The sequence below is a fragment of the Teleopsis dalmanni genome, chromosome 2 (genome assembly GCF_002237135.1).
Source record: "Teleopsis dalmanni isolate 2A chromosome 2, ASM223713v2, whole genome shotgun sequence".
NCBI classification, from domain to species: domain Eukaryota; kingdom Metazoa; phylum Arthropoda; class Insecta; order Diptera; family Diopsidae; genus Teleopsis; species Teleopsis dalmanni.
The window spans coordinates 177,529,834-177,601,922 of NC_051847.1; the positions used below are offsets into that span (position 1 = coordinate 177,529,834).

General features: G+C 26.9%; 6 protein-coding genes across 8 annotated transcripts; 3 read left to right on the plus strand and 3 right to left on the minus strand.

Annotated features, from left to right (window-relative positions):
• The first annotated feature begins 1,688 nt into the window (after positions 1-1,688).
• On the plus strand, positions 1,689-10,194 carry LOC119680212 (Fanconi anemia group D2 protein). Its single transcript, XM_038092910.1, has 25 exons — positions 1,689-1,874; positions 1,947-2,217; positions 2,280-2,565; positions 2,627-2,836; positions 2,891-3,032; positions 3,141-3,209; positions 3,268-3,431; positions 4,214-4,286; positions 4,393-4,562; positions 4,633-4,801; positions 5,429-5,592; positions 5,651-5,805; positions 5,927-6,131; positions 6,192-6,308; positions 6,369-6,648; positions 6,705-6,846; positions 7,146-7,359; positions 7,429-7,687; positions 7,936-8,113; positions 8,184-8,387; positions 8,973-9,192; positions 9,258-9,450; positions 9,520-9,669; positions 9,742-9,909; positions 9,974-10,194. Exons 1-25 carry the CDS (start codon positions 1,761-1,763, stop codon positions 10,148-10,150), a joined length of 4,494 nt encoding a protein of 1,497 aa, XP_037948838.1. The 5' UTR covers positions 1,689-1,760; the 3' UTR covers positions 10,151-10,194.
• Positions 10,195-11,260: 1,066 nt separating this feature from the next.
• LOC119683253 lies at positions 11,261-13,008 on the minus strand. The gene is made up of 2 exons (XM_038096892.1): positions 12,778-13,008; positions 11,261-11,900 (listed from the first exon to the last, which is right to left on the minus strand). Exons 1-2 carry the CDS (start codon positions 12,907-12,909, stop codon positions 11,355-11,357), a joined length of 678 nt encoding a protein of 225 aa, XP_037952820.1. The 5' UTR covers positions 12,910-13,008; the 3' UTR covers positions 11,261-11,354.
• A 303-nt stretch (positions 13,009-13,311) lies between these two features.
• On the minus strand, positions 13,312-15,745 carry LOC119685655. Its single transcript, XM_038100004.1, has 4 exons — positions 15,528-15,745; positions 14,686-15,321; positions 14,148-14,299; positions 13,312-13,933 (listed from the first exon to the last, which is right to left on the minus strand). The coding sequence occupies exons 2-4, from the start codon at positions 14,708-14,710 to the stop codon at positions 13,463-13,465; spliced, it is 648 nt and encodes a 215-aa protein (XP_037955932.1). The 5' UTR covers positions 14,711-15,321; positions 15,528-15,745; the 3' UTR covers positions 13,312-13,462.
• A 344-nt stretch (positions 15,746-16,089) lies between these two features.
• On the minus strand, positions 16,090-58,401 carry LOC119685656 (probable serine/threonine-protein kinase DDB_G0282963). 2 transcript variants are annotated; one of them, XM_038100007.1, is made up of 5 exons: positions 57,860-58,401; positions 36,645-36,735; positions 30,759-31,542; positions 17,203-18,176; positions 16,090-16,991 (listed from the first exon to the last, which is right to left on the minus strand). In XM_038100007.1, the coding sequence occupies exons 3-5, from the start codon at positions 31,411-31,413 to the stop codon at positions 16,428-16,430; spliced, it is 2,193 nt and encodes a 730-aa protein (XP_037955935.1). In that variant the 5' UTR covers positions 31,414-31,542; positions 36,645-36,735; positions 57,860-58,401; the 3' UTR covers positions 16,090-16,427. The 2 variants fall into 2 exon arrangements, with proteins under 2 accessions (XP_037955935.1, XP_037955934.1); XM_038100006.1 differs by lacking the exon at positions 57,860-58,401 and adding an exon at positions 40,714-41,095.
• Positions 58,402-66,377: 7,976 nt separating this feature from the next.
• LOC119681883 (N-sulphoglucosamine sulphohydrolase) lies at positions 66,378-68,024 on the plus strand. The gene has a single exon (XM_038095185.1). The coding sequence runs from the start codon at positions 66,411-66,413 to the stop codon at positions 67,989-67,991; it is 1,581 nt and encodes a 526-aa protein (XP_037951113.1). The 5' UTR covers positions 66,378-66,410; the 3' UTR covers positions 67,992-68,024.
• Positions 68,025-68,572: 548 nt separating this feature from the next.
• LOC119681065 lies at positions 68,573-69,464 on the plus strand. 2 transcript variants are annotated; one of them, XR_005252503.1, is made up of 3 exons: positions 68,573-69,028; positions 69,090-69,250; positions 69,334-69,464. XR_005252503.1 is itself a non-coding variant. In XM_038094135.1 (2 exons), the coding sequence occupies exon 1, from the start codon at positions 68,649-68,651 to the stop codon at positions 68,988-68,990; it is 342 nt and encodes a 113-aa protein (XP_037950063.1). In that variant the 5' UTR covers positions 68,573-68,648; the 3' UTR covers positions 68,991-69,028; positions 69,090-69,317. The 2 variants fall into 2 exon arrangements, 1 of the variants encoding a protein (XP_037950063.1); XM_038094135.1 differs by lacking the exon at positions 69,334-69,464 and having other exon boundaries at positions 69,090-69,317.
• Positions 69,465-72,089: the final 2,625 nt, after the last annotated feature.

The following is a 72,089-nucleotide window of genomic DNA, read 5'->3' on the forward strand; positions in this document are numbered from 1 at the left end:
CATAATAGGATATGAAATAAATTATTTCATTATTACATATGTTAATGAAATAAAGATTTGGTCGTTTCCATTGACATAAGCTGATTTATGCATATGAAATAGCTTGTTTGCTTATATTTTACGTATAAAACATATAAAAAATATTTTAAATTTTGGTAATTTTCTTTATGGGGAAATTTATTTTTGAAGTCGACATTTTTCACCTCATATCAGTTGATTTATTTACAATAAGCTCATTTAAGTGAAAGGAATTTGTATTGTAAATTATTCTCATTGGCGGCCTTAATGAGAAAAACTGCCTAAATGAGACAAGTGGAAACATGGTTTTACGTCTTAATAACATTACAATATTTACATTTCATTATCATTACACGTGGGTTAACGAGTTTTGCGATATTAGATTAAAATATTTACAATTCGGCAATAAAATTAAAATAGAACAAAAAAAAAAATCTGAAATGAAATGAATATAGTGTGATATTTGATTACATACTAAATGTAATTTAAAAAAACAAGAAATTCAAATACTTGTTTTTATATTTGAATATATTATTAGCACATGTAAATATGTACTAAATATTATACAGATCTCATAAATATTTTTATAGAAAAACCCAGATAGACGCGATGTGATACGTTCTCATATGTCCTACGATTACGATATAATTAACATAAGGTAACACAAACAGACCCACAAAAATCGAAAAAATTCAGAGAGTATGAAATAAAATTATCTGACAAGCTATATGCGCTCCGTGGTTTGTCAAAAATAAAAATCTACTCAAAGATCTAAATCTACCAACTGTTAAAGAAGTTATTCCCCAATATACACCTAAATTCAAGACGCATCCAAATCCTTATGTTTGACATTTATTTTTTGCAACGGCACTAAACCACCTTAAATAAAATCATTGATAAAAATTCCCAGTACTTCATGTTGTTGTTGTTGTTGTGACTCGCGGAGATCTGCTGACGTACTTTTTTTCAGGAATGTAGAATCATTTAAATTCTACTCGTCAAACTCGCACCGGGACATAGACTCTACAGTTTTTTAAAATATTTAAAGTCGCACATCACTTCAGTGCTATAACACATCTGTTTATAATAGGGGTATTCAGGCAACTGATTAGTTGCTTAGTTGATTCAAAAACTTAATATAAAAATAATTTAGCATTTTGATGTTAATTAGTTGCTTGAACGACCCAAAATGCGTAATCTGATTAGTTTGTTGTGTGTAAATGCCTTGGCAGCACTCGCATCAACAGCAAAAGCGGAACATACGTTAACAGTGAAAATTGTTTACACACAATTCAAACAGCTGAGAGAGATAGCTAACAAATTTCTATACAAAAGTTCATTTTAAGTTATTATTACGACACTTGGGACTGGCAGCACTATTAATCAAATTTGTACTAATCTGAGAATCACCGAAATAGTTGATTCCCTGCTTAGTTTCATTTTTGTGTGCAAATTTTTGTTGTAATCAACTACTAAGCAACTAATCAGTTGCCTGAATACCCCTAATATTCCATATACGCCAATGATTATATAAACCACATATCGTACGGTACCGTATCATATCATAAGGCCATACCTTATTTTCTACCTTATGTTATCATTTTATTGCAGTAGTTTGAAATTTCCAACAGGGCGTGTTTCTGATCATCTTTAACTGAACGTACACAAGAGTAAAAGTATGTACAAAAAAAGAAGTTGGCGCAAAACAAAGTGTTTGAACATTAATCATTTTTAGCATAAAAATGTATAAAAATCGCAAATTTAATAAAAATTTGAAACAAACGACAAACAATCAGACTGTTTCAAAAAGGAATTTAAATGTAATTGATGAAAATACAACAATAAAGATTGCAAAGGTAAAAATGAACTGCGGTTTATTTACACACAAATGATTTTATATTTCACAACAATATCCTGTGATTGCTTAGACAACAGATGCCTCTGGGACTTCTCACTCAAGGCGAACTAGTTTTGGTAGTAATAACGAAAATGAATTTAATGTGGATGCGTTTAATAGCGAAGAAAACATACCGGCGTCGCAGGAACCCACTCAACGTTACCTGTCCCAACGCAGTATTGCGGCGTCCTTAACGCGTACGCAATCACGCGGCAACACCACACGTCCACCAAACACTTACTTTGAAATGGTTTTAATGAAATCTGGTGCACTATTGGATGAGGGTGATAATTTTGTATTGTGTAAGTTTTGTTAAAAAAATAATGTTTATATGTGATCGCTTATTGTTTTTAATTTCTTACAGCTTGCGATCATGTTGCTTTTGTTAGTAAATTTAGAGAGATTTTAATGAAATCTCAAAACTACCCGGACAATATTGAAATGTTTAAAACTGGCTTAAGCGACGCTTTAGCCACAAAACCTAAATTAACGCAAAAGTTATTAAGTGGTTGCACAATTAATATGCCCGGTGAGGAAAGTGTCTATCAATCCCAAAATAGTATGATGGTTAATTTTTTAATGATTGGCTTTCTTTGCGATCACGTTTTGGATATACTGCTTGATAAAGCTGAAAAAATTGCTTGTGGATCGTAAGTATGATGTTATATTTAGTTAAAATGATTATTAATTAAATATTTTTTATATTTCTAGCAATAAAAATCTAACTGATAATAATGTACCACTGTTGACTTTGTTGTTGGCACAAATGAGAAACATTACACTATCCCATGGCACTGTTATCAATGAACGTATACATTCCATTTTTGAAAAAGCTAATCCCAGTGCTAGGATGGAAATAATTGCTAGTGCGGAATTTATAATCGAACCAAGCAAACATGATGAATTTGTGCAGCTGTTATTGTAAGCTTTTATTTTTCAATTTATATTAAAATTGTTAATTGTTTTTTATTTTAGAGACAATATTGCTGAAAGCAAAGATTTTTTCAATCCCGTCATTATGCAGTGTTTAATCCATTTGAACTTGACCCCTCATATGCAAGGAAAAATACGTAATAAAATTTTATCTTATATTAAAGAAAGCCAAAATCAGCATACCGTAAGTATTAAATACAATAAGAACATCAAAAACAAAATAATTTAATTATATGTCACTTAAATAGTTACATAAGTTTTAAGTCTTAAAAATAATTGGTTATATTTTTAGCTGTTACCAGTTGTTATTCAATTCTTACTAAAAATATTAAATGAAGACAATGATGAAAGTGTACGAGAAGTAAGATTTATAAATTATTTTAATTAATATATTTAAATAATGTGCGCTTAATTTTTAGCTTGTGAATACATTGAGAGAAATTTTAATATATCTTAATGATATATCTGTGATAGAAAAACATTCAGAAGTTTTTAATCATATAGAACAAGGTCTTATACGTTCCAAGAAATTTTACACACTTTGGCAGAAGAAGATTAGCGGTTTGCCTCCTGTGGAATTTAAGTTAGTTGTTATTATATTTAATTTTAATTAATATTTATTTCTTTATTTTAATTTATTCTTTATTTTATTTTATTTTATTTTAATATATTTTTTATTTTAATTATTGTTATTTTTTATTTTAATTTATTTTTTATTTTATTGTAACCGTAATTATATGAATACCAATAATTAGTTTTCAATTAAACTAAAAACTAAAAAAAACTATCACAAGTCTTATTTCTCTATGAACTTTCTACTTTATATAATTTGATTAGAAATAATAATTTTATTACATTTTTTATTTTGTCGCATTTTTATTGTTTTACAACAGTAATTATATGAATACCAGTAAATGTATGAATACCAGTGATTACTTATCAATTAAAAAAATAATATTTTTATTTTATTTAAATAATTTGATCAGAATTAATATATTCATGCAAAGCTGACGTTCATAGTTGGTATAGTAACCGTTGAACGGCACTTGGTCGTCATAGTTCACATGTGGCTCGGGGGCTTAAATACTGCAGCTTCTGGAACCGTTTCTGGCTTATAGCCCACCTAGTTTGTCTCCTAACCCATGTATTGCTTTCGTTATTGTAGCCTGGGTTAGGATGTGAATGGGTAATGGTTGGGAAAGTAATTCCTTTAATATCTCCTGCTATAAAACTCACCTAAATATAAATATAAAACTCAGTAAAAATATATATAGTATATAGTATAATAGCTTAAGTTAATAAATATTATATAAAATTAAGAACTGTTAATTTTTTAGAATAACTATTAATTAAGAATAATTTCAGATCAATAGATTTCATGATATTGCTACTGCTAATATATATTAAGGAGGATAATTCAATGTATATTGAAAATATTGTAAGTATTTATTACAAACGTATATATTAGTATTTATTTAATAATTTTTAAAATTTAAATATAATTAAACTATGAAAATAACTCACTTCTAAATTATCATATACAGATTCGACGTCGTATTAAACTTGAGCACATTACTGTTGAAATCATTTTTGATATCTGTGACAAGTACGGCGTTGCACTGGAGAAGCTAACTAATATTTTAATGCAAATATTACATAATTTTCTTAAAGAAAAACACAAATCAGTAGTAAACTTTGCCAGAGCATCTTATTGGTAAATAATTGTAAAAATATTTATTTTTTATTTGTAAGTTTCATAATAAATTTTTTTTCAATTTTCTTAGTATACTATTTAAAATAGACGCTGCTATACAAAAGGATATTATAAAGAAATTATTAGAGCTTACATATGATAGATCTTTGCAGAATATGACTAATTTAGCTTTGGAATTACTGACGGACTTACATCGTGAATATGCTAAAGAAGTGCGAAATTGGGGCATGCTTTTATTGGTATTTTATATACACAAATTTTAATTATACTATACACAAATTATATATTATATTATTTTTATTATAGTATAGTGAAGAAAGCTCTCTTTAAAGGACAAAAATAGCATAAGCAATTCTATCCGATTTAGAGAACTAGCCGGAAAAAAGATTGTACTTTATATAAAAAATAAATACTAAGGTTCTACTTTCCGTTGTTAAAAGAAGATTGGGGTACTACATTGTATTGTTAGGTTAGGTTAGGTTATACCGGCGATCCCTGGTGGATCTACTTAGGCCAATTGGCCTATTGTGTTCATTGTATTGTTAAAAGAAAAATTAAAGTAGTCAATTGGGTATATGGTCCGGTGCTACTTTCCTTCCAAGTAATATATAATAATATTTTTATATTAAAAAGAAGAGACTTTTTTGAGTCCAATTGATCTTTGGCTCTCTACCATTAAAATGGTTAAATTTCTACGTCTTGACACATGTTAATTTCAATTAAAATTCTTTCCATCCTTAATCCATTTTTACTCTTAAACGACTCTGTGTGTTTATGCCATAATCCATTTAATAGAGTTTTCACTATTATATATATACATATATATATACCATAATATATATTTTATTGTTATATGTACCCAATAGCCTTTGATTGACCGTTTGAATGAAATGTCATTATCACAAACGCGTATGGTTATGAAGTTATTATGTTGTATAGCGTTTCCTGAGCCTGGATTCCATGAATGTACTCCATTGCAAGATCAAATTGATATGTTGGTCAAGAAACAATTGATAAGTCGTGTTCCATTGTAAGTAAAGTATTTAAACAATTTTAATGAAAAATCATTGAATATATATATCTTTTAGAATTAAAAAACAAGGAATCATTGGAGGTGTACAGTTGGTTGATAGCATTGCACGCGTTGAGAAAACTTATATTGAAATGGATGATTTGGAAACTACATTCAACACAGCCAGTGATTTACCAGATGGTCGTGGAAAAATGGCAGCAAATTATATTGGTAAAAGAAATCAATTAACGATTTTCAGCAGCTTAACAAATTAAAAAAAATAATTGCATGTACTATATTTGTCATTAGTTGGCAAATATAAATAAATTATAATCTATTCTCATATTTACAGAGCGAATACGTTCATCTATAATGCATTGTCCAGAATCGTTAGCTTTATTTTTTGATGAATTGGCTAGCATTTGTGTCGCTGGACCACATGATAATGCTAATAAAGGTTATCTTCTAGATAAACCGCTTGTTATATGGTTATGTGAAGTGATGACATATTACTTTCAAGACTATTTTATAAGCGAAGATACAACTGATAATATAAGGTAAAAATTGTATATTACTTAAATTTATTTTATAAATAATATTTACTGCTGTTATTATAGTGATATACAAGTTTCACTACAAAAGTGTTTGAATTCTCAAAATACAGAAACGGAGGAAAGTGAAGTTACTATGATTGCTATTAACATATCCGAAGCTGTATTAAAACCTTCTCATCAGTAAGTTATAGAGAATTCTTTAATTTTATTTATATAATTGATATAGTAATATTATTTTAGAGCTTTAAAGTCAGCCTTAGTATTAGCGCCACTTTTTAATTTCGTGCGTGTTTTGCATTTTATACGCTATGAGGGAAGCCTAATACAGATCAACGCTTTATTGGGATGTGCCATAATATTACCAACATTTTTTGATGATGTTAATTTTGAGAGCATATTTAGAGATTATGATGAACAAACTCAAAAGAAAATCTTGGATATATACTTCCACTGCGTCAATTGGATACGTGAAACTGTAAGCTCCTTTTCTACTCAACATGATGAACTAATAAAAAATCAGGTAAAAATTTTGTAGCTTATAATTGTGGCATTATTTCTGTATAATAAATATTTTAGGTGCTTATACGTTTGGCTGATTTAATACAAATTGAAGCAAAAGTACGCAGATTATTGGTAATTTGTCCAGTAGACTACATGCCACCTTTGTGTCAGTACATCACTGCGTATAGAAATGCAAATAGTGCCAATAAAAGTGGTGGTAATAACTAAATATTAATTATAATTTTTATATTAAGTATTAAAAAAATTATTTATTTTCTAAAACTACTTTCAAAGTTAAAAAACATATAAGTTTAAGACTTAATATGCCACATATCCTGTTTAATTTAATTTATGCGCCATGATATCTGGTAAATAAACCCTGGCTACTTAGTCAGAGGTCCCTTAAAATAACTAATGTTATTAGTTTTTAAGATTCTAGGTTAGGTTAGGTTTAAAATAAAAACGATTCAATAAAGAATAATTGTCAAATAAAAAAAAATATGCCATATATTGTAGGACGTAGAAGACCTGCAACAAATAATGCCAAAGGCGGCCGTAGTAGAAGTGGAACTCATCAAACTGAAACGGAAGCTACCATTTTCAATGAAACTAATGCTAACAATTTAACCGAAGCTGAGACAACAGCTAATTTGATCGGTTTGTCTAAACCTAAGACAATAAATAATAAAACAAATTTTAATGTACTATACAACGCCAAAGAAGTGTATAGGTAAATGTAACATTTTAAAAAATTGTTCTTATACTATAATTTTTAATATTATATAATTGTATATTTTAGACAAATGGACTCTAATGTTATGTTGATATTAAATGAAAATTTGAATATAAAATATCCTTTTCCAAATGAGTGTATTGGCAAAGAAATTGGTTTACCTGAGTTTCGCTTTTTATTAACTGATTTAGTTTATAAAGTGGAGTCCATCACTGGAGTACAGCAAATACAAACAGAAGAACACTTTCAGTATATTGCAAAGCCGTTTGCTTTTATATCCGATTTATCACAATTTTTAAAGAAAATTGTTAAAAATATGGAAATGGTAAAAAGATGATATAAAAGTTTTTTAATAGAGAGTAAAAGTGCTCAATTGCACTCACTCAACTAGCCGCAACATAATAATATATAGTTATTTAAATAATTTTTATTTAACTTACGAGTATTTCAACACATTATACTTAGTAATTATTACAAATATTAAATATAAATATTAAATATAAACTTTATAATTAAATGATATATTTTTGTAAATATTAAAAATGAAAAAATTTAACTTTATAATTTTTTTAGATATCATCTGCTATAACAAATCAGTTGGAAAAAGTTAATACTGTTTATAGCCATCCTGATCTTTTTACAGAAGAAATAAACTATCTCAAGGTTTGCCTTGGCTTGTGTTTACGCTTACTAAATGCATATTTTTCGTGGCCCGAATTTATAGAACCCAGAAAATCAGGCGTTTTGAAAGGTAATCTGGTTATATACATACACATACACTTTTAAATATTTTAAATTAAGAAACGTTAATATGCTTTCAGATTCTTTTGAAACGATTATTGGCAAATCTACAACACAATCATTAAATTTGGCAAAGGAAGTATTTGACAAATTGCTAAGTTATGAATATTCAGTTCTTGATTTAAAAGCTGCACTGAATTTATATCACCTGGTAGGGACTATAAAAAGTTTATCCAAGCCTGATTCAAACACAGATTTAATGGAAGAAATGGAAAAAGGCATACGTAAGATTTTTTAGTATTAACATGATAAAATAATTTTTTACTACAAACTCTACGGTGGGATTTTAAGGGTTCTTTTTAAAATCACTTGATATATAAACAAATAAATATATTAGTGAATAATCATCGTATATGTATTATAAAAAATTATTTCTATTTCTTTATGAAAATGGTTATGGGGCCATGATGGTGACAAATCTCCATTTAGTTGATGAGTGTAGATTTGAACGCAAAATAATGAAAAAATCAAATTTTATTTAAAAGAAATTTCTTAAGAAATATAGGGAACCTAATTCCTTATTCTTTTTTAAAATAAAAGTCTGAATCTACATACATGTATAAATTAAATACTTTCTAAAATACTTAAAATTAATTATAATTATTATATAATTATAATTATAATTATAATTATTATATAATTATAATTATAATTAATTAAACTCGTGAAGTTTCTTTGTATTAATAATATATAAATGATGTATTAAATATAAATAAAAAGTATCTATATACAAATAGGTTTTAGTGAACAAAATTAAAACAAACTATTATAAAATTTTAATAATTATCACATGAATTTATTTTCTTTAGACAACCTATGCCGGAACTTTCTGCAACGTAAATGGTTTCACTATGAGGGAAGTTTAGAAAAAGGTTCCATCTGTAATATATATTTAAATGAACTTGTCAAAGGATTTTTGAGAAACTGCACATTTAGTCGACAGAAAAAAATTTTAAACATAATTTCAAGGGATCTGCAACATTTAAATAGCAAAGAGGGAACACTTAAAGAGTTCCCCAACTTTAAGAAGTAAATATAAAAATAACATATATTAAAAAAGATCATTCATAACGAATTCACTTAAATATTTATAGAGCAAATTTTCCAATAATGTTTCGTGGTTGTTGTGAAATCCTACTGAGTTTTCTAAATGAGGCAATCTCCAATAATGAGATTGATTCCCATGATAAGTTGAAGAAATGGGAAAAAAGTTGTGATATATTAAATATGCTATTAAAAATAGTACAAACATTAGATATACCACGCAATTCATCTCTATTTTTAAAAGTAATATTAAAGATATATTAATTTATATATAGTAGTATTAAATAATATATCATTTATTTTTATTTCTAGTATGCTCATTTATATATAAAATTAGTACTACAACACGGTGTGATTGTATTGGAAGATTATTTACGTGGCGATACGGAACGTATAAGTGAATTTCTGAAAAGTTTACAAAATATAACGCGATATTTGCACAATCTTTGTTGTCATTCAAAGGTAATTTAATTAAATATTTTTACTTACAATTGCAATATTGTAAATTTGTTGTGATGTATATTGTTATGATAGACTAAAAAGAATTCAGCTATTGTCAATCAAATACCATTCTTACGTGAAACTGTGGAAAACTTAGTATTTCGCATTAAAGCCATATTAACTGGACATAAGTGTGCATCGGTGTTGAATATAAGTGTACTTAAAAATAAAGACTTGGATGGCGCTGAAATTCTTTCTCAGGTACTGTTTACACTTAATATTATTGAAAACATATATCTATAATAAATACTTCATATTGGTTTAGACTGTTTCCTTGACTTCTGCTAGTCGCGGCGATAGTGATGAAGAAATTCCAGAAGATGACTCTAGTGTAGAGGAAACAATACTTGGACAAAATGATATGCATGATACTACTCATGATGGGTCTACTTATCGAACGAGAAATCGTAGCAAATCAAATTCGCGTAGTAAATGTTATTAAAATGCTAAAAATTTATTACTGGTTAATAAAGATCTGAAATCTTGTAAAATTCTTGTCATATTTTTATAAAAAAAAAAACAATTAAACGATAGGAAAACATTATTATAAAAAATAAAAATGCAGATAAAAACTCCTGTCAGGTTTCAAGATCGATCGCATCCAAACTGGGCAATTAACGTATCAGTCAGCTGCTTTACCTTGCTCAGCACTACGTTATCACGGCTGACAGGTGACTGCATACTAAAAATACATTCTATATTTAGGGTTGTGGGTCTGCATATAAGGAAACAACTGCCTCATATGTCGATGTACATAATTGGTTGAGAGAAGCTTAAAAATCTTTGGGAAGCTTTATTTTACCGAGCTAAGTTTATAGACTTGTTATGTTTTTTAACTTCAACGAAAATGGGGGAATCATGCCTTTCAGCGTTGGCAACAGCGAACATCAGAGTTTCCATCAGAGTTCCAAGAATAACACCAAAAAGATACAGATATTATTTTTAATTACAATTATCTTAAATAAAAAGGAAATTTAACTACAGCATATTGTGAAAGACAACAACTTCTGTATCTTAACCTATGGTCAATTCCGTCCTCCCAAAATTTTATTAAGCCGCTATGTAAATTAAAAATAGGTCTATGGCTTATGTATCACGTTTATTAATTTAATTAAAATTAAACACGATTGCATATTATCAAAATATATTTTTATTACCTTTAGAATTATATACATATATAAATTTTTTGAATTTATATATAATATAAAATATATTTTGCAATTAATACTGTTGTATGTCATAATATTATAAAGTTTATAGTTTTAGTTTTAGTTTTATTAATTATATTCAAAATATATAAAAATCAATTATAATAAAATAATAATATTTACGAGTAGAAAATAAAAAGTTTGCTTTCATTTGTTGTTAATAAACAATCATAAATTTATTTAAATCATAAATTCATTTAGTATTAAACTAAATTTCTTATTATTCTTCTTATTCCGTCTTATTCTCTTTATTAAAAAATATAATTTCTTCAATGACAATTCAACTTATGAATTATTTCTGTTTAATTATAGCTAAATATATATAAAATTATATTTATATTTAATTTTGATTAAATTAACTATAAAAATGAAAAATGGAGATACAAATGTGATTGGTACGTCTTCAAAATAAGAGTCCAATATGATAGAATAAAAGATTTAAATCTTTTTATTCGCTATATTATTTAAAGTTTCTGATATGTGTAAGTATTTTAGTAGTTTGGTCTTCAATTGAGCATTTTTGCGCTGCAAGGCTTGCTCTTCCATTTTTTCTGCCTCTTCACGCTGGCGGCTTCTAAAACGTGATTTACGACAAGCTTCGTTATTTTTATAACGTCCTTCCAAGTATTTGCGTTCTCTCGTACTAAGTCGTGCCAGATATGATGGATCTGGGCGAGCGCTGTGTTCCTTGCGAGGTCGTCCACTTTTTTTTTCCTTATTACTAGGCGTTGTTGTAACGAATGAGGCGGAGGAATTAGTTTGTGTAGGAGAGTTTGGTGCTGTTGAGAAACCAAACTTTACGGATTGACTTATATCGAAAAAATTATAGCTAAGTGTTGTGTCCTGTGATTGATCATCGTTGTAGTTACTAGTCAAATCAACGGTGTTATTACTTTCTGTAGTTATAGTTTCCAGAGAGCTAAAGGATGAATTACTATCACTTAACATAATAATTTCACTTGCATTTGAAGCTGGTAAATTGGGCTAAATGAAAAAAAAATTAATTTATTAGTAATTTTTTAAATTTTAGAAAATTAACTTTATTTATAAGTACCATAAGAAATTGTCCAAAGGGGCTATTGGTATAGTTATTTATTTTTTATTTATTTTTATATTTATTGTTTAAAGTAAATAATTTACTTTATAATTGTTAGATATGTAGTTATACAGGGATTTAGCTGGTTGGACCTTTTATAAATATAATATTAATAATTAATATACTAAGATTGTTTATTTTTTTGTTTTTAAGATTTTTTTTTGGTAAATTTTTCTTTAAATTTAAGGCTTAAATTTAATTTTATTTAATAAAATTAATAAGAATAAATAAGTTTTTTTGTAAATTTCACTCTAAATTTAAGTATTAAATTAAATTTTATTTAATAATATAAAACAAATAATAAATTTGGTTTTTTATTTTATTATTTATTTTGAATTTTTTACTTACTATAGATCTAAACAGGGAGGTTTATTCACTAAGAGGTCTAAGCACAAAAATTCTTGTATAACTATATAAATTAATTTTTTTTACTTTTAATAATAAATAAATAAATAAAATATAAATATAAAAAATATAAAATATAAATAAGTATATCAATAGCCTTTGAACTATTTGAACTATTATTAATTTATTAAATAAATATATTTTTAAACTTAAAAAAAAATATTTTTTTTCTAAAAATAAAATAAAAAAAATATTTTTTTTTAAAAAAAATAAATCGATTAGAGAAAATGTAAGATAATTTTATGACAATTATTAATATACAGTGTAAAATTATATATTATTACTGTTCAGTTGTTGTTTTTATATAATCTTGTTAATATAAATAAATAAATTAAGATAAAAGATAAAGTCAATAACCACCTCTGCACTGCCTTCTAATGAAGTCTTCATATCATTGGGTGCGTTTATGTCCTCTGTAGCTATTAATGTGGGTTGCTTCGTCGTTTCTAAAGATAGTCGAAATTTCTCCCAGGCCACAAATTCTTTATTCATGTAGCTAATAGATGAGGTGGTTGCTATGTAAGAAATAAAAATAAAATAAAGTTTTGGTTATTATATGTTGGATTTAGTTATTTTATTTAAAAAAACACGTTTTTTGCTGAACCTTTTTTATTATTAATTTTACAATAAATTTTGTATTAGTTTTAATATAGTAATAACTTTACAGCTAATGCATATTTTTCTTTTTTTAATTTTTTATATTAGATAATATATGTATTAGTATATGTAAAAATAAAATTTTATAAAATACAATTTAATTAATTAATCTTAAATTAAATTAATGTGTTATACGAACTATATATGTTGTTTTTTTTATTGTAGAAATCATATATATTTTTTAATTTTAATTAATATAAAAATTCATAATTTTATATAAAATTTTTACTACCACGATTTAACGAATTAACTATTTCTTTGTACTGATAACAATAGGCCTTAATAGACCACTATAGTCCTTATTTTAAATGTAGATTAAATAACCCTACTAATAACTAGAGTATATATAAATGTGTTTGGTAAATCCCCCAACTAAGAAGTCAACATGTTAAAATGTCCTTTTATTCGCAATATTATTTAGTGTTTCAGCTATATGCGAGTATTTGAGGAGTTTGATCTTTAATTCTGCATTTATATGCTGCAATCTTTCTTCTTCCATGATTTCTGCCTCTTCAAGTTGTCTGCGCTTGATACGCAATTGCCGACAAGCTTCATTATGTTTGTAACGCTTTTCCCAGTATTTACGTTCTTTCTCGGTAAGCTGTGCTAAATATGAGGCATCGAAACGATTTCTATGTTTTGGGAAAGGTCGACCACGTTTCGGTCTGTTACTGTAGGATTTTGCTGTCGTGTTAGAGGTGGAGGTACTATATAGTGGTGGGGAGTTCCGCATTCTTCTAAAATTAGCGAATGACGTTTCATTCGCTTGTAAGGAAGTACAGGTTAGCTCTGAACGGTAGGATGAACTGCTATCACTAAGTAGAATAAATTCACTTGTACTTGAAGTTTGTTTCTTGGACTGTATGGAATAGAATTATTTAAAGAGTATGTTTATATTATTGAAGATAAAATGTCTTATATTTACTTAAGAAAATTAATTTTATATATAACATAACAACTATATATATTAAAACAAAGGTGTAAATATATACTACCAATGCCATGTGTTGTTTTCTTATAATTTTATTAATATGATATTAGTGTATATATGTATATAAAATATAGTCAATTACCTTCGCACGTGTTTCTGAGAAAGTGTTGATATCATCGGGTATTATTATGTTATCGGTTGCTGTGAGTGTGGTTTGCTTCTTGAGGTCTACGATTAGCCTAAACTTCTTTCGTGCCACAAAATCTTTATCCGTGCAGCGAGAGGATGAGGTAGCTATGTGGTAAAAAAAAAATGTTTCAATTATTTTATATTGGATTTATCAATTTTATTAGTAAAACACAGTTTCTGTATAACAGTATGTTTATAGTTATTTTTATTATTAATAATTTTTATGTGGTTATGATAATAATTTTACAATCCATTTTTATTTTGTAAATTTTCAAGTAAATATAATTGGTAATATGTATTTGTATAAGAAAAAACAAATTTTAATAATATATTAATAAGTTTTACAAAAAATCGCTGAAATACATATTAAGTTTTTTTTTGTTTTTCTTTTTTTCATAACTTTTTTGCTTATAAGTCATATAGGTTTCAATAAAATATTTATATATATATATATATATATTATATCATCATTTTATTAATCAACTAATTACTTGCAATTATGGAAATGAGATCCATAATAAAATATACTACATATGGAAACGAAGTCCCTCTATGAAATGTGGATTCAACTTTGCCAATAATAGAAGTAGATACAATTGTGGATGGTATGTATGTACACCTTCCTATAGAGAAAGCAATAATATATTAATATGTGATATTTAAGTTTTCCTATTCAGTATGCCATTTAGTGCTTCTGCTATGTGTGAGTATTTCAATAGCTTCATCTTCAAATCTGCATTTTTCTGCTTAAGTTCTTGTTCTTCCATAATTTCTGCATTTTCAAGCTCCCGGCGTTTGCGTCGCAATTGCCTGCAAGCTTCATTATTTCTGTGACGATGTTCCAAGTATTTACGTTCTTCCACATTAAGGTGTGTCAAATATGATAGATCTGGCCCATCACTATAATGTTTGAAAGGTCGTCCACGTTTTCGTTTCTTGCTGCAATGCTTTGTTGTCGCATTTGTGGTGGGATTACTACATGGTGAGGGGGAGTTTAGTGCTGTTGTGAAATCAGTGAATGAGGTTTGATTTGTATGGAAGGATGTGTGGCTTAATATTGAACTGGATGTATTGCTATCGGTGAGCAGTATAATTTCATCTGTATCTGAGGTTCGTATCAGACAAGGCTGCAAGGAAAATAATTTTTAGTAATTATTTTTTGCTATTAAAAAGATAAATTTTTTTTTATTTAAGTAAGTTACTATCTATATAGCTACTTAACAACAATTCAAGTTAAAATACAATAACAAATTTATACATCGAATGCCCCCCGATTTTGTTTAAACTTGTCTATAACAGTACGTCTACAAAAACTAAAAGTACTTCTCATTACCTCGACATTAATTTCTGTTAAAAAGTTGATGCTGTCGATGGTCTTATTAATGTCGCCTGCAGTTGAGAATGTCGGTTGCTCCGTAGTATCTAAGGATAGCCTGAATTTCTTTTGGACCACATATTCTTTTTTTGTGTGACATGTGAATGATGTTGTTATGTTATAACATGAAAGAAAAAAAATAAAAGATAGTTTTAGGTTTTTTGCATCATGTTTATTAATTTTATTAAAAAAACACGATTTCTGCATAACAATTGCATAATAATAATTATTTTTTATTAATTTTACAATCAAATATATGATGTTCATAATAGTGTTATTTGTAAACATTTTATAACTAATACATTTTTTTTGTTAATTTTAGTTTTTGCAATAATATTTAAAATTTTTAAAAGATAAAAATAAATTGTAATAAAATATAAAAAATTATAAGAGCAAAAAAATGCAGCGTTTTTCTTATATAAAATGAACGCGCATAAATAATATTAAACTTTTTAGTTTTTTTTCTTTTTCCATAATTTTGTTAATAAATCATATATAGATTTTTAATAAAATATTTGTATATATAATTTTATAAACATATATTGTTTGCTACAATTATTGTAGTACTAAATATTACCATTAATTTTAAATATATATTTTTTCACATTAAAACAACAACATTTAAATCAACTGCTAAACTAAGTACAACAACTTATTATGTTGCGAATGTTGTATTAATCACAACTACGGTAATTCAACTTATTAATTAATTATTTTAAATTCTAACGACTTATGACGAAGAAATCCTTATATTAAATGTTATTTAAATAAACTCTGCCAGTAACTGAAATAGGTACAAATGTGGTTGGTACTTCCCCCAAATGAGAGTCCACCAAATACGATAGAATGTTGTGAAATTTATGTTTTTTGCGCAAAGTGCTTTTCCTTTACTATGCCTTTAAGTGCTTCTACAATTTGTGAGTATTTCAGGAATTTGATTTTCAATTGTGCATTTATTTCCAGCAAGTTTTGTTCCTCCATAATTTCTGCCTCTTCACGCTGTCGGTTCTTGAGACGCGATTGTCGACTGGCTTCATTATTTTTGTAACGATCTTCCAAGCGCTTACGTTCATTCTCTGAGAGTCTTGACAAATGTGATGGATCTGGTCGATCGCTGTGTTGTTTGGAAGGTCGGCCTCGTTTTCGCCTGTTACTACAGTGCTTTGTTGCTGCGTTTGAGGTGGAGGTGCTTGATGGTGTTGGAGAGTTTGGCACTGTTGTGAAACCAGCAAATGAGGTTTGATTTGTATGGGAGGATGTGCAGCTAAGTGGTGTGTAAGGCGATTGATCATCATTGAAATTATTAGTTAAATCACCAGTGCCACTTATTAATGTCGCTCCATCCACTGAATGGAAGGATGAATTACTATCACTGAGTAGATGATTTATAATTTCACTTCTATTTGATGTCCGTATGTTAGGCTGAAAAGAAAAATTATTCATTTTTATTAACTGTTTAATAAAATTAAAAATAAAAGCTTTTAAAGTTAAGCTAAAGAAAGTTAACTTTATATTTCATCACAACGATTAAAATTAAAACAAAAAAAGAAATGCATGTAACCAGTGTCCCCCCTTGTTTTCTTATCTAATCTATAAAGTGCGTATATATATTAAAAAAAGTACAGCTCATTACCTCGCCACTCATTTCTGATAAGAAATTGACGACATCGGGCGTTTTCATGTCCTCTACTGGGTTGAATGTGGGCTGCTTTGTGGTGTCCAAGACTAGCTTACGCTTCTTTTGGGCGATAACATCTTTATTTGTGGAGAGATTGAATGAGCTTAAACGTTTCAAACCACTATTGCCACCATTGCTGCAGCTGGGAGTACATTTTGTCTCGATTTCATCTGTTTCTAGATACATTTTGTCTTCTAACATAATATCGGACAAAATTTGGCTAGTACTTAATCTACAGTATGGATCATATTTGAGTTCTTCAAGATCTGGCAGAATTGGTTCACAATGACTGACTATTGCGGAAAGTGATTGACTATTGCTATATGAGTTGGAGCAAAGCAATGGATTATGTTGGGAACTTTGAAAGAATTCTGAAAGTGGCATATCATTTCTTGCCTGTTCCTGACTAAAATCAATAGCTTCTTCATTTGATGTTAAACTAATAGAATCATTTATGTCCAAATCAATGGTATCATCGCTGAATGTGATCAGTTCATTAGTGGAATTAGGTGGTAAATGATATTGCTGCTCCAAATCCGATTCTTTGGGCTCTTCTTTAATTTCGTCACACCAGTCAATAATGTTCTCTAAGTTAGAATTAAAGTTGTTGTTGTCAAATTCAATGTTGTTGTTGTTGTTGCAAATGTAATTGCTCATATCAAATTTATTATTGTTTGCAATTGAACCAATGTTGTTGTCAATGTGTGCGTTGCTGAACATTTGCTCTTCAAAACTTTGAGCAATCATGTCGATATCAAAATCAAAATTTTCAAACGTTCCGTGTTCTTCGATTAAAAAATCGTTTCCGTTACCGTTGTTACTATTATTAGGTTGATTGTTGTTGAAAGTATTACTTGTTGTTGTAGTTGCTGTTGTTGCTACTGCATTTGCTGCGTCTGTAAACGTGGGCGATGATTGTTGTAGGTATTCTATAAAATTTAAAAAATATATTAGTCTTATTTTTATTTAAAAATTATTTCAAAAAGAAAAAAAGTCCATTTTCATGATTTTTTACGAATTATTCGAATAGAACTTTAGTGCAAAATTTTTCAGAAATGAAATTTATGAGAGAAAAGTAGTAGCAGCGCAATATGTAGCAGATTGTTGCTCCAATATATATTCGATATATATTACACAAGAATATTATGAAAATTGAGTTATAACTAAAACGAAGATGTAAACATTTGGACTTTCATTGTAATAGAAACGACTTTTTATAATTCCAAGAGATGAAATATGATTCTAACTTACCTCTATTTGGTATAAAGACAAATTATTATTAATGATATATGGATAAGGTGAACAATGCTTATATTGTAGCGATTGATAATTATATTTAATTTATTATTAAATAACAAGAAAAAATAAATATAGAAATAATATTAATTAAAAAATAATAAAAATTAATTGAACCAGGCTTATGATTAAATTAATTAATTTATTGTTTTTTAATTACTAAAAAATAGTATCTAATTTTTTAATAAATAATAATAAATATATAAAACCAAGTAAATGTTTTATAATATATAATAATTACAGACTTAATTTTCATAAAATATACTATATCAACACATATTAATAGCAAATAAATATAAAGAATAATAAATAAATAAAATAAATGTAAATAATAAATAAAATAAATTATAAATAAAATGTATTCAATTTATATTTTTTAATACATGCATTACTTGCTTTATTCAATAAGTGAACAATATACAATATAATACATAATAATAAATATTTGAATAAAATAATTTATAAATTATATTTTAACCGATCGGTTATTTAACACTTAAGTTGTAAATTGTTTTTTTTTTGTACTAAAGATAGTATATTTGTACAAAAAATATTTTTTAAAAATATACTAAAAATTTAATGGTTAAATAACCGATCTTAAGCCCGGCAGAAATAAATTTTATTGATATATAGGTCGATATAACAATTAATTAAAAATAAATTAAGTAATATAAAAAAAAATTTTTATTTTTGAATTTATGAATAAAATCCGAACAAATAAAAAAATTAATATTGTATTTTAAACCGGTAAGGCAAATAGGTCACAACAGTGATCCTATGGATTGGTCTGGTGACACTATAATGCCGTATAATATTTTAATTAAAATTAAAATAGTAGACAAAAGGAACGAACTACTATTCAAAATATGATTTTTCTTGTAATAAAAAAAAATTATTTAAAATTCATTGCATAGTTTTTGGCAAAGCTAAGATTTCTTCAAAAATTGTGAAATTCTCAGGAATTGAAATACGAAGGAAATAAAAAAAATAAAAAACGATAAAATATTGTATAACAAAGCATGTAAGTAATTAAGGAAAACTAAAATAAAGATAAAATAAAGAAGACAAAATAAAAAAGACAAAATAAAAAAGATAAAATAAAGAAGACAAAATAAAAAAGACATAATAAAAATAAAGTAAAAAAACGATAAAATAAAATAGAAAAAAAATAAAAAAGACACATAATATGTAAAAGATAAAATAAAAATAAATAAAATACAGTGGAAATTCTCTTGAGTGGAAACTTGTCATTTAACTTTTGTTCGTTTAAAGAGGGGTAATTTGATAAAAAAAAAAGGGGTAAATAAGAAATATTATAAAAAACAAACGTTTGTTTTAGAAAAATTGATCACCCAAGAGGGATGTCCATAACTAGAATTTTCACTGTATAAAAATTATAAAATATTTCATAGCATACAAAATAACAAATTAGCAATTAATAAATAAGCAAAATATGAAAACAAAATAAAATATGATAAAAATTCAAACTTTGCAAATAAACAATAAATATTGATGCATAAGAGAATAAAATAAATAAAAATTTCATTAAATTAACACATATGAATCAATCGCGTATACATATAAAGAAAATGAAATAAAAATCAAATAAAACAAAATAAGTAATATGATACAATAAAAGGAAACTAAAAAAAATTATAAATTTTATTTTATTAACACAAATAATGAAAGAATAATGAAATAAATAATGAAAGATATAAAGGAAAAACCAAAATAAAAGCTAAAAGACGAGTAGAAAGTGGAATAAAAGGTATTAGATATAGTCGCCTTATGTTATCATTTTATGCGGAAGCATACTTCCAATCTTTTATTATTTTATGTATTAAAATAATTAACTGTTTTTTATTAAATATAGCGGTATAGTAAATTATTAAAAATTTTAATTTACATTCAAATTGATTTAAAGTTGAAAAATGTTTTAATAGATTTTCAGTTATTAATTAAAATAAAATTACAATAATTCTCGTAAAATAGATTTAAAAAAAATATCGATAACTTCTTGTATTTATCCGAGAAGTGTGTTTAATTATGGAACTTTGTTTAAAATATGACTTTATAAATTTAAAACTCATATTTAAAATAATTAAAATGAAATTTAAATTATTTTAATTTAAAAGTTATTATTTATATCAAATAAACAAATGGCGCAAATTATCATCAACACTAACACCAAAAAAACGTATAAATATTGTCGTGGCACTACTTTTCTTCACAAACATGTTTCGACATGAAAAGTGTGAATTTCGTACATGAATTCACATATTGTGCTTTGTTGGTAATTCAACGATAAATGAGTCATAACAAATAATTTCTTTTTCTATGTTAAGTTTATTTGCCGGTAGAGCCGGTATAAAATAAGGGGTAAACCTACTCTCTATAATCAAATGTTAAAGAAAAAAAAAGATAAACGTCGAGTGGAATGTAAGAACACAAAAAACAAAAAAAATAAACACAAATCTTTTTTGTTTTTCTCACATTGCGCTCAGAGCACACGCCAGTGCTAGTCGCCCGACACAAGACACAAAATTGTGCAAGATTGAACATGATTTTGATTTAGTTGCCATTCAACATAAAGCACTCATACGTACTTCGGCAATGACACTACATAAATTGAATGTGTTTTGTTAAATACGATGGAGGTATGTACGTACGACTGTTTTTGCTTTCATAGAAACAGCTGACTTAGTTTGCCTTTCTGTTTGGCATACAAACAGAAAAAAAAATTAACAAACTCTAAAATATTGTTATATTTATGTTTTTGTATTTTATTAAAAATTACAGTTTGTTTTCCCTTTATTTTTATTAAATAAATATAATATTTTAATAATAGACAAAATTTATTTTTAAAATTTTAGAAGCCCGCTGTCGCCAATTCCTGCTAAAAACAGAAGGAAAAAAAAATTTAGAACAAATAAAGGTTGATACATTTCAATTTCGCACAATTTTCATTTCGTTTGAAACTATTATTTTATTAAATATATATTATAAAAATATATAAACAAATAAAAGAAATGCATACCGTATCGTCTCCCAACTAAACACTGTTAACTCTGTGAAGGCTTAACACAAACTGCTTCAGTCGACACCGAAACACGTTGATTTAAAATAAAGCAAAGCAAAACTAATTCTCGGCATTAACAGAGCGCCACTAAAAAGTTTGTATAAGCACGCATTGAGTGCTTTTGCATTTGCTCTTTGCAAAAACAGAATAATGAGTAAAAAGTAAAGAGAAAAGAAGATGAGCGCATCTATCATATAACTGTAGCGATCTCTGTTTGGGGTCTACAGCTGTTAATGTGGAGTAGCACTTGATTTGATTTGATTATTGTGGTCTCTTTTTGATCACAAAATTATTAATATAATAAATAAACGAAAAGAGTCAACAACAAATACAATACTCAAAGAAAATGAGATGTGCTTAGCATAACAGCAACAGTGGTTTTTTGAGATGCCACACATATGCAAGTACATATATCATAAAAATCAGATCAAAATATGTTATGCGTATCGTTTAACATGTGTAATTTGTTGAGTTTGTAGTGTTTGATATACAAACATATATATACAAAAATTTGATGCATTTGTTTCTTTGTTTTGTTAATTTTTTGAGATTAACAGTTAGCTATATAGGCTCAGCAAGTGTTAAATCTTACTGTTAACGATTTAAGTGAGGAAATTACACTTACTCGATCTTTTAAAATAATATAAATATGAGATTGGTAATAAACTGATTTTAGTGGACAAGGAAAAACGGGACAACAACAGGTGTAGATCAAAACTAATGTGAAATGAATAGAATATGCATGCATACATGTTTATGTATAATTTAATATTGGCTGTAAAGTGTGGATAAGAGAGGCAAACACACAATTGACAAACATTTTCATGTTTTTTGTAGTAATATATGTAACTGTAAAGATGCCTTAACATTTGTTCTAACATTAATTATTTCACCACAAAGTAGGCATGTAAGGCAATACATTTTTTTGTTTTTAAGAAACGAATTTTGATAATGCAAAAAAATATATCTGCTAATGTACCAAATTAATATATTAAAATAAATTTTTTTACATGAATCTGTCAATATTAATTAATATCTTTTTAAACAAATTTGTTTTACCTGAGTTTACGTCGAGTAATTTAACACTCAAATTATTGATAAGTAACAAATAATTTTTGATAAAATTTTTTAATATATTTTAAAAAAACAACTAGTTATGGGTGAAGTCTCATTAAAAATTTTAACTTAACTTTAGTTAGCAATGGTCGTAAAATCTCTAAATAATTAGAATTAAAGTAGTAAGCAAGAAAATAGAAATACTTTAAAGAAAAACTAACTAACTATTAATCAATTCTTGTACATAACAGAAAAAAAAATATTTTTTTTAAAATTTAAATTCTTAAACCTTCAGTTTTTATATACGATAGGTAACACAATGAGCCAATAGGCCTAAATGGATACTTAGGATCGGCGATATAAACTACCTAACAGTGATGGAGAATAATGAGAAAAATATTAAAATGTTTTTTTTTTTTTAAATAATTTTTTGCTATAAAATTATAAATGGTCAGTTATAATAGAACATGGATAAATGCCTGTCACTTAAATGCGACATAATTTTATTGATAATTAGTACAATATTTCTCGCGCATTTAGTGCTTCTCGGAAAAAGAAGTCAATATAGCGACATTTTTATAAATACATTCATTCGTAAATGATTGCAGTTTTCTTTTATTACGCTCTTTATCTACAATTTTTGCATTTGATTTGATTTATTTAAATAGCAACAAAATGTATTTTGTGAAAACAAAATATATACAAGTCTATATATGTTATATATCAACAAGTTATAAAGAATCTATTAACAAATTGAAATATATAACTTGAACAGAACTTAGTAAACTCTCCGAAATAGGAATTAGCACTAGAAAAATTATTATATATGACTGTATTGTTTTGTGGGAATTTGAACTGTGACCTTGAAATTTATGTTAAATTCATACACCCTTAATGAATTTAGTCCAAATTTATCTACATATTGTACTATTATTCCTACATTATAGAGTTTTTGTATTAATTCAATGTGAAATGCCCATTTAGATACTTGTTTAAATATTCACAATTATGATATGATATTGGATTTTAAATAGATTTTATATGTTTGTAAAATAGCTCTGTGTACTGCACATTTGTAAAATTGCTATAGTGTAAACCACATAACATCTTCTTTGGTGTAAAGGTAATGTAAAGGAGTAGCATTAATGAATCAATATACAATTCACAACAAAATTTAATTAATACAATTAAAAAATAAACCCATTAAATATTATTCAGGTGAACAAAAACAAAATAAGAGTAGAGACTAAGATAAATATATTTTTGCTTTCATAAGTGTAAGTGAAAAATATACTCATATGGTCAAAATTAAGTTTACATATCAAAATGCGATTGGTTGACCACCGTGCCAAATTACACGTAAGCCTTTTGGATTGATTCATCAATAAGAAAATTTTAAATCTTTGAAATTTTTTAAGTCTAAAAGAATATGTATCTTGATGTTTAATTATAATGTTTCTAAACAAAACAAACAAAGATATAATTTGATACACACACATATCATTTTACATATAGAAAAAAAATGTTTTAGTACTAAGTTTCATAAATCAAATTTAAATTTAATTTTAAAGTTGCTAAACCGAAAAAACTTCGATCTTAAAATCCAAATAGTCATTTGATATACAAAACAAAACAAAAAAAAAAAAACAATTTAATAATTTTAGAATTCGAATTTAATGTTAAAGTGATAGAGAAACATTCTATTTTAGGCATAAATATTTAAACAAAGAGTACGAATTAAAGAGTTACATTTTTTTTTTGTTGTTAATTAATTAATTGTTTTTGTTTAAATTCTTTCATGCAATTGAGTGATGATTACTTGTTACAAAATGGCCGCCCCCGAACAGCCATTAAGTGAACTCTTCGTAAAACTCATAACCTGTTGCGCATGAAATAGTGCAACAATATTTTTATTGACCAAAAATTTAATTTTTGGACTAACACGAGATTATAAACAATATTAACGAATATATACACAGGGGCTTTATAGAAAAGTATGAAAAAATTCTAACATAAATCGTTTGTATAAAAAAAAAAATTGTAATTTAACAATGAACTTGCACTTTTGTGGTAATCGCCATCTTGTTTTCCCTTTTGTACAATGTTGCCAATCTTTAAAAAAAACCTAAAATGATTGACTTGTGTTTTGCTCTTAAGGGAAGACAAAGTCAATAATGTACGAACGTGAATGTGAGTATATTAAAATAAATTTGCACTATTTTGTTTAACATGACCCATATATAATAAAAATGTTATTAACAGTCTTCACAAACTTTTTATAACAGCAACTGAGTAGACAACAAAACAGAAAATTATTTGTTTGTGTGGGAGAAAAATTAACTCAAAGAGCTTGTTTTGGAATTTCTTTAGAGTTATTTTTTAGTGTCTGAGCATTGCGCATTTACAATAAATTCACTCACTTGTCGAAAGAGTGAAGAAAAGAGTAAACAGAACATATGCATGGGAATTTAATTGCTATCTCTCTATCTTTCTCCCTCTCAATCTAATTTTCACTTTTATTTTGTGTGTTTTTTGCAGATGTCTCAAAAACGAGCCCATTATTTGAGCAACAAAATTTTTTTTAGTTGATTGAATTTCACAACAACTTTTTTGCATAGATTTTTTAATGATTTTAGTTCAACTAAACAATAAAATATTTATTTAAATCAAAAATTTGCTAATTTAATTAACTTATTTAGTGCATAATGATATTGCTAATTAATAAATACACAAAATAATAATGCTTATTATATTTAATAGGTAATTAATATGTGTAATTGAGTATTTATTGAATGAGGTTTGGGTCTGCAGATTTAGAAAAATAATAAAAATAAAAGTTTAAGTACACATTTTTAAACAAGAAATTTTTAATTGCTAAATAGCCATAAAATAATTATATTGAATTGAAATTAACTAAATACATGAGATTTAGTTAATAAGATATGGCAACACATAGGAATTCACGTGAATTTTGCTGGATCTTAATAAAAGAACATATCTTTCAATAAATTCGGAAGCTCTTTATAAAGACCTCTTTAATTTGGTTTAGTCTACATAGGATTTAAAGGGAGACTTGTAATCCAATCAGTTTAACAAAAAAAAGAAAAAAAAATCATTTCTCTTTAAACTTACAAAGGCAAATTGTTCATAGTTATTCAAAATGCCATATTTGGAAATATTGCAAAAACAAAGAAAGCTATTTTTTTGTGGACTTTCTAGATAAGATTAAAAGTAAGGTTAGATACATAACATGTTACTTCAATTAAGAATGTCAATTATTTTATGTAAAACATAAAACTTATGCAAGAGATATTGGTTACATAAAATAAATGGTTGTATACTAAGTGTCACTTCCCTAGGCGGCCTAACAATATACCACTTAATCTAACCTGCGTGATAAGGCAATTCCTTAATTTAAGAAACGAAAAAAATTGTATAGTTTGAGGAAGGTGACGTGGTCCATTTTCAATATTAACCAAAATGCAGATTCTTAAAAGTCGATAAAGAAAAAATAACTTGAGTTATAAAAACGCTTAATATTTCAGAAATCGTTTTATAGCAAACACTAATACACACTTTCTACTCAAGTTATCGGAATTTTAATAAACTTCCATTATAATTTTGCGACGTGGAATAGGATCTGTTTAAGTAAAGTATTGATCATTTTCTCTACTTATGTGAAATTAAGTAGTGAATAATAGATCAAAATTCTGGTTAATCAAAACACTTGACTATGAATTCTGCATCGTTCTGAGAATCAAAACATTGAAGCAACGTTAAACAAATTGCCTTACACTTTTATACTTTAAATTTTACTATGTATATTAAGAATAAAGCAGATTAACAAATAAAAATTTTAAGAATTAATATAATAGCTCGCTCAAATAGTTTGACATATACATATAGGTTCGTATTTAGATGGATTTGGAAATGATGGTGTTAGAAAATTAATATTTTAAAAAACATACTTTATCCCTAATTGTTTTATGAGATTGTACTTTTACCTTTTTGTTATACAAATACTCTAATACATGAATTTTTTTTGGTTAAGGAATATTCTACCTATCTCTCATGCACTATGTCTAAAGGGAACTGCATAGAATTTTTTTTTTACAGGCGCATAAATTTATAACGTATGAGTATTAATTTATAATGTAAGATAATTATAATGATTTAATTAATAACTTTATGAGTTTTGGCAAAAAAAGAAATAGATTGTAGCCCAGTACTGAGACGAATTGTAGAAAAATGATGCGTCAACGATGCAATGTTTTTATTTGCAATTTGTAATATAATAATGATCTATTTAATTTTCAATTTTGGACTATTGGCTGCTAATTAACATTGATTCTGAGCTTAAATTAGACAGAGTACAAGTTTACCCTTGGTTGAACCCTTGCAGTCCCAAAATATTATTTATGAATAATTAGATATATATTTTTATTGCAATGCATTAAATAGTAGTTGCAATTTATTACTGTTTGAAAAACCTATCTATTAAATATAATAGTTTCTATTAAGAAAATAGATGACTCTATAGAGTCTATAGTCGAAATACCGGTAATAATATATTTTTATTTATTACTTAACATTGACCAAGTAGTCCTTACAAAACATATAAATAAAACTTGCATCAGTAAAACAATAAATTAAAAGAAAAATGAATAATAACTCATTTTACAAAAGTAGAAAAATGATGTGGTTTTCTGAAGAAAAAGAAAATCTGAAAAATGGATTAAATTAAATTTCAAATAAATATTTAATAGACCAAAAAATAAAATACGATTTCAACTATTTACCTGAATTGTTGACTTTAAGATATTGAATTGAGGGTTTTTCCAACAACTTGGATAACATTGAATATAGAAAACGTATGTAGGAATATAGTGCATTAAGTTTATTTAGAGTACAACGCGAAGTAATGTAAAGAAAATGACTTCGAATAGATTTTTTATACGAATAATTCGTAAGAATGGAGATTTCTGACCAATTAATTTATTATTGATATTTGATCTATTGACTCTAACAAATTTAATCATAGAGCACAATAAAATAATGATGAAAAAAAATCTTATTATGAAAATAATTAATGTAAAAAAAATATAAATTTCGTGCCTTACGCGATAGTTTTGACCATTTGAAGCAACAAATCGATCGTAAATGTATGACAATACCATCATGTTAAAATACGTCATTCAGACGTTAATTCATATTATTTTGAAAGAGCTTTATGCTAACTAAACTATAGGACTATATCTTTTTAAAAGGTAATGATGGCAACACTTTTATAGTAAGCTGTGTGCATTATTGTGATATAGATGGTTCTAAAATTTACACTGTCATCTACACCACACTGCGGGTATTGAATCGTGTCCCTATTGCAAACTACATACTATATAGAAACAATGATGTCCAACTCACGATGATAAAGGTATTTGATGACTAAACTAAAAATTTTGAGGTTTCGTAAAAGCATGGTCTATGACGCCCAACTCGCGACAATGTAGGAACTAAAAAGTGCCATTAGTATAACAAGAAAAAAATGACTGGATATGTTACTAAAACGTGAACAATTCGATACTCGAGTTTTGAACATACAAATATCTAATACTATGTGATATAGGATAATGGTATTTTAATTTAAAGAAAAAATTTAAAGAGGTTGTGCCACACAAAAGTTTGTGTTGTTCTTCACTACGTCATTACTTATTCAATACTTACAGAAAAAAAAATCAGATTAACAGGTAGTCAACCTAAAGGTCTACGTTATAAAGGTATTGAACTCAGATATAAAGTTCAGATCAGTTAACAAACACTGATTATTAAATAATTTGTATATCACACCAATATGTAGCAAAGACACAAAATTTATTTCAATTAGAGGAAAATATTTTCGATACTTATTCGAAAAGATTTTTTTATTATAATTGCTATGAAAGCGGATATGTTGTTGATGATAGTTAACAAGTTACAGATATTAATGATAAGAAGGAAGAGACCAGCCTCAAGCTGGACACAGGTTCATTGTATTAGTTTTGTCATAAATTATATTGTGTAATCATATACCGAAACCGATATATATACACTGACATATAAGTGAATTATAATTATATTTGATTTTAAAGTAATTTCAGAATCTAAGAACGTTTAAATAAATTAAAAAAAGTAACTGTCCCCATATGAAAATATCGGTATAATGCTGTTTTTTGATACTGTTTGGTTGTACCTATTTTAAGCGAAAGTTAAAGATAGGCTTTTGGTCATATAACAGAGGAGGAATACGGTTACTTTTTGTTTTTATATAGAAATTTTTTTCTTTTAAACTAAGTACTAACCTAAGAAGAATATCACTTTTTGGCTATATATTATTTAATATTAGAGAGAAATTGTCTAGAAAACTATTATTTTTTTTTTTTTATTAATATGAAAATTTACAAATTGTATCACAGAATTTTATAGGATTGTGTCAAGAAATGGACGTGTGATATGTTAGAAAATATTATTTAACAGTTTTGTTGCAATTTACTAAATTAATTATAATAGGAATTAGCTGCAATTTTATTCATATACATATCAATATATATGTGAAAAGTAATATTTTTATTGGTTCAAGACTAATATTAACACGTCTATTGTTGCTTCTAACGTTTTATTATCTAATTTTCCAGTTGTACTTAAGTACTTAAATATTAATTAAAAATACCAAGAATGGGATCTATTTCCCTTCGAATACTCCCTTTTTTATATATATATAAGACAAAACAAGAATAAAATGTATATAAAAAATGGAACAGATTACCTATTCCTACAGGTAGAACATTTTTGTATACAAAACTTTTAGATACAAATATTCGATTTAGAATATAATCAACTTATTGAACCATCAAGAACTATCTAAATACTTGAAAACACGTAAATTTTCTACACAGAGCACTTGTTCGTATTTTCGTATATACTTTATAAGTAAATAGCTAGCGAAAATGGATTTAAAATGATGTGAATAATGCTCGAAGCGGATGTAATAAACAGAAATAAATGAATGAAAAATCAAATGGCTTATAAGCAAATTGTCACTATAAAAATATTAATCTTTAAATAAAAAGATTTATTCAAAAAAAAAAAAAGAAAAATGTTTAAATCCAAGAATTTAAATTTAACTCAATGGAATTCTTCAGATGACCATACCAGCAGTTTCTTGACAAATTATATTCTCAAAGTAGTAGATTTACGAAATCTCCACAAATGCAGAGTTTTACTTCCCTTAATAATGATTTTTTAAAAGTAAAATTTAAATTCTGTTCTTCATAACAAGTGAATCTTACAGATGTAAAACCTAATAAAAATGTTAATAAAACACTATCTAATAAATGTTAGAAATAATTGATTGTTGTTAGTTAGTTTTCATGATTTAATCTAAAATACACATTTATTCGAAAAAAAATGTGGAGACAGCAGATATAGAAGTTTTGCTATTAAGAAAAAGGGTTTTCTCCTAATTTATAGAATTCACGCTAAATGAATTTATTACTTGAGCTAAAATATTTGATTCGTTTTTTTCACAAATTTAGAGAAATATAAAAAAATGATAATCAAAATTTAATATTGATATAATATAATTGCAATTACATCATACCTTACATATATATCTACTGAAAGATATAAACATATGGTTTGAAATTCTTAGAATTTATCTAAGGAACGGTGAATATTTTCATTTCTGAATCTGAAAAATGCTATATATATATGAAGAACAAAAAAAACTGCAATAAAATAACAGAAATTTACGTTTGGTGAACTGCTTTTGTTCATTGTTCCAAGGTTTTCAAAAACAATGGCTCATTGCACTGTGATGTTAGCTTTCGATCATGTGATGTAACTGAACCGATTTTGCGAGCTATGTGCCTGAGTCATGTATTTAAAGCATCATAAGCCATCGGCAGTCTAGTTATTTTAATGAATTTTATATAAAATATGTTTGACGTATGAATTTTTTTTCTTTCTATTTTTGCCTTAACGCAGTTATGTTATTAATGACCTTCAGTGCTTTAATACGCACATGTGTTGTACACACAGTACTCACCATCAATGAATACCGGAACATTTATCTCTTCAACTGTAGCAGTAGGCATTGCTCCACTCATATCCTGAAGGAATTCGGAGTCTGTACTTGTCAACTGAATTCCTGCCATAGACGCCAAAGTCATAGTTGGCGTTTGCGTCGCCATTGACGTTGTTGTTGGTTTCGTTTTTGTTTTTGTCGCAATAGGTATTTGGGGTAGTTCTTGTACCGAAATTATATTCGCTAAATTGTTTGAGGATTTCAATGTATAATTGCAATCTGTGCCTGTCAATGTAGTCACCGGCGCTTGCGGGTGTGTTATAAACGTGTTCTGATCGTTCAAATGCGTTTCCGTAATTATATTCTTTACTAAACCTTGTGTTTTGATTGGGTTCCTTTTCACTATAAGCGTTAATTGTTCCGACCTTGGTAAAAAGGGTACTCTTATGATACGAGTTTTCGCGATTCTCGTTTGCGGTATTTGCGCCCGATTCGTCGGGGTTTGTATTATAATAGTTTTCTCTTTCGGTATTTTTATCAGATTTTGATTTCTCTGAAATTGTAATGAATTCTTTGTGTTTCCAACGATTTTCAAATTGTTTGTCGTTTTCACTGGCGTACGATTGTAAGTTGGAGTTGGTATATGTATCTCTGCTATTTGTGGCTCCTGGATCATGAATAGCACTTCCTCTAGATTTTCGGTATTGATTATTGTCGACGGTTGAGTTGACGTTGTTGTTAATATCGCTTTGTGGCCTAGATTGGCATGATTGGACTTCAACAGTGAATGCCATTTTGAACGGGGCTATCAATTATTTAATTTTATTTAAAAATTCGTATTAGATTTTATCGGATTTAGAACAATGTTTTAATATAACAAGTACAGATTTTATTTTTATTAAGTGTATTTTTTCGTTTTATTGACAAGTTCGTTGATAATGAGTGGAGCAAACGCGTTTTATGTGGAAGAAAAAAATAGATAAAAGAAAATAAATATTATTTGTTGTATAAAAGCGATGTAAAGTAATCTAACTATTGTCTCTTCGTATAAGAGTAAAAATGGTATGTACATATTTATTTTAACAATGATATATGCCTATGATTTCTGAGTATGAATGTCATTATTTCGCTGACAAGAGTTTGTACAAAGTCTTTCCTATACAAATTATGCATTCAATTTTATTCATTCAATTGAATACTTTTTACAATTTTAGTTAAAAATTACAATAACATTTTCTCTTTTCATTTTTGGTTCTATAATTTTACAATGTGTATTAATGTGAATAATTGGTTAACATTATATGCATCGATGTAGAATATGGTTTTTTCCCATATTTACGTATTACTTTTTTTATATGACCCTTAAAAGTATTCCGTTGTTCCCATAACCCAAAAATTAGTCCCATAGACACCTGAACCCATTTTAAATACAGGTCCTAATCGAACAGAAATAGTAAACTCTGCCACGAAGGTGTATCTTCTGTCTAGTTCAGCCGCTTAAAATACAGGACCCCTGGTGGTATAAAAATGCTGCAATAAGGAAGAGAATATTTTGGTTACTGCTGCAATGATGACAAATTTACCCATGTACAGATCTGCTAGAGTGTAAATTATTCCTTCAACCTTCATATTTTTATTTAAAGATGTACGAGGTTAGATTTTAAAGATAAAGATAAAACACAAAAAATGCTAAATTTCTATTATCAAAAGTTATTTTATATTTTTTTGTCTTGATTTTTACTTTTTTTAATAATGCTGTGTTATATTTTTTATTTTTTGCAATATTTCTATATATATACGTATATATCATAATATGTTTTACTTTTTCTATGTAGTAGTTCTATATATATATATATATATTACATATTTTATTCCTTTAGTGTAGCATTATCTTATATACATATACTCGTATATATATTTCTTTTTAATATTCATTCAAGACAAAAAATAAATTTAACCCTTGAAATTTCTGACATTTTTCTTAAAAGAAATATTTTTTTATATATAATATTAAAGTGTAAGTATGTTATAATTGGGATTTTTTTTTCGGTCGAACTTAAAATTTAAGAGTCGATTTTAAACAGTAATTTGACCAATTTTTTTGAAAAATATATAGAACCAGGTAGAATAGACTAATTCTACTTATAAAATAGGAGCCTAGTCTATTCAAACGCATACTAAATATATATGTTTACATCAAGATATTTTATTTTTCAAAAAACTGATCATAAAACTGAACAAAATTAACTAAAAGGAAACTGTCAACTACTATATTTCAAAAGAGAACTTACAAGTTAATATCATATACAGACGTTTTAAATATTATCACATTAATTTTTGTAATTTTATTTAAACATAGACAATATTTGATTATAGTATATATTATTTATTGTATTTATTTTTTTAATTTTTTGATGTCCATCTTTCTTTTCGTTTTTTCTTTCTTTTGGGATTTTTTATTTTTAATTTTTTTAACCTTTTTTTTATTGTTTTTATCTTTTTTTTTGTTATTTTTTGTCTTCTTTTTTGTTATTTTTTTATCTTTTTTTTTTTTTTTTTTTTTTTTTTTTTTTTTGTTTTTTTTTCCTGTTTTCATTTTTTTTTTATAATTTTTTTTTTATAATTTTTTTTCCGTATTTTTATATTTTTTTTCCGTATTTTTATATTTTTTTTCCTTTTTTTTTATTAATTTTTTTTCGTTTGGATTTTTTTATTTTTTGTGTGGATTTTTTTTTATTTTTTCGATTTTTTTTTACATCACTTACAGTTATAACATAGGTCCATTTATTAAGAAATTTAAAGACAAATTAGATAAGATAACTCGTAAGATATATTAAAAATAACATATAATATAATATAATCAATTATCATTAAGATTCTGAGGATTAAATAAAGCTTGAAAAAAAAGATATTTGAATAAAAGATATTCTATTATTTTATTCTATATAAAAAAAAAATTGTTTATACATATATAAATATACATACAAATAATGAAGGTAATCATTTCTCAAGTGTAAAATTTTTAATCTAATTTAATATTACTTATTATATATAAGACGTTAACAGGTTTATACAATAAATTAGATCGGTTCTCAATTAATAGAAATACCCAATATTAATAATATATAACCAAAATACGTATATCATATTTTTAGAGTTATATTTAACAATTAATTTAATTATATCTATAGTGCACATAATGTCATATAGTAGACAAAATAATGTTATTTAAATATCATATGATAAGTAAATTTACAAAAAACTGTGTATTAAAATAAAAATTTATATAATATAAAAAATAAGTAGTATAGAAAATAATTAATAGAAATTTAGTTATAATAAATTTTTTTAAGATAACGTACAATAAAATTTTATAATAAAAAATTAAAAATTTAAATATACAACAAAAAATTTCTTAATTATTGAATTATAAATTTAGTTTTAAAATTTATTTATAAAATAAAAACAAAAAAATTATTTTGTAATTCTAAAATTCTACTTTTAACCTTCGCCGTCTACTTCTACATATTTATTGTTTATATTAAAAAAATTAGTTTGATTTTGTAAGAATTTTTTTTCTAATTGTTTTTTGTTAATTGAATTATAATATAAATTTTGAAAATTTCCAAATATTGTAACTTAAGTTTATCACATTTTTTTATTACTTCATTTACATTAGTCTTATAATTGAAAAAATTAAAATACATTTTTTGCTTAAAACTTTTATTAAATTTTGTATCTAATCAAACGATTAACTATCTTTCACCTTTATTAAAATGGGAAAAACCTAATGCAGGAATGCTTAATTTTTCTAGTATTAGTCATTGCACTGTTCAAATAGCAAAATTTTTTTTTTAAATAATATTTAAATATTTTTTTATTTTTAAAAATGTAATGAATAGGTTTTTCACATTTTATATAAGATATTTCTTAACATCGAATTTTGTTACACAATTTATGTGCCTAGATAATATAACGTATGCCATAGTAAACTTTATATTAAATGTTTTAAGATACGATCACTTAAACTTAATCTTTACAGAATTTCTTTCAAGAAATTAAATAATAATAAATAAATAATTTAATATATTTTCCTATTTATAATAAAATTTTTTTGATTAAAAACAAAAATAAATTATTTCGCTAGTACAAATATATATTTATATTATTATATTATTATATTTGTATAATCTAAAATTATCTATATAGAAATGCGTAAACTACACTTTTGTTTCCTATCAATGTTTCCATTTTATTTTTGAAGACCTAGTTTATAAGTTTTTCCTTTCTAAATGATAATATAAATAGATGAAATCTAACCTGTACTTATATAAAAATACTTTGTTAGCTAATAGTAAATTTAATTAAGTATTATATCTATACTCACGAAATAAATAGAAATAGATAGATTTAAATACAGTAAATATACAGATGAATGAGGTAAACTCCCTGCGTTTTATATGGATTAACTTATTTTCAAGAGTTAAATCTTTGGAGTGACAAGAAATATGCTACTGGAAAATATTAAATGAGTAAGTATCCTATCTACCGGGATATTACTTGTCCAAAGAATACACCATATTTTTAAACTATCTTTATCTAACTTACTAGTAGTTGGTTTAAAAATTACATTACATTATTTCAATAAATGTCAGATGAATATAAAAAATGTTAAAGACTAAGCAAAATTGGTAGACAGTAAAAGTATTGATTACTTACGTATGCTACAGATAAACATCTGTATTGCTTATATTATGGCTACGCCTGCTCTATGATATCTTCAAAATTATAATATATAACAATTAATTTTATTCAAAATGATTAGGTCATCGTTTTTATACGATAAGTCAATTAAAACAAATAAAACAAAAATGATTGAAAAAATAAAGTGCCTCATAGGCAATATCTACTCTAAATGCAAACTTCACAATATTTAGTCTCACTAAGTATTTCTTTTTGCATGTCGCCTATTTGTTAAGTCAATATCTCAATATATATGAATCATACTCCGCTCTGATAAAAAACTCAAAAAAACTGCCAAAGTTCGAAAAATTTTTTATATGAAATTAAACAAAAATAAATTGAAAATAGTATTTTATATAAGTTCAGAAAGCCTTTTTAAAGGACTCAACTTAAATAAAAGTTATTGTTATATGAAAAAAAGCTATGTAAAATAAATCAAAAATAAAAACTATAAAATATATTTTTATATAAGTTCAAAAAAAATTGAACTAAAAACAACTTAGCACAACTAAAAACAATCTTAGTCTCACTATATAGCTCTTCAGCTACTATAAACAAACATTTGTCATTAGAACTTTTAAAGAAAAATATTTGGCAGTCAGCCCATAGATTCTAATCAAGTTCAAAATTAAGAATATTTTTCAATTTACTTTTATTTTATATTTTTTATTTAAAATTTAATTAAATTATATAGTTTAAATTAAAAAAAAATATTTTAATGGATTAAATTCAAATTAAATTTAAATAAATACAAAAAAATTACTTTCTTCTTTTCAGAGTATCATACACACTAATATATATACTTTTTAATTTTTTTTAGATAATTAAGTAAAAGTGATCGTATAAAACATATATTCTAAATTTTAGTTTAATTTTATTTCTAATAATTTTACAAATTTTCGAAAACTTTAAAACTTTCTTCACAGTATTTAATATTAAGTTTTGCATATTTTAATATATAATATTATTTTTAATATTTAATTATTTTTTTACAATATAAAATTCTCTTGTCAATCTTCTTTCATTCTATATAAAATATATTAGAATTTTTAAATTATTTGAATCTTAAATGTAATATAAGTATAAATATATTTATGATATTTTAAAATTATATTATGATAATGAAATGGTTTTGTATGTACATATCCAATAAATATTACTTACTTTTAATTCGCCGTTAGAAAGAAACAATGAAATTGTAAGGGAAGCTCTAAACAAGCTCTAAAAAGAGTCTTAGACGCGTTTTCCCTTCAGACTGTAATAAAAAAAATAATAGCATATTTTATTTTCCATTTAAAGGTGCAATGTTTTTAATAATACTAATATTGTAATTTTTTCTTTATAATAAATGATCTTTAAATAAGTTTATGCGGTTAATATTTAATATTTATTTATCTAAGTAAAAAATTATAAATATATTTTTATAGACACACAATGTTCTTTTAGTATTTTAATGGGTGTTCTTAGATAAATTAAAATATTAAAATATTTTAAGTACGGGTTGATTTGCATTGTAGTGCTTTAAGTTTAGAAGGCGATTCCTTGGTCAGATTAAGTTCTGCTCATTATACAGATTGCGAATGCAGAACAAAAAAATGGACCCCTTTGATTTTATGGTAGCCAGCTCGAGTATCCAGCTAAAAGCACAATCAGCTTTGAATTGTAGAACACTTAAAACAAACCAAAGCTGCGTATAACACAATGATCTTAAGTGTTCGAAACACACGAAAGAGCTGTTGAATGTGCATATGAGAAGGTGTGTGATATAGTATAGAAATTGTTGCTATATTTTCTATTCATATTGCTATTTTGGGTGCTTGTGTGATTTATATGTTGACAATTTTCTGTTTTGCGAACTTATGCTTCCATAGTTTTGCTGCATCAAGACGAAAGGGCAATGAAGTGCAATTTTTTGTTTCTATATTTACAAAATTTGGTTTCTTTTGGGTTAAAAGGAAATAGAGAGGAAAGGGCGTTCAATAGTAGTTAGTGTTGAATGGACACACAAACACACAAATTCAAAGAAATAGTCTTTGCTTTTTGTATACATTTTTCTAAAATATATGATTGACTTTGTGTGCATGCAATGCACAATTTTTTCCAAATTATTATAAATTTGATTTTTGATGAAATTTCATAGTGGTCTCTTATATTTTGATATTAGGTTTGCATATTATGAGTTGAGTAAACACCGGCAGTAGCCAACAATAGTTGTTGTTAGTGCAAATGGTATTAATATTTATGGCAGTGAAGACAGTACTATGTACTGTACTAGCCATGATATCATGAAGTATGTTAATAAACACCATGTTGTTAAATATCTATTTATGTTTTATATTTTAATATACAAATATAGTATAGCTGGCAATATCACTTTCCAAAATATATAAAATATTTTTTTTTTAAAAACTAAAGTTATAAATATAAACATATACATACATATATTTCCTTATGGAAAGGTAGTCATACAAGGACTTTATAGTTGATTTAAAAGCAAGTTACGTTTTATAAAAACTATATAGATATGTAAGTTATATTAAAAAATTATTGATGGTAAATGCAAATGCATACTTTAAACAGAACGGATTTAACTGGCGTCAAATATTTTAGTATAGTTTGTTAATTTACTGATAATGGAAACCTTTGCCCAAACCGTATGTATTTATATAAATTCTAAGTGAAATGGTTAATTTATCTAACAATAGCTTATTATCGGCATTTTGTTTAGGAATATATATTCTACTAAATGGCAAATACATGAATTTTGCACACGGTACTACAAATTTATTGTAATTTCAAATTAATTTTAGTGACAATTTTACATGTTGCGAACTGATAAGATATATTGCAATTACTTTACATACACACAATATACAATACAGAAACAATTAAATTAATAACACATTGCATACATATGTGTTTATGTAGAGGGATAGGATAATTATATTGTTGTATACATGCGACATTAAAATTTTTAAATGTCACAATGACGGGGCATTTTACAATAACAATTAAAAAAGCTTTTTTTTTGATAATTGGCACGCAAACATTAATAAAGTTTTAGATAGAAATACAAACATATATCTATGTATAACATATACACATATCCATATAGTTGTACTAAAAAGAACTTATACATTTATAAAAGTACTAAAAAAAATACCTTTTGTTCTAAAAATGGGTGCTGAAATAAGTACTAGCTTGAGTAAATTTTTTATAGTATGAAATAGATGTTCTAAGCACAGACTGCTTAGAAGAAAATAAGACTACTTGTAAGAAGATGAGATTATAAAGTGAGCCTGCTTAGAAAGCAATGAAACTTCTAAGCAGAGCTTGCTAAGAAAAAGACAAGGCTTTTAAGCAAGACCTGTTTAGAAGGAAATGAGACTTCCAAGCAGACCTCGCTTAAAAAGAAATGAGAGTTGAGACCAGAGCCTGATAAGAAGAAGATAAAATATCTAAACAGAGCATCCTTATATAAAAATGAAACTTTTAAACAGTGCGTTGTTATAAGATGAGACTTCTAGCAAAAACAAGATGTGTTTTTATTAGAATCCCTCATTTTATTTTGGTCATAAGTAAAAGAATGGGCCAGGAGGAGCTCTTTTACCACTTTATATTACACAATCCCAACAAAATGAATTCTGACCGGTTGAAATAGTAAGTGTCTTCTAAGATCCCCTGACAGCCCAAAACCCTTGTAATTTCTAATTCTATTAAGTGTTATTATTACAATATAATCTAAATATACCGTTTAATTGTTCTAAACAATTTTTTATAAAAAGGTATTTAATTTGAATATAGTCAGCCTCAAGATGTGATTAGTAGATTAAACGTTTGTAGTGCAATATATCGTATTTTTAAGTTGGCAATATTTTAAGATAATTTGTATGATGGAAATGAAATTCTGTAAACCAAAACATCATTTAAAATTTTTTTTTAAATCAAAATAAAATGTTTATATTTTCTAAATAAAATTTTAAGTTAAAATTAAATGTAATATAATGGAAATAAACAAAATATATTCTTTAATATAGCTTAAAACTACTTATTATAGCTTGTTATTGTTTGGAATGCTATATGTAGTTTGTTCTTGGAAGAGTTTGCCAACCCCAACATGGTATACTTGGTTGTCTTGAAAGACGAGTGATTGGGCGTAGAACCGTTTGATTCTATAGTTTGTTCCTTATCGTTATAAAAACTAAATGTTGGGTTTTTTTTTTCACTTGTTGGGTGCAAGCGAAAATTTATTCACATAAGTTGCATGTTAGCGTACTGGTTTGTAACTGAGGCATGTGACACTACTAAATTAGCCCGTGTGTTACTTTAGTTGATATATCAGTTGTTAAATTCTGACAAGCACTTCAGATTGATGGTTTTATCGGGAATTGAATTGAATTCACAAAAATAAAATAATTACTTTTTTTTTGTATAGCAACAATTATTTACGTTATAATATCAGCCAGAGCTTTTAATTGCTATTCATGTATGGTGTATATGTAAACGTATATATTTATTTTATTACACATATGTATGTTATAATGGTGTTTACACTAACACATATAAACTTTTGATTATTTATTTATCAACAGCAATCAACTTGACTTGCAGAAAAACAAAAACAACACAAATTAATATTTGTCGATTCACGTTCCGACATGTTTTCAATTGTTGCGGGGTGTATACATATATTTGTATGTAAGTATGTATGTACTAATATATTCAATCTACAGTGAGATATGGTAAAAATATAGCGATTTCTGAGAATTCATTGTGTTTAGTTTATAAAATGGCGGCCAGCTATCTAAATTGCCAAAGTGCAAATTAAAAAAGCTTTCGCTAATAAAATTACTGCGAATTTTAACTTTATGCAAATTAATACTTTATAATTTATAAAATATACATATACCATATGGATACTTCAATATAATAATTAAAGTTTATTTTAAGAAATTCATTTACAATGTATCTAAGTATGTACATATGTATATATTAAGGCATACATATGTATAAGTACGCCAATTATAAGTTCATTTTTATAGGAACATTTGTGTATATATGTATGTATGTTTGAACGTATGCTGATATAATATTTAAAAACCTAAGTATTTTATAACTGCGTAATTTATTATTAGAGAAAATATATATCTCGACCCATTGACCTGCTGCTGCTGCTACCCCCTACCCACACAATATTAGGTGACGTGTTTAGTTTAAAAATAGCAATACTTACGTAAACTCGACAGATGCGTCCCTATGCCTTTGGTTGTTTTTCCGACCAACGACGAAAAGTCGACCGAAAATTTACTTCTTTTTTACGTCTCGCGGTGCAATTGGTGGCTAATCCTACCACCAATACAAACCGTTTTTTAAGATATATACTTTAATTTAATTAAATATAACGCTTGCACGTATGTATGTAGGTATTTATATGCAAGAAATTATTATATTTCTGTTGCTTTTCTACAATTTACTTTTTTTTTAATAAAATTTCCTTTTGATATTGGCACTAAATGCCTTTTTTTAAGAAAACACTATTTCTATTATAATTTATTTGATATTATTTTCAACTTGTAAAATGTACAAGTTATTCACAGAGAAAACACCAAGCGAATTGCTTCACTTTACTTTTAAAAATGTGAATACAAATTTTATTTTCACTAGTGATTTGCTTCACAGACCGATAAGTAGAAAAGCCAAAACGTTCACGTCAGTCTCGAAAAGAATTTAATTTTGTTGTGAAATTCAAAAGTCTACAAACACATCAATGAAACCAGTTTTCGTTTATTTATCATACAAACCAGTTTTTGCATTTGTATTTTGTGTGAGCTTTGGGATTTTTTTACTCACACCATTCAATGCTTACTGTGTGTGAAGCAATTTTGCTTGCGTATGTACGATAAATGGGTACAAAAATACAGGCAAGCAGTAATGTGGCAATTAACTTGCTTTTGGTAGAGATATCGTACAAGAATACAAAAACAAAATAAAAATGCGCAAAACAAAAATGTAAGTACTTCGACTGCCTGCCTGTACAGATATATATTTCCCCCGTATTCGTATTTTGCTTTGAAATGTCTACATAAAAAAAAGAAAAAAAAACAGAAATAAAACAATTTAGTCGGCAGAGACAATGTGTTTCAGCTTAGGTTAGAAGAACGTATACAGCCGGCCGGGAAAAAAATGTACAGAAAAATAAAGTGTGAAAGAATATGCCTTCGAATATGCACAAACATATGTATGTATTTACAAATATATAAAGTACATGTGTATAAATCATCTTTTACATTTCTGTTTATGAAACAATGAATAAAAACAGATAAGTACAAAAATATTAAAATAAAAATATACACAAAATACTTAAACTAATAAATATTAACTAAAATCAGATTAGATTCGTAGACGACGATCAGTTTTAGTTAGATAGAACAATGGCTTGCATAGTACGTGTCAAGGGTGAACACATTATGTGAAAAGAGTATATTGAATTGGAAAACGTCTTTCATATGGAGTATAGAGAACATCAAAGACCCTATAGATTAGGTCTAAGAAACAAGTTGATCTCGCCATGTCATGTTTTTATGTGTATAACAGCGTTAATAATATACATTAATTATTTGGATGACATACTTGCCTACCTAATTCAAATCGAAATTTTATAAAACCTACACATTTACTTTATAAGAACGGACGACATACCAGATTACCAGGTTGCCAGCAATAGGTTGACTATTTTCCAGGTTTAAGCAATAAATTAAATAACAGAAACTCAAGTTTTTTTGTAGTTTTTTAAGGTCAATCTTGTAGTTTAATTTTGTCCCCTTTATATGAATGTATATAAGAAGAGTAAATAATATTTAAAATCTCAATACTGGAAATAGATAACACCATATATTTAAGAATTCATTTAGGTGATTTATTTGACATGGAAAACTTAAACAAAAAAATTTAGAAATAATCTTAAGTTAATAATTTGTGATAAGTAATCAATATCCGATCTACTTAAATGTATATTACAAAGTTCTTCTAAGCGATAATTCATATTATTAAGGTAAAATTAAAATTCCGATCCGATCTTTTTAAATATGTATTAATGAGTTTACCTAAGTGATAGTATATATATTAAGTGTTATATTAGAGTTCCGATAAGTATAAATCATAAAGTTCTTCCAAACGATACTACAAAGATAAGATGAAATTGGCTTGAAATACTATTTGAAAACTAAATCTAATCGGAAAAGTAATACCAAACTTCTTATTAAAAGTTTATTCTAAAATGATACAACTAATTAATGATCATCATAAAATAATAAAAGCGAGATATTCAGAAAGACATCTCTTAAAGTCAAAAACAAAAACAAAATGTGACAAAGTTGTAATGAAATAAATACTGATTACTTAAACCTGTGGTTAAATAGTTTTAAGTTTACATTCAGAATTTCTGGTAGAACAATTAGACTGTCAAGTTGTAAGACAATGATAGGTTACGCTATGTGGGTGTGGAGGCTTGTGTAGTTGTAGCGCTTACCAGAGATATTTGATGACAGCTTGGCTCTCCGAGAAGATTATGGCATCTACATCGAGGAATTTGTTGCTTAGGATCCATTGTGCTGCAGAGTGATTTGCCATTATTTTTGCTTGAAAGACAATGCAATTGTGCAAAATTGCGAAGATGATACTAAGACTAAGTTTATGGGAAAATATACATTGCGTAGATCTATTTTAGAGCCGCCAGCGTAAACGTAAAACAGTGATAGGAAGTGGTGCCTACTAAATCATTGTTCTTAAGCAATATCGAAATTCTCACAGCCATGTATGTATAAAAACTCATGATAACCACAATTTTAACCATTTTAACCATAACCATTTTAGAAGTTCACACATTTTTGGGGTCTCCTAAAATCATGTTTAGTCTGTCGCTGTTATTGATATATTTCGTCTGATATTGATAGTCTGATATTGATATATTTCGTCTAATATATTTTGTCTGGTATTAAATAATAAATAAATGACAATTGCTTTTCGTGTACTAAATTTTAAGAGCAATTACCATTTATTGGGCCTTGTGCTCTGAGATGTGTACTCGGCTTAACAACACTACAAGCACCTAATTTTACATCTCTCCATTTTTAACCGGTTCTGGACAATCAGTTCAAACTGTTTAAATAGTCCAAGAACGACAGTAAAAACGCATTATTTATTGTGGCTCTTGAGCTGTCATTAAAATAAAATTAGCTCAACACAGAAAGACACGTAGAGAGAGAAACAAATAAAAATTGTGAGAGAAAATTGAGTTAATGCTAATAGCTGTCTTTACTAAAACCAGTTGTCAAATGGGCGTGCCCGGAAAATCGGAATTGTGTTGATAATGTAATGTAATGTAAAGCATCTACTATACCCAAGTTTTTAACTCCTCTCTTAATATTTATAATTATATTCTTAATAGAACAAATATAATGCTAAGTATATATGGAAGAATTTTTCCTACATACCTAATTATAATTATATTCATAATAGAACAAATATAATGCTAAGGATATATGAAACAAATCGCATTTACTTTTTACGTAGTATAATTAGATTATTGTCATCGGATTCATAGCTATATATATTCTTAATAAAATTTAATTTGGCCGGTCTTAAGGTCGGTTATTTAACAACTCATTATTAATAAGTAGCATATACTAAGTTATTGTTATTGCTTTTTTTTATTTTAAAAAAAAATAATTTAATACAATATTTCGGACTACTTTGTAGACCATCTGCAGTGTACATATGTATGTATATATAAACACTTACATATATAAATAAATAAATATTTGTATATCCTAATTTCTGAATAATTGTACGATTTTAATTTTAATAATATAAAGTAAGTGTAAAAAGTGTAGATAACAGAAATATATTATACATATGTACAATTTCAGAGAGATAAAAATCGTTACTCATTTCCAAAATTGTGGTGACCAATTTTAGTATGTATGTACATATTTTTCGACTAAAAGTCAGTTATAAGTTGCATGCTTAGACAGAAGTCTGTAAAACAGATGGCGGCGGTGGTACCGTAACTGGTCAACGGCGGCGCTCGCATACTTTCAAAAGAAGTACTGTCACATCATTTTTCTGTCGGTCTGGAGGCAACACTTGGCAGCCCCAATACCAGAATCGGATGCGGTAGGCCAATCACCTGCCAAGCTTAAATCAACCGATTAACGAGACCGTAATTAATAATTACGGCCATATGCTCCCTCTAGGAGTTAAAGGATTAAATATATATATATTTATTATTACTATTAGAGGACATAATATTAGAAGATATAATGAATCGGCAGCTGGATCTGGACACATGTCACACCGATGGATGCCTTAAATGACTAATAGCGACCCTATTCCGAAATAATATTGACGTAGTCAGGTAGTACAAGGTCATTAGAAAAAAAGGGGAGTGGATTAATATATGCGAGTCGGACACATTCTTTCCGAGGAGCCTGATTGCGTAAGTTAAGGTATGTGTGTAAGCCTTCAATACAAAGCTCCGCAAAAAAAAAGAAAATTGTACAAAGTTAAGGCTATTACTAGACCTAACAATATCCATTGATTCAATAATCCATACCTAAGCGATTCAATAAAAAGTTGTTTAAATATCTCGAAAGAGTTTTTATAAACACCTAAAATTTAATGACTTTAAAATTAATAAATTAATTGATTTAATCAATTTAGTTTATTATTTACCAATATAACATAAGTGAAATATCTCAAATGATTTTAATATAATTATAATTACTAAAAAAAATGATTCAAATGACTTTAAGTATGATGACTAATATATTGTATAATTACATAGTATTTGTTTTTTATAAAATTAATTATTATTGTACACGCGAATGTTTTCAACAAAATAATTATTTTTTGTTTAAAATTCTAAGAATTCAGTTAAGAATAGAAAACAATTCAAACCGTCAGTATTGAACAAAAATAAACAATTTATTTGTATTTGTTGTTGTCTGAAATTATTTCTTGCATAAAATCCAATAAAAAAAGTTATCATATTGTTATAAAATATACTAAATAATGCAAAATTATTTTAAATAAATTTATTCTAAAGTCTAATTAGCGTATGCGTCCGAGCAGTTATAAAGTCATTTACCCCATTATTTATATAGCAATGAATAAAAAGCTTACAGTTAGTAGATCTTGAAGTTAAACAAAATACTTTTATTTATCACAATATGAATATATTACATATAAATATATATTATTTGTATATAGTTGTATATATGTGCCATATATTGTTTTAATTTAATATGAAAAGAGTTGTATATAGATACATATTTATATATAATTTTTGCGTTTTATTACAATTTTCAAAACAAATAGATCCATACATTAAAAAATAAATATATAATATTGTATATGCATATGTATGTAAAGAATAAATATGAAACACATACATATGGTACATATGTACATGTATACACGGTTGCCACTTATGGTACTTTAGTACCAAAATTGGTACTTTTTTTTTTTATTTTTTTCGTTTGGTACTCATGTTCAAAAAATGGTACATTTTTGACGACCCAACTTTATTGTGGATATTTCCAATTAATTTTTTTTTATAAATGCAACTTTGCACTATTTTATATTTTGTTCATTTATAACACTATGAAAAACACAGATCGAGAAAATAAAAAGGTCCAAAAAAATTTTGGACCTTTTTTTACAGAAATGGTACCTTTTTAAACCAATTTTGGTACAGAAAAAAATTTTCAAGTGGCAACCGTGCATGTATATTAAAAAGTGCGCATTGTTATGAAAAGTAAAATTGTGAGGTTTAGTTCCGAAAAATCTTAAAAGTATTCCGCAAACAACGATTTTAATTCATAAATAAAAAAAAGATAATACGGGGAATTTTTTTTGTATTTGTGTGCAAGTGCTTTTACGAAGCTTTATTTACAAATACATTTACCATTGCTTCAGAGCTTTTAAATTTGGATAAACCAAGCTTTTCTCTTTTCTATGTAGACATTTCAAAAGCAATTTACACAAGGCATGACTCATCTTCATACTCTACACAATCATATGACATTTAAGTCGTAGTCGTAAATGTGCGCTGCTACTACAATATATAATCAGCAAAAAGCATATGTGGAAATTTAAATAAAACTGCTTTGGAGTACACACCTACAAAAGAATATACCATATATATGTACGTTGCGCAGGGTCTTAGTTAAATGTTGTTTAGTTGAATTGGGAACAAAATTTGAATAAAAGAGTACAGATAAAATATATTATTACAAATTTCCATACAACTGTTTTTTAATCAAACATTTTATTATTTATTTATTTATGTGTTTAATTCTCTATAAATTTGTAGCTTTTCTAAAATAAAAATTTTATATTATCGACTATATAATCATAATACTATATTTATCACAATTAAAACGCAGGGTTGTATTTGAATATTGACTGAAGAGTATTTAATAAGATTAATACATAAAACAGATCTATTTGAGTTGTGTATAGCGATTTGTTTTTAGGATGAAGAAACAGCGAATTATGAGGAAACTGTTTTTCAATAATCTTATGGAGCCAAAGGAAAGTTAATATTTTCAAATCCCAATGGTTCGTTCAGATTTCACACAATCGTAGTGTTTGTAAAAACAACAATCAGGTGGTAACAGGAATGTGGAGTTACTTGGACTCATGTTGAGTCATCACATAAACAAGTCAATAAGACATTTTGAAAACAATATGAACTGCAGCGAGTTAATGTGTTCATCCATTAATGTTATTCCATTCATACATCCAAATATATTTTTCAAGGTCTTTGTTTTATATGTAGTAAACTAGTTGGTTATATTTATCTGAAGCAAACATGTTATGTTGACTACGTCATCTTGTCTGACAAGTTGGTAAAGTAGAAAGAGAATCAAATTCTTCTGAATTTGAAGTTAAGCATGTTAAAATCAGCCTAATACATTGATAAATGCAAGAATGTGGCTAATACTAATGGTGGAAATATAACTGAGGGAATTGAAAAATGGAGTACCAACAAACTGAAACCTAGTTCTGGATAAGCCTGAGCGTAGATACAACAACTGAGTCAGTGTTTCCTCCTTGAGCGACGGTAGATAGAATTTCGGAATGGAGGGCTCAGCCTGACTTCATGCCGTCTATAACCAGTTATCCGTTACAATCAATATTATCTTATGTATATCCGATTTGTAATTGTCATTTTGTATAGTATACATATAGAAATTATTACAGTTTTCAAATAATCCGACTATGCAGAAAAAATTAATTGGATAAATTAAGATCAATAAATTACTAAAAAAGATAATTTATGTGTTTTCGATCCTTGGTATTTAATTACCATTATTCTACTCTGTTAAGATCACACCGGCTATCTCTAAATAATAAAATTGTGCATATTATTATATTTAATATTATTATTATTTTTATTTTATTATTATTATTTTATTGTCATTATTTGTATTTTATTATTATTATTTTATTATTATTATTTTTAATATTATTGTTTTACTTAGCGACATTATAATATTACAAAGAATGTTTAATTACGAAGAATATCGTATTATTGAAGAATAAACTATTTATATTTATATGTTATTTAGGTTCAATTATAAACTTACATAAAATGTTTATATACAAAATATAATAATATTTACATTCAAATAATTTTTTTTCTTCTATTGAAGGGTAACAATACGTCAAGAATTGAAAAGATTCATGTCGTCAACTCAGAAAGCTGTCAGCGTTTGTTTTGTAGAACTGATAAGGTCTACAAAGTATGGCTTATCTCTAAAAATTTGCATAAGGGGCGGTCCCGATATTTATACTTATACATATATACATAAATACATATATTTTTTAATAAAACTAATAATATTTTATATTTAGAGATAATCTGGTAAATATTTATTCTACTGCTCTAAGTTTTTTGCTGTGAAAGTGTGTTGAACTGTTTCTACTTAGTTATAGAGATTCTTAATGATTATTTCTAAATTATTAATTCAAATGTGATTACAATAAATACAATACTTACATATGTATTTGTCAGATAATATTTGAAGTTTTATTGAAACCGATTTTGAACAGTTAGTGCCAGAATAAACTGGTAATGTATTTTATATTATATACATATGTATATATTATAATAATACCCTAAAAAGTAATAACTTGTAAGGCAACTGCCTACCAATACTCTAAGCATTTCTTTTATTTATCAATGTAGTATTTATTGTTAGTATATAGCTTAATATTGTGTTAACTGTGAAGTTAACTTTTGAATAAAACTTTAAAAGGCAATGTTTTCTACAATTCCAAGAAAAAAATTGCTGTAATTAGCGACACGATGGTGCCAAGCACTGCTAAGTGCGAACGCTAAATTTTGGCTAAAAGAAACTCGAAAAACAGATGCCATCGGAATGTATAAATAAATTATGGCCTCAACGATGATTCGCAAAATTTTTGTATAAAATTAAGCCAATTTTTTAATAAACAATTTTTATCTCTACTTATGCTAGTCTATTTAAAATACATATGTTGTCTGTTTGTTTGCAAACATAATGAGAAGTTTTAGTTTATTTTTAACGAACAAGTTGAAAACTGATCAATGGTTAGTAATATATTATTATCATATGTGGAATATTGATTTTATTATATATTATGAATGACGTTGTCAACAAGGGGATCCAATTCATAGAGACTTCATAACCACAATTGTTAATGAAAAATGTCTGGTATAATTGAAACAGGTTTCCATAATTTGAATTTGTTAGGCCTATTAAAATCCATCCATTTTTATATTTACTGGTTCATCTTGTTCTCTGAATCCAGATTCAATTCGAATAAGAATGGGATATATTAATTTTAAATATTTTAAGTCAATAAGGGAATAAGTACATAGAGAAATCGAACATTAAAGTAACATGTTTTGAATAATTTCTAGAAAAAAACACTTATAATCTCATTTTTTCATTATTCATATTTTTAATATATTAGAAGGAAACATTAACACTATACAAAATAGTTTCCAATATCCTATGGCAGGGTGTACAGATCGGTTAAGATCGCGGGCCAGTACAAACTACTGAATAGGTGGAGGGCCGCAGAAATAAATACATATATACATTTATAATTTTTCCGGAAAAAATTAAATTAATGATAAATCAAGTCTTATTAATTTTTCATTACTTTATCTTTCACAATTCTATTACTATCAGCATTATTAATACATATTAGTTGTTGCCATACGATAAAAATTTTATTTTTAATGTAATATTAAAATGATGTTGTACAAAGAAATATATATTAAAGTCCATGTCAATTAAATAAATTAACGTGAAGTGTATAAATTATTTAAAACATTTTAATATATTTTTTAGGATACCATAAAAATTAAATAATAATATGTTATTATTGCCTAATTATGGCATAAATTTTAGGGGCGGACTACATGAGACCCGTGGGCCGTGCTTTGGACTGTCCTGTTCCATGGCATACAATAAAGTTGGAGAAAAGTAAAACCACTGGCGAAAGATTGCAATAGATGAAGAAATTTTGTGAAATTCCAATACATAATGGGGATATTAAAATAAAATGCAAAGATTAACATTTCAAAATGCCTTAAATTTTTTTAAAGGTTTAGTTTCTATTTGTTAAATTTCCTAAACTTAGTATAGCTTAAGACTTCTTGATACACGATAATTCCTAAAAAATAAGAAAATACTAAAAGATTTAAATAATAAATATTAAACAGTAAACAGTAAATAGTTAATTCTGTTTCATAGCACAACTTAGGAAGAGTTGTTAGAATTCTATAGAACATTTTGCCAATCGATTATTTAGTACAGTACAATTTTACAAATCTATGTCACTAACGACAAGATCGTCAGATATTACATATTCTTACTAGTACAGAGTCTGTACTAGTTATATACTGTACTACAAAGGTAGTACATAACACTGTAATAGACCTCATAGGGTTCTGTGATTTCTGAATTGTTTGAATGGTAATAGATATCTCTTATTTAATATTAGTATTTTGAATAGCAAATCGAAATTGTCTTATATTAACATTTCTCTAATTCAACTTTAACATGTAAGTTTATTCATTTTAAATAATATATTTAACATATTATATTACATTGAAAAACATAACTTCCCAATTAGAAAATATTTTTTGAACTGTAGTTTGAGTGATTGAAACTGAATAATGCTGATGATGTTTATAAAGAATATTGCGTGTCCCTCAAAAATTATAGCTGAAACCAAAGATGTAAACAGCAGGGAGACTTAGCGGATAAACCACTCCCTCTCTGACAATATAAACTATAGATACTACACTGCGTACTTACCTAATTCGCTATAACAATTCGTTATTGTGTTTCAGCCTGCAAAAACATTGCCATAAAAATTTGTTTTGTAAGCAAAACACTCAATGGTAAAATCTTGGCTAGGCTGTGTCACAATAATGTGGGACACGGTTCTGATCTTCTATGTATTGTGGGTTCTAGATTAAATAATGCTGAATAGCTTTACTATATTACGTACCCCAATAAATTTATAGCTGTAGAATGGTATGAGAGACGGTTATCCTGGTATTTTCTCCAGACTGTGAGTTTCAATGCTAGAAAGCATAACGTATCTGAAGAGCAAGTAGGACTAGATAATTATATGAGAGACAGCTATCTCGGTTTCTTTCGCTTTCAACTAGTTTCTGTTTGAATACCTTCAATGGTATTAGAGAATTTTATATATTCGAAGAAAAGCAAAGCTAAAGAAGAATGAGTATGAATGGGAAAATTGGTTGCCTGGGTATGAATTTACCATACATAGTATTAAATTATAATGATGTAATTTATTATGTAAATTATTATTATATTAAACACTCTTCTGTTATATATGAGTATATTTATTTTATTTTATTATATTTTATGTAACGAATCTTGCTATATTCTGAAACATGCTAATGAATTTGTTAACAAATAGTGGAAGAGCTTACATTCAGATTATTTATCTGTTTGTGATAAAATGCTTTTTTTAATGAATTACCAGTACTGTTTTCCAGGTAATGTTGATAATGATAAAGTATAGATATACTTCTATATATACATAGAAACGTAATATCAGTGAAATCATAATATATAAAAAACATATTACAATAAGATTATAATATATAAAGTAGAATATTAAACGTGTTATTAAAGTAAAGCTAAACTTTAATTTTCTTAGAAATTGTAAAGCACATAAATATAATTACTTAATTATTCCAGTAAACCCGTACGATCATATATATGTATACGTATAGTATTAGTGTGGCGTTGTTATTTTGCAATTACTAATGCATGCTAATTTAATTATATTGCCCAGCCTCAGATAAGGTTTTTTCTGTTGAGTTTTATTTTGGTGACGCAGGTGAAAGGTTCACGAACCGACGTCGAATAAAGTACAAACACGTCGATTATATGCATAACGGATGGTATATGGACGGCGTGTGCGGTAGGACCAAGTGGCTAATTATAGAATTCTATTGTGTTTACTCATATATCAGTTACTCACAGGTTCTCGTGGGAGTATTCGGTTCATTTGATAAGCAATTTTAGACACGTAAATGCAGTAACATTTTTTTAACTTTGGTATTAAAAACAACAGCCATCTTGATAAAATAATTTGTATATAAAATTTATTAAAAAAAAAATTAGTTTGACGTGGAATATGAGAAAAATTTTATTATCGAATAGATCATTGTCGCATACAGAAATACATATTAGGGGGGTTTTTTAAAACTAATTTAAAATTTATATGCAAATTTTTTAATCAACACACCCTACCATATTTTATACGCATTAGAATAGATACCAAGTAGTAAATATTAATTTGGCGAAAATTATTCTAACTTTATATAGTTAGTTAGTTAGTTACGTTGGAGGGAGGACCGAATTCTCTTTAATTAGCTAAGAAACCCGTTCTGAATCCACAAATCCTCGTAATAATGAGTAGTAATGAGTAGTAGTATAATGAGCAAGACCCCAGCCAGAGCCATTTATGAAGGCAACAATATGGCCAATGCTAATGATAAAAATATCACCGAGTGTATTGAAGATGGGGGCGGCCAGAAACTTAAGTTTAGTTCTGGTCATGCCAATTTTATATAAGTTCAAATGTTTTCAAATGCAACCATGTAAATTAATAGCTGTTTACACTGTCAAAATTTTTGATATTTTTGATATTTATTTTATAGACCGTTTAAACTAATACATAATAACTATTTAGTAAAGAGGTAATATTCTTTCACTATGAATGTCAACCTTTTGTTTTTAAATACTATTTATTTAGAAGTTAGTATATCGTTGAGAACAGTGAATGAAGTTGAGAAGAAAGAATAAATCGAGTTGAGTAAAATACCACAAAAAAACATTTAAACGCTCCTTTCTATATTTGGAATGACTTTTTCAACATCGCTCGAATTAAACACAAATCGAAAGGGATATGTAAAACACGTGTAAACTGTTTATGTCGGTATCCCTATGTTAATTATAACTTAAGTAATAATATACTTAAGTAATAAAATAACAGATTTTACAGTTACACTTAAACAAAAACGGGTTGTTTAAAAAAACAAAACCTAACACAAGGTTGCATTTGGACCAGGTGGAAAAATGTAAGCAAATCCATTTAAAGGATTTAAAGTATCTATTTAAGGATTTTAAAAACTAAGCAAACACTTTGTATAGGTCTTTTCATTCTTGGTTCTTCTTTAACCACTGGTTTTATTCAATTTAATTCAACCACAGAATTTATGGTTACTTAAAGAAAGTAGAGAAATTGGTAATAACCGATTGGTTAACCAATGATTTTATAAAATTTTAATAGTAGGTTTTGCTATTTATTTGCTTTTGAATTCATTTGCACAAGATGAAGTAAGGTATATGGGATTTGGAAAGTAGTAATGACACCAGTAGGAAGTCTAACAAATTAATATTACAGAGTATAATACATACAAATAGCATGAAGTCAATTTCTTCATAATATGTTATAGTAACTCTTCATTGCTTTGTAAAATTCGTTATTTTTTGTATTTCTAACTATTGTGTAATTAATAAATTATTTAAAAAAAAAAATAGAAGACTTCAACACCCATATAATTTACGAAATTCTTAATATAGAAGAAAGCACTAACCAGCACATCTATTGAATAACTGTTAAAAGGAAATAGAATAATTTGAACCATTAGCAAACCAGGATAATTAGTAGGTTTATTAACAAAGGTTATCAAAACAGTAAATGAATGCAAACATATAACCATAGATTCTTAAACAGTGGTTGAGAAAAGTCTCTGGTAACATAACCACTGATTTAACCAAAGTTAAAAGGTGAGTCCAAATCGCTTTTATTAATTACTTTTATTTATGTTAAGAGCAAATTTGCTTTACAAAAGCTAACATAAAAGCTAATATTATTTACAGCATGTGCTAAATGAACTAATTCATATCAAAAGATTATTTATTTATATACTTTTTAGTGCTCATAAAAAGCTAAGCTGTTTGCCTCGATTGTGTATGAATGTTTTTAGATATAATATTTCCTATCACGTTTAGTACAAGTGATACGTAGCAGCTAAGTGCGAGTATCTACACATCATAAAGGTGGATTTTTTCGAGAGTTTATTCAAATAATTTGTTTATTTATGTATTGTTGGATGGTAGATTAATTTAATCATTAATTATTTTAATCATTTCGTAATTATTTGATGACAGTAATAGACATTTTTTTCTATTTGAATAAACATTTAATTATGTATTATATTTACTGATATTTTTTTAATAGGTTATTGTAGAATCAAGCTTGCGTTGATATTACAATTAATCGAAATATTACAATTTTTCAAAATAGCAGTTGAAGCAGTTTATTTCGATTTATTATAATAGTAAAAATGGATATTTTTTAATTCTAAATGTACCTATTTTCAGTAATGTTATTATGATATTAAGCAGTAGATTAGTTGTCAGTGGAGTAGAGTTATCCGACTATAATTGATTTCTTATATATTCAGTTCAACGCTTACCGGGCTGAATACACACAGTCCTTCAAAATGTACTTCGTTGAAGAGTACCTAATATCGAAAAGAATCAATAGTTTCCAGTATAGTATCCTTTTTATTAGGTAGACATTATCAAAGTGGTAACTTTAGGGGTTAGTAGTAGCTTTAGAAAAAATGTAGGTAGTAGTGTCATCCCCTTACAAACAGAGACGCTACTCTGTCACCTCAGACATACCTATTTTGTTATGGAAATTACCATGATACTTAAATGTGTTAATAAGATAATAAATAAATAGAATTGAAAATAGTAAAAAGCGATCATTATCACTAATGTTTGCGAAAACTTGATGAAAAATTCACTATTAGTGGACAGGTGTTAATTTCATTTTAATTATTTAAATTTTTTGTTTGTAACTTTTATAAAAAAAATTGAGGCACGAAAAATTTTTTTTTACAAATATTTTGTTTGTATTATATGGTTTTTTATTTTACTTTCCATAGACTCATTACGGATTTGGCCCATATCTGGTATATATATTTGTTAGAATCCGGATTACTATACACCAGTTTATGATATATAAAATTTAACAAAATTTATTAAAAAAAATAAATTAATTAACATATCAACAAACCATTAATTAATTAATCAATTTTTCACACTGTCTCAAAATATGCGAAACAAGATAAAACACGTCAGATTTATAAATGCAGCTCGACGAGGCAAATAGATATATGAGCAGAGGTTGCCCGCCTACATATTTATCAATTCATAATGGAATAATAGGTTTTGGACCAAATAAAAGTTGTAGTCTTTTGTGATCATCTCCTGTGATTATCTCTTATAGCAGATTGCATATTTCTGTATTTTGCGATCTTACTACCTCATACGATTAGTGGTGCATTTGATCGAACTTCTTTTCAAAATGTGAGCTTGATTTTAACTGTACATTTTAAATATATTAGTGTCACATATGTTAACGTTATGCATATTTAATGAAAACACATCGGTTAGTCGCTATAACTCGCAAGATTTTAACCAACAATTAAACTGCAGTAGCTGGTTGCAGTAACTAGAAATTTCGAAACTTAGGAAAAAAACCAAGAACTGTCATTAAGACGCTCTGTAAAGGTATTAGTCTTGTGATAGGTTTGCTTACGGGTCAAAGCTGATTAAGGAATCATGCTATAAGATCAAATCTCCGTTTTAATCATTCCTGTCGCAATTGAGGACGATGAAACTGTCTCTGATCGCTTTGTTAGTGCCCTGTAGAGCATGTGTGTAGTCGGGATATCGTTTTAGAGGACTCTGTCTTTGAGAATCTTAGCCAACTCCAGGTCCACCTTCTAAACAATATTTTAAGTTTTGCCATATTTTCAATGTGGTTTCTAAGCCCTAGAGTTTCTTATATGGTAATACAATAGATCAAAAGGCCAAACTGGATCTTTAGAATCATTTATAATTCGATCTAATTAAAACCAGAAATTTCAAAAATGCAATTGAGGAAATGCATAGATTAGATTAGATTTTAAGATGGGTTGGGAACTTGTCACCACATCACTGCATCTTTTCAGGATTATTGTGACATACCCACTTCAGTTCCATAGACGAGTATCAGTTAAGAACGCCAATATGTCCTTTGGAGAGATGTTGCCGAATTTCCGAGGAAGTGCATAACTGTGGTATTGTATTATATTCCATTTGGACTACAGTGAAACTCGTCAACTATTGTAGCGAAAGGCTATAGTTTAAGCGTGCGTTTGGGATTTTGCAACACCGTCCTTCAAGAATACTTTACATTCTTCGCAGATTAGGTATTCTGATTCTTTTAGATAATGCTACAGAAGTCTTTGTCTATTATTGATGTAGTAAACTTAATCAACAATAATGTAGCTACTATAAAAGATATGACTTGAAGATAAGAATTGATGATTTACAAAAAAATCGAAACCGCAATTTTAGAAATTTAATCCAATATAATCAGAAACCCAGTTTTGTAGAGAAAAGACTGGTTGCAAATTTAAATTCAACAGATTTAAATTAAATTAAAAACGTAAATCTCTAAAATAGAGAAAGAGAAAATAAGACTATTTTTGTAGCAGTGTAATTATTCCCCAAACGATTATGTATGTATATCGTTTAATCAAGAATACAAGGCCACGATTTTGAGCTTCAAATTAAATTTAGATTTAGATTCAAATTAAAATTAGATTCAAATTAAATTAAAACCATTATCCGTTAAAATCAAGAAAAAAAACGATTTTGGTCGCTGTATAATCATTATAATCACGTTTATATACATATACCTTCTGCTCAAAAAGTACCCGGATTTTGTTGTTTGTTAACTACTCCTTAAATAATAGACCGTTTTCAAAAATTTTTGTTTTTTGTTATGTTGGTACACCCTTTCTTGACATATGGTACAAATTTGAGCGCCATCTGTTAATTAGTTTGTTTACAGCAGCTGTTAATGTGAGATTACCTCTAGTGCATTTAGCGATTTTTACTATAGAAAATTCTTGTTGTACGCGATTTTTTGACCAAACACGGCATCACTGTCACCGCTAAGGCACCATATTCGCTAGATTTGGATCCGTGCGACTTTTTGCTGTTCCCGAAACTCAAATTGCTCCTTCGTGGTAAGCGTTTTGAGTCGATTGAATCGGTAAAAGAGAATTCGCCGAAGGAACTAAAAGCCATACGAACCTACGAAAAGTGTGTGGAAGTTTGGGTTAAGCGTTGGCATATGTGTATCGCTTCAGAAGGAGCATATTTTGAAGGAGATAAAATAAATTTGGAATAAAATTTAAATTTGTGTGTTTTATTTACAAAATCCGAGTACTTTTTGATCAGAAGGTATATACATACATATGTCGTGTGAATAACGATTTAATCGTGATTTCAGAATTGTGACTAACTTAAACTATGTGAATATGTTATTAATATGTTCTTAAAACAATTTAAGTGTTATTAAAAAAAAAATAAATTTCTTTCATCATTCAGATTTATGAAACATTATGTTAATATTACATAATAATTTTTCAAAAATAAATGCTTTTTGTGAATAAAATTGTAAATACATGATCCATCATGTATTTATTTTATATTTTGTTTTTGTTGTTTTAAAAAGAACCCATTAAAATAGTTTATTATATATTTTAATAATTATGTAACATATTTATATGTTAGATAATTATCTTTCTTTGTTAATTTAAAAAAACTAAAAATAGTAATTAATAAATTTTTTTTTATTTTAATACGAAAAAACTACGTGTCTATTCTTTATAGGGGGAGATGTAATGCTGCAGTACTTACCGTGCATCATTTTGCCGGACATCATTGGTCCAAAGCAAATGAATGACGTCGTTTGGCGTTTAAAATTCACGTGCCAATAATAGTTGCGAAAGTGGTTAAGTTTTTTAGATTTTTTACAAAATAAAATACTTTTGCGCTTTAAAATATGCTCACAGTTTTTAAACTTTGCTATTATATCGTGCGACTCTGAGCCGCCGCCACTGCCGATTAAATGTTGCCAACGAGAGCACATACAACAAATAGTTTTCATACAAACGCCTTGACGAAGATGACGGTAATGACGATGTTGCTGACAAGAAGTAAGCGAACGTTGCATAGCAGTCGCGGAGTTAACTTGGTTCACTGTTTCTGTTTCTGTTGTGATTGCAGCTGAAAAGGTGAGTTTGGCTAAAGGTTCAGCTAACATAGTTTTAGGACAAATCAATTATTTGACGCGAACTTGACGCAATCCAATTTCAATGCCACAAAAAGTATTTTTCAAATAAAACAATTTCTGTTTTGCACAATATATTTTGTATCCAGACAAATAGAGACACTTAAGATTATATAAACAAATATAATGTATAATGTAAAGTATATTAAAATGCGTTCAACGCAGTTTTAGTTAAGCAGACAAATTTAAACTTTTTTCGACACCAATTTTATATTTGTTTTCTTTATTTGAAAAGACACTCAAAAATCACAATGCTATGAAAATAAAATCTTTGTACCGATGTTCACAGGCGATCGATGCCATTAGCGCTTGCTTAGAAATGCTTGTAATAATACAATTAAGTGGAAATCACTTATTAAACCTTATTTAGGTTGAGCTAAAATGTTATTAGATTTTTATAATTTAACAATTTTCTTGCAGAAAATTTCACACAATTTTTACGTTACGCAGATAAACACAAATTTGCGAAATATTTTTAAATAATTCAACGTTTGACGCACAGCTGATAAGTTAACAGATTCACAAGAAATGCTTGGCCGTTTTGCACTAAATTAAATTCCCGTTTGTATAAAATGTGTCTGTTACGTATGGCAGATAAAGCGAAATGGTGTTAATTTTGCTTTGTCGTTCTTCAAACAGTTTCATTTTTTGCTGTTACTTATGAGAGCAAGAGTCATGTAGAGAACATTTTGTTAACATTTCTGAGCTTATTCATACATGCTTAATGTTATTTGAGAGCTACACTGCTTAATTCAACAGAAGTGGCCGAACAGTATGGAAAGCACGTGATTAAACCGTTAAGCATATGCATATGGTATTTGTATATATAAAATAAAATACAGATAAATTATTAATTATTTCTATATATATAAAATAAAATACAGATAAATGATTAATTATTTCTATATATTTCTATGTATATAATATAAAATAAAATTTATTTATATATACACAGTCTAACATTTCAAAGATCTGTCAGATGAGTTAGACATTAGATAAGGATGCCGTATATGAGATTACCGCTTAAAATTTTATGAGAACATAGTAAGAACCAACAGCAGAAGAGGACGACCAAGAATGTGATAAAAAGACAGTGTGCAGCAGGACTTAGAAGAAATGAACATAAAAAATTGAAAAATAAAAGCAAAAAACAGAGAAGAATGGAAGACTGTTGTTAAATAGGCTTAGGTCCTACAGTCCACGTAGGTCCATAGTCACGGATGATGATTATTTCAATGAAAGTTTTAAGTTCTCATGCTATTTATGCTATTCAATAGAGTTTCTACATGTACACATATATTATTTCTATATACAATGGCTCACAGCTTATTTGATGCAAGCAAAAATTTTTTGAAAAGTGTTTTTTATATCAAAATATATGGCAAAATTAAAAAAACAAAGTATACAAAGTTATTATTTGTAGTGTTCTAATTCATTTCCAAAAATAATAACCCGAAAATCTTTTTCCATTCTTTAGTAATGCAACAAAAACCAAAAACAAATGAAAAATTCATGTCACAGCTTAAATGATGCAGTTAAGAGTACCATTAATATAGTCGTTATTTCAGACTGAAATAAAAATATTCTTATTTTGCGATCATTTGTAATCATATTTTTGAGGGAAATTACTAAAAAAATTAAAGTGCCTGCATTTTATTAACCATGGTACGGGGTACATCAGCTGGAAAGCGATATTTGGTATTGGAGCATTTGAAAAAGGAAATTTCCCAACGTAATATAGCTGAAATGATAAATCTAAGCTCTTCAACAGCTCAGCACATAATTGAACACTTTTTACATAAAAATTGTGTACAAAATATGGGTCGAAAAGCTCCCAATCATATTTTTAAAGTTAAAGAATCGAGATGGTTAGTAAACTACGTTCGAAAAATACAACAACAAGCACTCCAAAGTTGGAAGACGTGGAAAAAAAGACTTAGGAAAGACGTGTCATTCTGAGACCGTTCACAGAATATTGGGATAATCATATTTAAATGGAAAAATAGCTCTAAGTAAGCCTTTTGTAAATTTAAAAAAAAAAATTAAAAGTTGCAGTTTGCACTACTGCAATTTATTGATTTTTTTTGATTCATGATATTTACCAGAATTTCCAGTAAGGTGAATTAGATAAAAATTAGGTAAATTAGTTGTTACCATTACGAAAATTTTATAAGATGTTTAATAAATAAAAAAATAAATTTAAAAACTTTTAACATAAAATAATTAATAAGTGCAATAAGTAAATAAGTAATATTTACATAAATGCAGTGCAACAAATCCGTAAGACATTTCAATTTACTTTACCTCAATTTACTAAAAGTCGCCCACGGCCTTTAATGTTCAATAAATGTCTTCGATATAACGTCGTTAAATAATACAACAAAATTTAACAAAAAATTTAAATAATTAATCTAATAGTATTATTATATTTCATAAAAATTATTCAATTTTATAAAATTAATCATGTTTATAATTTATTAACATGTACCGATACGCTAAGTAAAGTTGAGTTTTCATGTACATGTGCGCCAGTACTTTGACGTATTAATCATAAAATTTAAAAAACGCTAAATCTGCCTTGTCATCTTGTTTTTCAATTGCTTTAAACATTTTAAAAGGGAATAGATTATATATGTAAATACATAAATATGTACAATAACTAAACAATAATAAATAAGAGTTATTGTATGATTCTCAACTGTTGACACACGAATCAAATTATTTTTAAACCTGAGAATTAATTATTATCAGTTGTTACCTCAAAAGCGTGGTCGCAACAGTTAAATTTTTATAGGGTTTCTCAAATATTGGAAATTGTATATAAATTGAGATAATAAATATTTCTCATGATATGAGTCATTATACGTACATACATTGTATAACAAAGTCAAGGTTTTCAGCATTTTGTAGTACAAAGTTATATTTAACATAGCGCTAAGTTTGTCTGTTATCACGTTGAGTCGGTACTAACACCAATAAATCCCCCTTGCGTTGAACTCTGCATTTGCTGATATGTTTGAAATCGACCGACAAACGAGTTCGTGTGTGTTAAATGCTTAGGAAAGTACGCTAACAGAATACGAACAGACATAAAAAGGCACGGTATAAAGTGTTGAGTTGCTGTGCAAAAAATTTCTTCTTCGATTTTTGGCACTGCCATTTGTTATAGGAACTGGAAGAAGCGAATTGGCTGATGTAATAATTTTTATCATTTCACCAGATATGCTACAAATATAACATCAATGTTGCTGTTGATATGCTCACTGACTGAATGCGCATCTATGTTTGATTTTATATGTTTGCTTTTATGCAGCAGAGAAAAATGTTAACATTGTGTTATATATAATTTTAACAGAAACATAGAAGAATGTAGATTTCTAATTGTTATTTATTAACAAAGAAGTTTTCGAAAATTTATGAACTACAGTAACAAAAATTCTTTTTTATATTATTTTAATTTATTAATATAAAATATTCTTAATGTTTTACTGAGCGAATTAAATTTACTTAATGATTGGAATAAATAAAAAACAGTTTTTTTAACTTTAACAGAAACATGGAAAAATGTTGAATTCTAACAGAATTGTTATTCATTAACATTAATATATTTTAACCTTTTTCTGAGCGAATTTGATAAATTTATAGTAAATAATAATAAATCAAAAATACTTTTTATGAACTTTAACAGAAACATAGAAAAATGTGGAGTTCTACAAAAGCATAATTATTATTTATTAATATTATTTTTTATTAATTTAAATTAATTTAATTGTGTAAAATATTGATAAATTTATATTTCTGTTATTGGTATGAATAATAGTATCGATATAGGGGCTTGTTTTAATAAAAGTGTTTCAATGTTATTAGTTCGTTTTTTTTATCTTATTTCAATATTTTTGCACAATACTGTGAACAAAAATCTTGACAAAATAGAATTCAAAAATAAGAAATAGATTACAATTAATAGATTAATAATAGAAAATAGTTTATATAAAAAATTAATAGAGCACCGTTTGAAACCGAAATTTATTTTTTCGCTTTGAAATACATTATTCAAAAAAGCGAATTTAAAATTATTTCGCTCTGAAAAGTTTTGCTTCAAGAGAAATTAATAATTAATTGATATTTAAATTTGTTGATAATGATTTTTATTATTACAGGTTTTTTTGTTTTAGGATCGAATCCTTCAAAGCAGACACCCAGGTAGAGGATATGAATACGAAGAGTTATCATTTTGTGACATGAAGAATCCAGATGTCGCAGAATTCTTTAAATCATCTGGTTTTAGCAAACATGCTGGCTTCAATAGCTTGAAATTTAATCATCTTCCCTTATGGATGGCCATGGTGATGCAATTTTTTTTAATTATTTTAAAAAAAAATTATTTTTATACAGTAAATATTTACTCATATCTATATTTGTTTATATTAATAATCTTTTTGTTTCTGCTTTTCCATCATAGAACTTAATATATCAAATTTATTTCCTTTGTTGGTAATTGAGTATATAACAACTCATTAACTTATTTATACTTTTATTTGTTTGGTGTTATCAAATAATTAATAATATGTTTAATTATTATTTGACATATTAATTAATTTTATAAATAATAATTATTTTGGTTACTAAAATGTGATAAACACATTTTGCACACTTTTGCCACGAATTGATAAGGGAAGACTGGCTAATCTGTGTTGTAAAAATGTATAAAAAATATATATATATATATTAATAATATTTTTAAATATATACACATATAAGGCTCTATTCACAATTCACCACAATCATAATTAACAATCCATACTATAAATGTGTTAAATAAACGACCTAAGGCCGGTAAAAAAAAAAATAAAAACTAAATAAATATCGGTCATAACAACAATTAATTATAAATTAAAATGAAATATTTTTTCACTATTTAAAGTAATAGTAGAATATTAAATGGAAGAATTTAATTTTACTGAAGAAAAATTTATATTAAAAATACTGAATAAATGTTACCTACGTTGTTTATGTTTATATAATAAAACAAATTTAAACTTGATGAGAATTATAATTGTAAGATACTTTTGAAATATACATTTCTTAATAATTATACAAACTCGCAAAATACACTAATTCCGAAAATCTTACTACAATCATTATAATTTAATTAATTAAAAGAAAATGTACTATTAAATTTTACAAGAGATAAAATTATATTAGAGAGAGAACATGTTTGATTTCACGTTTATCTGCGTAATCACATTACAAATTTAAATTTATGTATATAAATAACTTATGCACAAATTATACCTAAATATTTAGTATTAAACGTCACTGAAGACAAAATCATATTAAAATCACTAGAAACGTATTTCTTATATTGTGCATATTAAATATACAATAAAACATATTTAAACTTGATGCGAATTATAATTTTAAAATTTATTTAAAGTGTGTGTACTTAATATTTATAGAACTTTACTTTATTTTTACTAAATTTATGTTATAAATATAGTTTATGTAATTAATCAATTTATAAAAAAACAACTGCTTATTTTAAAAATAACGTATGAAACAACAACACTGCTGGTTTATTTAGTCCAATCTTTTTGAACCGCTTAACTAATTAGCAGCTTAAATCGTATGGTTGCCAAGACTAAAAATTCATTTACTGTAAACGGTTTTTGGAAGTACGTACAGAATTTCTAATAAACTGTCTACAAATATTTGACGAATAATATTTAATTCATTTTAATTTATAAGTTTTTTCTGTTAACATTAAAAAAGCCTGATAATATAAATTTTATTCACAATCACGGTAAAATATAAAATATTTTTATCCATATTTATATTTTATCCATTTATTAATTTAATACTTAATTTAATTGAATGCTGAATTTATTTCCTTTAACTTCAAATTTGGCAGGGTACGAGTTCAATTAATAGACTCGCATAATTTTTGTTGTTGTAGTTAACTACTTTTCGAAACCTCTTTAATATTTTATATTTTATATAATAATATAATAATAATAATAAATAATAAAACTACTATCCAATAAAACATATTGTGTGATCCATGCCATCGCCTGATTAACCGACGTACACATGACTATGTAATATTGAGGGTTTATGACTGAAGCCTTTTTCGAATATCTTCGTTCCACACAACTTTAGATTTCTGTTAATATTGACAATTGGTTCTCACATTTTCCAGTAGCTTTTTCATACTTGTTGAGATATTGAAGATTTATTAGCGGAGGATTTTCTTGGTAAACTTCTCTTTAATACGCTATATCATTGGTAATATTCATAATTTTTCTATAATTTCTTCATACATAATGAGGTTTTATCATCGATGGTTTAGATAATTTTTTTATAATATTATATATCTCTGTTAATATTAAAATTGGATTCTTCTAATTTCTGATAGCTTTTTTAAATCTATTGATATGTTAAAGGTTTATGACTGAGAGAGTAGACTTTTTTACAATACTATTTATCTTTGTAAATATTAAAAATGGAAAACCATTCTTTAATACTGTATATTTTTTTTAATATTAAAAATGGAATCTCCCATATTTCCATGGTTTATTCATGCACAATAGGATATTGAGGATTTATGATTTAAAATTTTTCGGATTACCTTACTTTATATCTCTGTTAATATTGAATAGCAATTCCTCAATTTTCCAATAAATTTTTAACACCCATTTATATATTGAAGGTTTATTAATGATTGGAAAATTTTTTTAGAAGTTTTTTTTTAATAAACTATCTTTTATTATTTTAAAAATGGATTTTTTCATTTTGCAATACCTATTTAATACCTATTAAGATATTGAAGATTTCTCGCTAAATGATTTTTTTTGTAGATTTTTTTTAATAGTCTATATCTCCGTTAATATTAAAAATGGTGTCTCCCACTTTACGATTGCTTTTTCACATCCATTGCGTCCATGCGTTGAAGGATTACGATTGAACGTTCTTTGGACTTCACTTTAAATCTCTACATCTATGTTAACATAATGTTAAAATGGTGTCTATAGTTTTTCAGGTACATTGGGATACTGAGGATTTATAACTAAAGGTAGTTTTTACATTTTTTATAATACTTTGAAAATGAATACTTCTATTTTCCGATTGATTTTTTATATTCATTAATATATTAAATGTCCATTTTTCCATTTCCATTATCTATTTTTCCGATCGCTTTTTAATACCCAATGAGATATTAAAGATTTATAACTGCAGCATTTTTTTTGCAGATTTCTTTGTAATATATTACATCTCTGTTTATATTAGAAATGGAGTCTTTATTGGAAATATTTGTTTTATTTTTTATACAAAGAAATTAACTTCTACAATTATAACGCTTTGATACGGTACACCCTGTATACAAGATTTCATATTTATATATGAGAATTTCCCACTCTCCCAATCGGTTTTTTAAGAATTTCCGATTCAAGTTAAATGTAATGCAATTTATATAATGTTTTTCCCTCTCTAATCTTTATTATATAACATTTCTCAGTTCGGCTCGTTTTGCTTCTGTGAATCTAGTGGACGATCGTATCTCAGTTTTGCCGCAGTGGAAATGTGCAGAGCTCAAAGCAAAAAATTAAAGCGGATAAACCCATTCAGGGCATATTTTTTTATTTTAAGTCATTTGTTGTGAACTTAAAGTGATTGCTTATTTTAATGAGAATAAAATACAAAAGATTAAATAAGCAATATTCAGTTAACCTCGGTTTCAAACGCAAAAAAAATACGTATCTACAAAAGTACCAATCTATTTCTTTCACTGCAGTTACCCGCTGCCTAAGCTAAGTAAAAGCTGATTTAATGAATTTATTGCCGACAAAAAGTAACAACAAATAATAACAACACAAAAAAAAAAACAAAAAAAATACACAACAAAAAAATAAATAATAAAAAATAAAATCAAAACAGAAAGAAAGTAGACTCAGCATGTAGAGAAACAGTTCAAGAGATTGGAATTAGTTAAGTGTCTGTCTTCGCTCGATCCGGTTTAAGATATTTTGTTGCGGTTTTTAATTTTTTATAGAAAATGTTTTAAATAAAAATAAAATTAAAATATAAGTAAAAAGAAAATTAAATTATAAAATAAAAAAAATGTCATTTAAATATATTAAAATCGCAATTTATTTATTGTGTCTTTCGGGACTGTCGAAGGTCAGTGGAGAAACGAAAAATGTACTCATACTCTTGGCTGATGATGCAGGCTTCGAAATGGGCGCATATTTGAACAAATTTTGTCAAACTCCAAATTTGGATGAATTGGCCAAAAGAAGTTTAATCTTTAATAATGCATTTACATCGGTTAGCAGTTGCTCTCCCAGTCGCGCTCAAATACTTACCGGTCAAGCTAGTCATGTGAATGGCATGTATGGCTTACATCAGGGAGTGCACAACTTCAATGTATTGCCACAGGTGACCTCACTGCCAAATATCTTGCGACAAAAATCAAATGGAAGCATACTAAGTGGTATCATAGGTAAGAAACATGTTGGAGCCGCTGAAAATTTCCGTTTCGATTATGAGCAGACCGAAGAACACCACTCAATCAATCAAATTGGTCGTAATATAACGAATATCAAACAATATACTAAAGAATTTCTTACAAAGGCGAAAAATGAAAATAAACCTTTCTTCTTAATGGTTGCTTTCCACGATCCTCATCGCTGTGGTCATATAACACCACAATATGGTGAGTTTTGTGAGCGCTGGGGCTCAGGTGAGGAAGGCATGGGCACTATACCTGACTGGAAACCCATTTACTATGATTGGCGCAATTTAGAAATACCAGCTTATTTGCCACAAACTAACATAGCCCAGCAAGAATTAGCTGCACAATATATGACCATGTCGCGTTTGGATCAAGGTGTTGGTTTAGTATTAAAAGAACTTAAGGAATATGGTTTCAATGAAAATACTTTAGTTATTTTTACTTCCGATAATGGCCCACCTTTCCCAGGAGGACGCACCAATCTATATGATTTTGGTATACGAGAACCAATGTTCATGTACTCACCAGAACCAGAGTCTAGACGTCATGATACAACATCAGCTATGACAAGTTTACTTGATATATTCCCAACAGTTATGGATGTTTTTCATTTTAATACACCAAACAATACAATACCCAAAACTACTGGTAAATCGTTACTTCCACTTTTGCATGCTGAACCAAAACCTGATGAAAATGATGCTGTTTTTGGTAGTCAAAATTTCCATGAAATCACCATGAATTATCCAATGCGTATGATACGTAACAGACGCTATAAGCTCATACATAATCTAAATTATTGGTCTTATTTCCCGATCGATCAAGATTTATATACCTCACCAACATTCCAACAAATTCTCAATGCTACGATTACAAAAACTTCATTGCCGTGGTATAAAACCTTACAGACATATTACAGACGTCCAGAGTATGAATTGTATGACATTAAAGCTGATCCAATGGAATTGAAGAATCTAGCTACTAAACCCAGTTATAAAAAGAAATTGCTAGAGCTGTTACAGCTTTTATATAAATGGCAAGTTGAAACTGATGATCCTTGGCGTTGTGCTCCACATGCAGTACTTGAATCACAAGGTCCTTTTAAAGATAATCCCGCCTGTTTATCTTTGGGGCATGATGCCTTAGGCAAACCTTTTGCTGATTATGAAAAATATGTTATTGTGTAAATTTATTATTTTAAAATAATTATTATAAAATAAATTTAAATAATTATGAAACATATTTTTATGAATAGTATTTTCGTTTGAATATTTACTTAATTAACTTTTTTAACAAAATAAAAAATTAAGTATTACTTTACATTCGTATTTTTAATAATTATGCCAACTTTTTCTAATAAATAAAACTAAACTTATAGTGTTATCGATCATTTCTTTTTTCTATTGATTTCCATTGAAAGTTTTTTCTTATTCCATCTACTGAGTATGGATTATTTAGTATTGTGATATATGACATAATTAAAAACGTGACTAAATAAACATCTACCTAACAGAGTTTCTTAATGGACATGGGTGTTTTATCTACAATATCTAGTCTGCTTCAAACGCGGAACTGAATTATTCTGTTTTAGTTATATTGGTGAAATAGAGGATGCGAAGCATGTTCTTTTGGAATGCCCACGAGACAAAACCTTAAAGATAATCATCGTAATTATAATCGTAATTCATTGATTTTTCTTTTAAAATATCCATTTAAATATTCAAATTTTTATTTTTATATTTACATTCTAAAATTATTTTCAGGAATTTTAATTTTTTAGAAATTTAAAAACTAAAATTAGCAGAATATATTTTTTGTTGATTTTCGCATATATTTTTGAAAGCATGTCTTCAGCAGAAAATGAAGAAATTGATCCCGAAACGAGATTCGCAGACACGCCCTTCGGTGCATACTATAACAACGTCATTAAAAATGTTGAACGTCCTATGCTCTTAAATTGTGTAACTCCTTCAACGCTTCCCGGAATGTTTAATGTATACATTTACAGAAAGGATGAACAGAGCATAACTTTGTTGGGCGATTATATAGCTAATCTCAATGAATATCGGCTTTTCACCTACACTGCAACATTTTATGAGGTGCACAAAATGGTGTTGAGACAGTATGAAACAAAGCAACGGGTTGAAGAATTGTTCATGCTGTCTTATAATCAACAGGAACACTAGGAGAAAATATAAATATATCAATTATAAATTTGTTGAAGGTAACTTAACCTTTGTATTGATATTGCACCAACTAACTGCATTTTTAATTTAATTCTTTAGTAGGCAGCCAGAAGTGGAACGGTTTATGGATCGAGAAATAAATTTTGTAAATAATTTATTCTAATTTGATGTAGACAGAAAGTAGGAGGTTTCTGTTAAAATAACACAAAAATTTAATTGGTTTTCCTCCAAGTCCAATTACTTATTTACGTATCTCTAAGGTTAGATGTTTGAAAATATTTTTGTTAAACTTACACATTTGTGATATAATTCCTAATAAAAAATATTTTGGATTAAATTACAGAAATAGTTACTTTTGCTAGATATTAAGAAGATTTCTAGCATCATAATTTTTTCATCACTCTAGCTCTAAGGCTCTGGGACACTATTATTGAAATTCTCTTTGCATAAAGGAACGATACGAAAGCCATTCGAACGCAAACTTATCATTTTTTTAATAATAAAATAAATAATATATTACATATATAAAGATATATATAAAGATATAGAATAAATTATAAAATAATTTAACGATCTTATTTAAATGACTAGCAGTATTGTTAGTTGGAAAACCACATAAGGATATCAAGTACCCATAACATTTTCAGTACCCATGTTCATTTTAACTACTTTATCATTTTTAAGCATACATGCAGCATAGATTTAATATCTTAGGGGTATACTTTTTAGAGAATCTAACTTAGTGACTAGACTACCTCTTAAAAAACATTTTGTTCGAAATAGTTTTTAACCCTTTGAAATTATGTATGCAAGAATATAATGAGTTTACCAAGTAAAGTGAATACCAAATGGATCACTGTTATGGCCCAACTTAAGTAGTATCGTCCCCATTTTACCGGACCGCATTGTTGTACTCGCAATTTTGTTTTTTTTTGCTATATTTCTTATTATATATATCTTATTTTAGTTTTTATCTTATATATCAGTTTTATATCAAGTTTATATCACTTTTACGAATATATTAAGACTGTTTGGATTTTAGTAGTAATTCAGTCGTTTTATGAAAACAAAAGACTTCGAGTTGTGTCGTTTTTAATACATGCGTTCAGAAGAGATACCCATTTTATTCCTTGTAGGTTACATTTTTTAAAAGGGGATTTACATGTATGGTATTAAGTTTTAGGTTAAAAGGTGTCAGTTTATATTGGTGTGGTTAAGTGAAAAGATAAATTTCTGCTTTATAAAAAATAAAAATAAGTCAAAAGCGAAAAAAATTTCCTTGGAAGTTTTTAAATTTGGAAAAAACCTGCTGATATTGGGAGAATTTTGGGTTTACCTCTAACTAGTGAGAGAACAATTTGTTGTCGTGAAGCGGACAAGATAAAGAATTACGGAAAAGTTGTCACATATTTGCAGGCCAAACAAGTTACGAAACCAAGAATTTCATTAATTGTAAAAATTGAGCTCTTTCTTCCCATTTGGATAGAAAATCAAAATCAAAGAAGAATGGCATTAATCGAAAATGTTAATTAAGAATAAGGCTCTGTCGACAGACAATAAGTTAAAAAGTGATTCACCATCAATAACAAATTACGAATGTGGAAAAATGTGATTCGATTTGCGTCACATTTGGTCCAACCCAATTAACGACGCAAGTCGGGGTATGGTATGCATAGATTTTCGTATGGTCGGTAATTTCGGGCTTAGTAGAGAGAGTAGGTCAACTGTGTTAATGTTGACAAATTTAAAAATAATAATCGAACCGTTAATAGCAGTATCTTATTATTTTAAATTTATATATCTTTATATGTTTTAAATGATATTAAGTAAATTAGCAAATTTTGTCAGGAACTGCATTACTAATTTTTTTACACCAAAAACATACTAAACTGGTGATAATTGGTACATACTTCTCAGCTTTCTCAGGAAGTTCGACAACTGAGATACTGATAATAATGCATTTTAATGTATACGTGATTTATGAACATATATTATATGTGATTTATCGTTGTTTAACATTGATTCATATACGTAATACCATTAATACTTATTAGATATACAACAGGAATACATTATTTGGTTTCTCATTTATGTTCTAAATGTAGAACTACGGTTAGCTAACTTTTTTTGCAATTGCCTGTGATAAGGCTGTAAGCATACACTAACCCTGCAACCATTATAAGTATAAATGAACATTTAAATAAATTTATTTTTAACTACTATGCACTACTACTATACTATGATCCAAATTTATACCTGGATAGCGATCATCGAGTCACTGACAATCGGTTTTCAATTTCTGGAGATTTGTTCCTAAAATTATGCAATAAAATCCTTCTTTTTACCATAATACAAAATAAACCGTAAAAAACAGCTACAAATTTCTTTGTAAAATTTGCAATGTAAGCAATATAACTTGAGTTTAAACGTCTTTTTGAACAAGTTATGAAAAATGAACACCTATCAATGCTATTGATTAAATGTTTTAGACGATACCCAAAAATTTGTGAGATAGAGTCAAACTTCTATAACTCGATGTACCATTTTGCAAAGAAAAACTTCGACTTATGGAAACTTCCTATGAAAGAACTTTTTTGTAATTGTATGCAATTTGTTCTCTAAAACCTGTTGCACTCTACTTAGTTCGAGTTATAAAAAATTCAAATTTTAGAAGTTCGAGTTATGGAAATTTGACTATATATCATTTATATGAAAGTTCTAGTGACAGTTCGACTGCATAATTTTTTATTCAATTTTATTGGTAATACACTATAAAGTAATAATGCAATAGTATTTCTGATTAATTTAAATCAAATCGAATTACCTGTCAGTAGAATTCTTTAAATTTGGAGACTAAAGGTTTTTCTATCCCCTAAACTATGCTTTCAATATCAACATTTTGGAGAATAAATGTTTTGAGTAATATATAATCAAAAATGGCATTAAAAATTATTAATATACAAAGTTCAACAAAAATTATTATTAGATCTTAATATTATTAGATTATAGAAATAATAGTTTTTCTACTACCATTTTTACACAGTATAAATATCTCAGAAAGCTGTTATTGTATACAGATGGCACCCGCATCCAGTATTC

What these genes read in the sequence shown, in the direction of transcription:
- LOC119685656 (XM_038100007.1), bottom strand. Translation starts at nt 31,413, where the DNA reads ATGATCCAGGAGCCACAAATAGCAGAGATACATATACCAACTCCAACT. An exon ending in TGTTCCGGTATTCATTGATG is followed by an intron (nt 18,177 to 30,758) that starts GTGAGTACTGTG and finishes TAAATTTTATAG; the next exon opens with AATACCTACAACAATCATCG. An exon ending in TATCAGAAATGAGTGGCGAG is followed by an intron (nt 16,992 to 17,202) that starts GTAATGAGCTGT and finishes TTTTCTTTTCAG; the next exon opens with CCTAACATACGGACATCAAA.
- LOC119685655 (XM_038100004.1), bottom strand. Translation starts at nt 14,710, where the DNA reads ATGGATCTCATTTCCATAATTGCAA. An exon ending in TCTCATTTCCATAATTGCAA is followed by an intron (nt 14,300 to 14,685) that starts GTAATTAGTTGA and finishes TTTACCACATAG; the next exon opens with CTACCTCATCCTCTCGCTGC. An exon ending in TCTCAGAAACACGTGCGAAG is followed by an intron (nt 13,934 to 14,147) that starts GTAATTGACTAT and finishes TATTCCATACAG; the next exon opens with TCCAAGAAACAAACTTCAAG.
- LOC119683253 (XM_038096892.1), bottom strand. Translation starts at nt 12,909, where the DNA reads ATGAATAAAGAATTTGTGGCCTGGGAGAAATTTCGACTATCTTTAGAA. An exon ending in CATTAGAAGGCAGTGCAGAG is followed by an intron (nt 11,901 to 12,777) that starts GTGGTTATTGAC and finishes TTTTTCATTTAG; the next exon opens with CCCAATTTACCAGCTTCAAA.
- LOC119681883 (XM_038095185.1), top strand. Translation starts at nt 66,411, where the DNA reads ATGTCATTTAAATATATTAAAATCGCAATTTATTTATTGTGTCTTTCG.
- LOC119681065 (XM_038094135.1), top strand. Translation starts at nt 68,649, where the DNA reads ATGTCTTCAGCAGAAAATGAAGAAATTGATCCCGAAACGAGATTCGCA.
- LOC119680212 (XM_038092910.1), top strand. Translation starts at nt 1,761, where the DNA reads ATGTATAAAAATCGCAAATTTAATAAAAATTTGAAACAAACGACAAAC. An exon ending in GTATTAAAACCTTCTCATCA is followed by an intron (nt 6,309 to 6,368) that starts GTAAGTTATAGA and finishes ATATTATTTTAG; the next exon opens with AGCTTTAAAGTCAGCCTTAG. An exon ending in TTGTTAAAAATATGGAAATG is followed by an intron (nt 7,688 to 7,935) that starts GTAAAAAGATGA and finishes TAATTTTTTTAG; the next exon opens with ATATCATCTGCTATAACAAA.